General features: G+C 48.9%; 2 protein-coding genes across 13 annotated transcripts; one reads left to right on the top strand and one right to left on the bottom strand.

Annotated features, from left to right (window-relative positions):
* Positions 1-3253: 3253 nt before the first annotated feature.
* Positions 3254-32456, bottom strand: RBM10 (RNA binding motif protein 10). Of its 11 annotated transcripts, none has more exons than XM_036839597.1 (24): positions 32063-32456; positions 30081-30222; positions 18153-18378; positions 16453-16683; positions 14527-14596; positions 12656-12729; positions 11132-11218; positions 8992-9052; positions 8672-8848; positions 8129-8289; positions 7860-7957; positions 7686-7773; positions 6894-7080; positions 6648-6790; positions 6445-6562; positions 6269-6360; positions 6017-6181; positions 4876-5025; positions 4715-4780; positions 4451-4639; positions 4297-4371; positions 3901-4007; positions 3696-3825; positions 3254-3600 (listed from the first exon to the last, which is right to left on the bottom strand). In XM_036839597.1, the coding sequence occupies exons 1-24, from the start codon at positions 32130-32132 to the stop codon at positions 3475-3477; spliced, it is 3033 nt and encodes a 1010-aa protein (XP_036695492.1). In that variant the 5' UTR covers positions 32133-32456; the 3' UTR covers positions 3254-3474. The 11 variants fall into 11 exon arrangements, with proteins under 11 accessions (XP_036695492.1, XP_036695497.1, XP_036695494.1 ...); XM_036839602.1 differs by having other exon boundaries at positions 6894-7008; XM_036839599.1 differs by having other exon boundaries at positions 8132-8289.
* A 323-nt stretch (positions 32457-32779) lies between these two features.
* On the top strand, positions 32780-35141 carry NDUFB11 (NADH:ubiquinone oxidoreductase subunit B11). 2 transcript variants are annotated; one of them, XM_036839655.1, is made up of 3 exons: positions 32780-33135; positions 34630-34760; positions 34915-35141. In XM_036839655.1, the coding sequence occupies exons 1-3, from the start codon at positions 32929-32931 to the stop codon at positions 35039-35041; spliced, it is 465 nt and encodes a 154-aa protein (XP_036695550.1). In that variant the 5' UTR covers positions 32780-32928; the 3' UTR covers positions 35042-35141. The 2 variants fall into 2 exon arrangements, with proteins under 2 accessions (XP_036695550.1, XP_036695549.1); XM_036839654.1 differs by having other exon boundaries at positions 34630-35141.
* The last annotated feature ends 15405 nt before the right edge of the window (positions 35142-50546 follow it).

The raw sequence follows: 50546 nt of genomic DNA, 5'->3' as shown, positions 1-50546 counted from the left end.
TGTACCTCATGGATTTTTAGGGACTCGTTATTTTTATTTTTTTATAAATTTATTTGTTTATTTATTTATTTTTGGCTGCATTGGGTCTTCGTTGCTGCGCGCGGGCTTTCTCTAGGGGCTACTCTTCGTTGCAGTGCGCAGGCTTCTAATTGCGGTGGCTTCTCTTGTTGCAGAGCACGGGCTCTAGGCGCCACGGGCTTCAGTAGTTGTGGCGCATGGGCTTAGTTGCTCTGCCGCATGTGGGATCTTCCCGGACCAGGGCTCGAACCCATGTCCCCTGCATTGGCAGGTGGATTCTTAACCACTGTGCCACCAGGGAGGTCCCTAGGGACTCTTTATGTATTAGCCATTTTTTAAAAAATGGAGTCTTGAGGATGAGAATGATTTGAACAGTTGTGGTGTGTGTATTTATTCATGCTTCCATGGTCTGGTATGTGCCAAACCCTGTTCGAGGCATTGGGGACACAGTGGTGAGCAAGGCAGACAAAAGTCCCTTCCCTCGTGATGTTTTCATTCTAGTGAAGGAGACTATAGAAAAGTAAGAAAACTTATAGTATGTTAGAAATTGAGAAATGTCATGGAGAAAAGGAATGCAAGGAAAGGGGCATGGGGAGTATGGCAGGGCAGAGTTTGGAACTTTAAATGGGGTCGCCAGGAGGTAACATTTGAACATCCAAATGGGATGTCTCCTTCAATCTGGAACGGTTCTTCAGTGCTCCCTTGACCTTCATGACATTGACACTTTCGAAGATTATAAGCCAGGAATTTTGTAGACTGTCCCTCAGTTTGGCTTTGTCTGACGTTTCCTTGTGGTTAGATTCGTGCTCTGCATATTGCCTGGGAATATCACAACTACTGAGCCCGCGTGCCGCAATTACTGAAGCCCGCATGCCTAGAGCCCGTGCTCCGCAGCAAGAGAAGACACCGCAGTGAGAAGCCCGCGCACTGCAACAAAGAGTAGCCCCCACTCGCTGCAACAGAGAAAGCCCACGTGCAGCAACGAAGACCCAACGCAGCCAAAAATAAAAAAAATAGATAAAAAATAAATACACTAAAAAACAAAAACTGATTAAAATTTAAAAAAGATTACGCCAGCCTCATAAAATAGACATCTTTTGTTCTTTTTCTTATATCTAGAACAACTTTTTATGAGATAGCAATTGACTGTTCCTTGGGAGTTTGGTAGATTGCACCTATAAAAACCATCTGGGTTCTTTTTTTTTTGGCAGGAAGAGGGAAGATTTTGCCTACCATTTCAACTTCCTTGTTACTTTTTGCTCTATTCAAGTAACCTGTTTCTTCATGTAACAGTTTCGGCATTTTATATTCTTCAAGGAATGTATTCATTTCATCTATAGTTTCAGAGATACTTTGTTGCATCTGTAGTAAATTCCCCTTTGTAATTTTGTTTCTGGGTTGCTTGCATCTTCTTTTTTAATTGATCAGTCTTGCCAGAGAGAGGTCTGCCTTTCCTCTTTTGTTTCAAAGTTTCTGCTTTTGATTTTATTAATCTGTTGTTTTCTTTCCCTACTTCATCTATTTCTGCTCTTCTATCTATATTATTTCCTTTCCTCTTACTGAGGTTTGCTCTGGTGGTCTTCTTCCAACTTCTTGTATAATTTATATGATAAAATGCCCAGATTTTCATTATACAGCTTGTTGAATGTTTACCTGATTATACACCCATGTGACCAGCACCCCAGTCAACATACAGAACATTTCATTATTCTAGAAAGCTACTTTGTAACCCTTTCCAGTGAATGAACACCCTTCCCACCTCTATTATCACCATAAATGTGTTGTCTGAGAGCTTCCTATAAATGAAATCATATAGTATGTACTCCTTTTATGTCTTTTTTCACTCAACATGTTTGTTAGATTCATTTGTGTTGACTTTTGTATCAGTATTTTGCTCCTTTTTATTACCGAGTTGTATTCTGTTGTATGAATATACCATAATTTATCCATTTGCCTCTTGCTGGATGTTTGGGTTATTCCCAGTTTTTGGCTATTCTGAATACAGCTGCTATGAATACATATAACAAGTCCTTTTGTTGATATATGTCTGCATTTATTTGGGATAAATATCTAAGAACGGAATTGCTTGGTCATAGGGTAAGCTTATGTTTATCTTTGCATGAAACAGCCAGTTTTCCAGAGTGGCTGTACCATTGACTATTGCCAGCCAAGTATGAGGGTTCCTTGTTGTGGGATTCCTGGGAGCTACGTTCTGGGGAACGGGAAGAGGGAAGGGAACGTGGGGGTGTCTCCAGACTGAAGGCCACCCATCCTGAGACTGAGGCTCTTTCACGTGGCCTCTTTCTATTCCTATTTCCTCTCCCTCTCCCGCTCCCTGTCCCTCTCTCACTGGGCAGTACCCCTACCCCAGATCAGCACCATCCCACCTCTAGGGGGCCCCTCTTTTTCATCCCTCTCCTTACAACTTGTGTAGGGTGCTGTCATAATGCAGACTAAGTGAGGGAGGAGGGGCTTTGAACCACTTGCTCTTCCTACATTACCTCCCCTCCACCCTCTTGTCTTAAAAGCATGTATGTTTTGGGGAGGGGCAGTTCCTGGCCCCGTTTCACGGCCCAGCCCCCCAAGGCCCGGAGAGGGCGGCCCCAGCTTCGTGTTCCACTGCACTCAGACCTGTGCTGAGAGCACACGCATACTTGTGAATCACAGGGTGTAGCTTGGTTAGCGGGACTGGAGGGATAGGGTGCTGCGGTAAAAGCCGTGGAGCGGATGGGGACGAGGGTGGACCCAACTGGTGGGGCATCCCTGGGACTGGCAGGCTCATTCTCTTATCTCCACACCTCTGGGGTCATCAGCCTGTTGAGGGCACAGGGCCCACTGGCACCAGAGTGCCTATTGTTGTTCACTCAGAGATGCCCTCAGGCATTGTCCCCAGACCCAAGTACAGTTTAGCCTTGCAGCCACACAGCAAGTGCAGCTGCGGGGTGGCAAGGCAAGGGGATGGGGAATTCCTAGTCCTGGCTCTGACCCAGAGGGTCTTCAAGCCTGACCCTCTGGTGGTGCCCTGGTGGTGCTTGGTGGTGCCCTGGTGGTGCTTGGTGGTGCCCTGGTGGTGCTTGGTGGTGCCCTGGTGGTGCTTGGTTTCCTGGTACAGTATGACCTGCTGGACCCGATAATGGTGAGGGGCTGTGACCAAGATCTTGTCCATCTGTGTTTATGTCCCTGTATCTGTGTGGGCCACAAACCACTCTGGGACATGAGAAAGAGACATGCAAGCTGCGGACTTTTCAGCTTTTATTACAAAAAGAAAGACATGAACCCAGCCCAGTTTTCCAATAAAAGTCACCAACTCTTAAGTCTGACTTGGTCAGGGCCTCTCTGGCTGCGGAGCTGGGCTGGTAGACAGGTGCAGGGCCCCTGCTCTGACCACCCAACAATTCATCCTCCCCCGCTCCAGGCTGGACACCCGACATAAGTATAAGTAGGTCTTGCAGCTGCTCACTGGGCCTCGTTGAAGCGGGTCACCATTGTCTTGTGCAGCGTCTCCTTGTATGACTCGGTTGAGGTGACCCCATAGGAGCTGCCTCGGGCACCCAAGCCAGAGCCCCGCACCCGTGTCTGGGCCTGTGTGAGGGAGGCAGACTCTGTCAGGTTGGGCGGGGGCCAGGCCTACAGCAGAGAGTACTGGAGGATGGGGATGGGATTCCCCGCAGACTCACCTCAATGGGAGTCACAATGCCCTGTTTTTTGCGGCCCAGGCCACTGCCCTCTTTCCAGCCCATAGCCTGGAGCATGCGACTGCCAATGTTGTCACTGCCCAGCCCATCCCGCGTGGGCTGCTCAAAGTCCCTGCAGGAGACAGTGGCACAGTGTGAGTGACTGGCCTGCCGGCCCCAGGCCCCCGACCTGGCCCCGGGCACTCACACAGAGGCTGCAGACATGCCGCTATACTTCCTCCTCTTGGGCTCCGGCGGCTCAGGGATGCCATACTTCTCTCTGCGTTCAGCTGCGCGGTCCCGGTACTTCATTTGCTGAAAGAGTGTGTGTGAGAATGAAGGAGCTGATCGCTATTTGCAGGAAACATGGGCACAGCTGGGGGGCCCCCACAGGGAGCTAGATCTGGCGAACAGATCTGTGGTCCTGTGAATGCCAGCAGCCAGCATGGGGGAATCGGGAAGAAGCCTTGCAGGGACAGGACGTGAGGTGGCTGATGGCAGCCAGGCTGTGTCTAGCTGACGAACCTGAGCGCCAGCTGCCTGCATGGATGGAGCACTTGGTAAGGGACCGAGGGATGGAGCCCAGGAGTGGGTCACACCTCACCTCCATGTCGTTCTTCTCGAGTGCCTCCAGCTCATTTTCTGACAGGTGGGCTCGCCGGTGAATCTCAAGGTTTTGCTGCAAGGAGGACAGGAGAAGGAGTGAAGCGGCTGGGCCGGGCCGGGACAGGGTTCCCTGCCAAGCCTCCCTCAGTCACCTTGTGGAGCCCGGAGAGCTGCTGGTGCCGGATGAGCGCCTCCTTGCTGGGGAACTGGCGCCGGCAGAGCAGACAGGCCAGCTTCTGCCAGTCAGTGAGCTTCTCCTCCCGCTCCGGGCCCCCGCGCTCTTGCTCCTCTTCACTGTCACTCTCTCCGCTGTAGGCTGCCACCAGCCCCCTCGGCGGGCTCTGAAAAAGGTGGGGGTGAGAGGTCAGGCCTGGCTAGCTCAGAGCCCTGCCCTTCTTTCTGCCCTGGGCACTCACTGGGCGGTCATCACTGGCCAGTTTTGGGAGGTCCATGCTGGTGTGCTGTCTCTCGGCTAGTGCTCCCTGGGGTGGAGGGACACAGAAATTCAGAGACTCCACGGAAGGACCAAAGGGATGACAAGACGGGGGGCAGGGCGCGGATGGACAGCCACACACACCTTCTTCTCGAGGATGGCGTAGCCGGCATCTGCAGTGGCCGACTCCCGCCTTTCATCGTCTCGTAGGGAACTGATGGGCTGGAAGCTGTTTTTGAAGTTTTCTTTTTGCTTGTTGAGGCTGCGGGCCCAGCGTTCCATGTCCTTGGCGATCTAGGGGCGAGGGTGGGGGTGAGGCTCTTAGGAATCCTCCAACTGCTGGGGTCACCAACTCCAACCTCTGCCCTTGCAGCAGCCTGCCCCTTCCTGCCCTGCAGCCTCAAGCAGAAGGTGAGAGAGGCGGAGGTGAAAGTCCCCATTTCTCTGTCATCCTGTCATCAGTGCTCCTCAGCAAGCCCCTCCCCGGCTGTGCCCCCATTCTCCTCACGGGCACCCACGCTATTAGGTTTGCCATGTGTTTTCATTTTATCGTTCTAAAATGCATAGAATGGCTTGCTCTGTGTATAATTTTAATTTACACGTGTGATACTATGCCACGTTCCATGTCGTTGCCCAACCCCGACCCCCAGGCACAACACCATTTTTAGAATTTACCGGGCTGCCAAAGGAACACGTAGTTCTTGCTTCTAAGTGTTGCACCCAGACTGTCATACTCTTCCTCCACAGACAAGACACTGAGGTTCCCTCCAACTGCCCACCACCACAGAACACTGCGATGGTTGTCTTCCTGCCCACCCCCTGATGGGCCCGCGAGAAGTTCTCTGGGATATATATACACAGACAGACATGGACACACCCTCAGGTGGGGTTCTGGGCCCAAAGGAGCATGCATGCGCGTTTCTTTCCACAGGCAGGGCTAGCCTGGTTTCAGGCGTGCCCATACCAGCCCACATTGCCACCAACAGCACAAAGGTTCCCACCAGGGGATGGGAAAGCAGACAGGGCACACTTGGATGGCACTGGCCACCTCAGGGAGGTGGGCAGCCCTACCATGTACCTGGTAGGGAGACGGCCCTGGCTCAAGGTCACGCAGCAAAGAGCAGAGCTGGACCGGGAGCCTGGTCTCTCCTGAGCACAAATACTGCCCACGTGCACATCCACCGCCATCCCCTCCCTTGGCAGCGGAGGATAACAGATGACAGAATGGCATTCATCAGAAGACACCTAACGGCCAGCCAGTGACTGCTGGACTCCCAGTGTTCACCTGTTGGGCCGTCTTGGTCTTGTGCTTTTCCTTCTTCTCTTTGCCCTCCTTTGAGGGCGCCCCCGTTTCCTTATGCCCATCAGCTGACTGCTCCAGGGCAGGAACATAGGTCCGCCTTTCCCCATCCCAGTACAGGTACTGCTGGCTCTGAGCATTGTAGTAGTACTGGGGGAGGTGGGGGAGAAGGAGCGTGAGGGAAGACCTCGAGGAGGGGACGGCAGAGCCCACCCACTCCCCAGACTGCCCTATCACCTGAGAGTTGGGGTCGTAGTAGAGGCCAGTCTGGGGGTCATAGTAGTAGCCAGATGTCTCGTCGTACTGGTAGGTGGAGACGTCAGGAACAGCTGGAGAGTGAGAAGAGGGGGTCGCACTCCTCTCTGCTTTGTTAAGGAATTCCCCACCCCTCACTGTAGGCCATGGCTACTCACGGTACTGGCTGTAGGACTCCTGGGCAGAGGGACTCGTGGCTGGTGGCAGGGAAGAGCTGGGATGGGTGGGGCTCTGGAGCTCAGATTTGAGCACAGCGGGTGACATGATGGTGTATGACTAGTCACGGGGCAAGACAGGGGAACAGGGCTCAGTGTCTACCAACGCCCCCATGGCCCCCAGGACCTCCCTTGATTTTCCTCACCTGGCTGTTGGCAGCAGTGCCCTGGCTGCCGCTCGCTTCAGCTGCTGACTGCTGGTAGACGCCAGGGGTGGCACCAGGCTGGGTGCGGGAGAAAGCCTGCAGGGACACAGAGTCTGCCCCAGGCTCCAGGGAGGCCTCGGGACCTGTAAAGGGGGACAGGGAAAAAGGAGAACGTGAATGGCAGGGCCCAGGACCCTATGCTTGCCAGTCCCCACCATGGGCTCAGGGAGAGATGCTGAGGCTAACCTGCTCCGGCTGGGTCCCCTTTGGTTCCAGTGATGCCGGGGCCCTTCGTGCCCTTGAGGTAGCCATGGGCATAGAGAGAAGACTCTGTGCCCTGGCTGCCGCCATAGCCCTCATCCTGTTGGTAGTAGCTGTAGTCGACCGGTGGCTCCTCGGGGGTGGCCCAGGCACCCTCCCCACCCTGGGAGGCCTGAGGGGCAGGTGGGAGGGGTTCATTAGCAGAGGAGGGGGCACAGAGGGGAGGGGAACCGGCTAAGAGACGTCTGCCCACAGGTGAAGCAAGTGTCTGCTGACAGAAAGCATGCAGCCCTCAAACAAGGGCCAACCGGCCAGAGCAGAGCAGGGTGGTGACAAAAACAAGACTGGAACAAAGACACGTGCCAAAACGCTCCCAGGGCTGACACTGGTACGTGTGTTGCGTGATACATGTGTTGGGTGTCAGACCAAGGAAGATACCGTCCTCCCCTTCTTTATTCTCATCTGCCAATTTTCTTACAGCCACTTATAAATTCCCTTTTATCAAGAAAGGTTGTAACAATTCAGGATGATATATAACTACCAAACAGAACAGAAAAGCAGCCGCGACGGCACTGAAAAGGAAAGCCTGGGAGGAGGTGCCTGGGAAGGGAGCTGCAGTGAGGACCCCACAGCCCCCACTGGCGACCACTGTGAGAGGTTTTCGGGGCCACAGGAAGCCAAAACAGCAAGCCAGCCCTCCTGTTTGCAGAGAGGGAGCGGGAGGGTGGAGGCGGCCCAGGTACAGGGATGCTGGGGTGGAGGGGAGTCTCTGAGTACCTGCGAGATGGCCCACTGGGCCGCGGCAATGGCAGTGCTGGCCACAGAGGCAGCATTGATGCGACTGCCTTCGTTGGAGGCCATGTCCCTGGGGAGGATGTCAGAGACTGGGAGTGAGACAGGAGGCCCCAAGCTGGGGGGCAAGCTGGGAAAGGACACAGGTGGGGCCCTGACCTCTTAGAACCCTTGGCAAACTCAACGTTGATGGTCTTGCCGTCGATGGTGAGCGGCGGGTGCAGGGCCTGCAGGATCTGCAGCAGCTGGGCTGCCTCCTGGGGGAGGGGGGCGGGCAGGGGCAGAAGGGTCAGGCCCGGGGAGGTCCCCGGCTCCATTGCCCCATTTCCAGGCTTGGGGCCGCGGTGGGGGGCTAGGGTCAGGGTCCCTCCTCCCTGCCCCGGGGGCCGGGATCCTGGCTGCCCGGCCCCCCCCTGTGCCGCCCTCACCACGATGGTGGAGAGCTGGATGAAGGCAAAGCCACGGTTCAGTTGGGTCTGCTTGTCCTTGATGACGCGTACGTTGGAGGAGGACAGCACTGCGTAGGGTGCCAGGGCCCCCAGGATGGAGTCCATGGTGCTGTGTGGGTTCAGGTTGCGCAAAATGATGGCTGCAGAAAGGGGCCCAGCATTAGGGAGCACCCCTGCTAGTCCGCTCCGGCCCTACCCTCTGGTGGCTCCCCACTGCTCCCTCTCCCCTGGCCTCCGTGTCCTTGCGCCTGCTGCTTCCCCTCACCTCTTCCTCTCAGATAAACTCTGCTTGTCAGTCCAAGTCCCAGCTCAGTCGCCCACCTGCTGAGAACCTTCTCAACACACCCCCGAAGTCGAGTTTGGCAATGCTCTTCCTCTGCTCTCCCTACATTACATGTCTGTCCCCCCACCAGGCAGAGGCCCCTGGGAGGATGAAGTCCTGGTCACCACCATCTCTCTGGCCTTGGAGAGCCCAGCCTAGACACCCTAGGGCAGGGAGGAAGGAAGGAACAACTGACTCACTGTCGTTGGCGTTCTCTGAGCTCGGCTCCGAGCCCTGTGACAGGGCCTGGGAGGCCAGCACTCCCTGGGCCTGGTAGGGCTGTGGCAGGGGCAGCAGGCCCTGGCTTAGCTCCCGACCACCCAGCGGTAGCGTCTGCTGATCCAACCTTGCGCCCAGGGGCAGCTTCTGTTCTGCCTCTGTCAGGGGCGGCAGAAGACAGGACAGTGACAAAGGGGAAGGGGCTCCCAGGTTGGTCACCCTCCTCCCAGAGCACTGGCCCCTCACCCTTCTCCCCCTTCCCAGCAACGTCCCGGGGAAGAGGGAGGTAGGAGGGCCATACCTGACTTGGGCACACCACATTTGAAGCACTTCTCACGGCGTTTGAAGTTCTGGACGCCACACTGTGAGGCACAAGCCAGGCTATCAGAGGGGGTGGGGCTTTCCACTGTGCCCTCCAAACGTGGATCCAGAGATCCCCCAGGGAACCCGCCACGCCCCAGGAAGGTCCCAGGGTCAGGGGTGGCAGGGGGCTTTGGGGCTCTGGCTGTCATCCTCGGTCCCGTGAATCTTCCCTTTACATGGTCTCAAATTTGTCCTCAGTGCCAACCCCTCAACTCAGGAATCCATAACTCCCCCACCTCTGTTACCAACTGCCGCCTGCTCCGAGGTACCAACTCCCAGAAATGCCCCCGCCAAAGTCCCTTTGGTATGTTCCTCTTCCCAAAATGTACTTCCCTACTCAGAAACCTTCGTTATTTCTATCCCTCAAAGCCAGCAGCCCCTCTCTTGCCAGACTCTCACCCCTCCTTCATCTCGAGGACTGGGTTGGATCCTGCCGCTCTTGAGAAATAAATTTGCCTGGGGTATTGCAGCCTCTGGAGACCCCCAGCTTTCACCACATTTCTATCTCTGATCCATGGTCAGGTACTAAGCACTGCTCCCGTGCCAGGCTCCATGCAGGACGTGGCCTCTGCCCTCCTGGCCTAACAGTGGGGAGCAGATGTAGCACAGAGGGGCAGCAGGTGAGTCTGTGGAAATGGTCCCCCCCCAGGGGCTCTGGGAGGGGAGCGGGCCTAGAGGCCCAGCTCACTCAGCTGCGTATAGTCAGCAGGGCTGTTTGATCTGGGAGGTCCAAGAGTTTGGTTTGGTTTTGCTGGGAAGCGACTGCTGGCGGAGGCAGCAAGAGATTTTGTGTAGGAGGATGAGGAGAGAGGCAAAAGCAAAGGCTGGACAGGGAAGGTGACACTAGATCACAGAGGGTAGTCACACTCCAGCTCAGAGTTGTGGGGGTTTTCAGCAGAGGAGGAGGGGCGTGGTCAGAAGTGGTTCTGAGGAATGTCACCAGTGAGGGAGTGGGAGAAAGAGGCAAGAGGCCAGCACACCAGAGAGGGGCCTGTGGCGACTGTGTGGGGGAGGAGGTGAGGACTGGCCTGAGCAGTGGGAATGGCAAGAGGGAGCATTTCTGTGATGGAAGTGACAAGACTGGAGAGCAACAGGATGTGGTGGATAAAGGAGAGAAAAGAAGAGAATCCCCTAGTTTCAAGGAGTATCTGAAAATACAGGAGGGATGGAGTCCTCCCGTCACTCTGTCCCTACCTCTCCAGAGAGGTTGGACACCCGCCTTCTGATATTACTTTTTTGGTTTTGAAATAAGCAGGAACCACTCCCCTTACTGGGCAGAGTTCCTCTTGGGGAGAGGGCCTATGCAAGCTCTCAGGTCTCCCCTTAGGTCTCATGGCTGCCAGCCGGCGGCAGGAGGTGAGGCTGTAGAGTCCCAAGGCTGCTTGCGAGGCTGGCCCCAGGGGAGATCTGAACTCACGGTGGCATCCATGGCCCACGATCAGGAGCAAGGCACCACTCAAGGTTCCATCTCTCTGAGCCTCAGCCTCCTCTTAGGGAATATTGACTGCAAAGAGCTACAGCTTGTACCCTCAGTCTCAGGCAGACATGGCTTTGTCAGACGTCGGGTCACCTGACACAGGCTCTCAGAACACCCTACACATTCCTTCAGGACAAGAGCTGACACTGAACATCGTTAACAGCGGGCCAGGTGTCGTTCCAAGTGTTACCCTCTCATCACCACATTTCAATCCTCCCAACCACCTTTGGGGAGCGGGGTCATTGGTATTTGCATTGTAGAGATGGGGAGAGTGAGGCAAAGAGAGGTTAAATACCCTGACGAAAATCAAGGTAGATTTGGGAGAGTCTAACTTCAGCTAGTCTGGTTCTGAAGCCCACATTTTATAGATCACATTATGCCTCCACTGTCACTAGTCACTTACATAAACATCTGTTTCAAGTCTACTGGGGCTTCAGGCAAGATCGTGCCGCATGAGGGCAGAGCCTGGCGCCAAGTGAAAGCTCAGTACAAACTGGTGGGTGGGTGGCAAGGAGCAGCGCTGCTTGAGCTGAGCCAGTCCTCCACACCCATGCCACTCAGAGGCCCCGGGGAGACGGAGACGTTGCCACCGCCCCTGTACCTTATTACACAGCCAGTCCTCATTGATCTTGGGCTTGGGGTCGCTGTAGTGCATGGACACCTTCTGGCCCAGGATGTTGAGGGAGTGCTGCGGGGAAAAGCAGAGCACAGTGAGGCCTGGGCAGCAGTGCCCCACGCACCGTCTCAGCACAGGAGAAGAGAGTGAGCGAGCCCTTCAGCTGGATGGATGAGGGACAGGGAACGGAGGGAGGTCGGAGAACTGACGAGGGAAGAAGGAAGGGAAGGAGGGAGGGAAAGCGCCACAGCCCTCGGGCGCAGCTGCTTGCTGCCTTTCCGGGCACGCGCACGCACACGTGAACACACGCCACCAGGCACACAGTGCTCGGCTGCCCGAAGCTTGCCGGACAGCGGGGGAAGCCCCCACTCGGCCCTGACACTGCCAGGCCACACCCAGGGCCAGCACTACACAGGCTACACTTGGGATGAGGGGGGACGGGGAGGGGAGGGGAGGGGAGGGGAGGGAGAGGAGGGGAGAGAAAGAGAGAAAGAGAGAGCGCACGCGCACTAGTGCTGGAGAAGGGGAAAAAGAAAGAGCCATATTTAAAAGATGGACGGTCCTGCTGTGAGGCTGTCTTCCCGTGGCTGGCTGGGTCCTGGGCCCATGGCACTAGCCTGTGGACCGGCAGAGATGGCCCCAGGGCCGCCCCTGCTGAGCCTCCCTTCCACCACATCGCCCCTTCCTCCCCTGAGGCTTTCCTTTAGTGCCCCACACCAGTGAGCTGGGCTCTGGGTGGGCGAGCAGAAGCCTTGGGTCTCTGAAGGTCCCAAAGCTGCTGGGTTGGGAGCCCGTGCCAGGCTGGGGGAGCAGGCTCCCCCCATTCCAGACAGCACGGCTCCTCGCTGAGAGGGCAGGCCTGTCCCTAGCGGAGTGGGGCAAGTGGTGACTCCTGTGGGAGCTAGGTGCAGTGGGAGGGGTGGGGTGACCGAAGTGAGTCCTGGTGAATGAAACCATCACTCTTGACTGGTACTTTCGATCAACAGAGCGGTACTGGCCTGTCCCATGGAAATCAAAGGACCGAACTCACGTGCAGGGACAGAGCTGGCAAAACAGGACTTGCTAGTTAGTGTGCCAACAGCTAAGTTCCCCAATGGCTGGACTTCCAGCGGTGCCCAAGAGTGGAACAGAGTCCTGGCTCTGCCCGACCCCAGAGCAGGGCGGTCCCCCGGGGAGTGGGAACTTAGGTGGAAGGACCCCACCCCCACCCCACCCCCAAGGCAGCCCTTTCTCTGAAAGCTCAGCCAGGAGAGGAAGAGAGGCAGAGCTAGTGCCTGGCCAGTGGGAAGGGCCAGTGGTGAGTGTGGGTTCTTGATGGGAAGCCCAGTGGGTAGCGAGAGATGGGAAGAGGAGATAGTGAGGGTCAGGAAGGGGGAGAGAGAGGGGGTGGGGGGATGGGACACAGGGCCACAGGGCAGGGAACTGTGTCCGTAAGAATCAGGCGATGGGGAGCGCTCGATTACAAAGTAGTATTTGTTTGGGGGGGGGGTTCAAGTGCGGCAAAGCAACCTGATTGGCTTCCATCCATCGTGTAGCGTCCTGCAAGTGACTAAACTCGACGAAGGCGAAGCCCCGGCTCTGACCTGGAGACAGCATTCAGATACAGACGCAGTGGGTTAGTCAACAGCTTTGGACACACGGCGTTCCCGGGGGCGGGACCCGAGGGGAGAGGACTGGGGGGCAGAGAGGGAAGTGGGGAGAGGAAAAAGGAAGAAAGGGAGAGAGAGAAGCAAAGAAAGACCAGGGTGTGGGAGGCAAGGTAGATGGTCGGGAGGGGCAGGAAAGAGGGAAGCAGGAGGGAAGAAAACAGAGCTGGAGAGGGGTTGGGGGCAGGGGATACACACACGCCAGCTGGGAAGAAAGACAGAGAGATGGGGCTCAGGCACACCTGCCCGGACAGCCTGGGGTGACAGAGACGGAGAGAAGGAGCTGGGAGGGAAAGGGTACAAGGAGAGGTCTCCAGAGAAGGAAGGAGGACAGATGGGCAGGCTGCTGGCTTCACATGGGCCAGAATAAATAACCAAATGGTGGGGCCCAGCACAAGGCCAGGGCAGCCCAGGAGGGGTCCTGTAACAGGTGTTTAATCAAAGGAGCAAAAGAGAAGCTGGGCCAGGCTGCTCGGTGAGGCTGGGAAGGCTCTAGGCCCAACAGGAACCAGAGGGAGTTAGGGACACAATGTCACCTCAGCCTCACCACAGTCCAGGGAAGGTTGGCCTCACCAGGGAGCCACCTCAGGGCCAAGCTGGGAAGATTACAGCCACCTACAGTCCAGGTCCTCTAAGACAGCAGGAGAATGGGGGCCAGGATTGCCCAGGTAGATCTTAAAGATCTTAAAGATCAGCAGGTGCCTGGGAGAAGCGTCCAGGGCCACAGAGAGGGCTGCACCTGGGACACCGCCTCAGGGAGACCAGAATCCTGTCAGCTTGGCTGGGGTACAGCAGAGCAAGACCTACATGCTATCAAGAGAGACTCCAGGCCTGGCCAGGGCTGGGAAAAGGATCCAGGGCTTGAGACCACAGGAAAGTAGCTCCTTCTTTGGAGGTACACACACAGGGAGGGCTTAGACACAGCGGGACTTGAGGGGCATGCTTGATCTCCAAAAGAATAACCATTAGGATGCACAGGAGGATGGAATGGTATAATTAAAGAGAGAGAGAGAGAGATGGAGAGATGGAGAGATGGAGAGATGGAGGCGTGGGGAGGAGAGAGACTGAGAGATGCAGAGAGAAGCCCAGGCAGAACGAGGCCCCACTGTGCCTGCCTTGGGGAGCCTGGGCCAGAGGTCCTGCAGAGACAACCCCCCACCACCCTACTAACCTCAGGCCAGCTCCAAGCAGCCTGCAAGAGGGAGGGAGGGAACAAGCGAGGCCAGCGATCCTGGCTGCTCCTTGGGATGCACCCTTGGACAAGAGCCATCCCCTGCCTCCCCTCTTGGGACACATGGGTGGGGCCGTGTCAGACCTACTTTCTGGTCAGAGGCTGTTACCAGAAAAATGTGGGGGGGAGCAAGGGGCAGGGGAAGGAGAAGAAAGGAGAGGGAAGGGAGGCTACTGGGGGGGACGGGGTTACCATCTCAGATACTCAGAGTCCCAAAGAGGAGGTTCCCCGGAGCCTGGCCCTGGCCCTGCCCCCGGGGAGCACTCAGCTCATCTCAGAGCTGCACCCCCTCCCTGACAGCCTCGCACAGGAGGCTACTGGCCGGAGCTGTGAGGAGAGTGGGATGAGGGGGAGAGAAGAAGAGAGGGTACCCCCAAGCTGCCCATTCCCAGCTGTGGCAGGAAGGCAGGGTAGGGAGGGTGAGGGAAAAGGCAGAGGCAGGAGGGAGACTCGGAGGCTGAGGCTGGCCAGCGGAAGAGGAGGGTACTAGAACAAAAGCTCACCTGAGGATTTGTTCCGCATCAGCCGGACCTCCCGTGCTTGGACGCCGTGGGACTGCAGCTGGCCACGGATCTGTACAGGGAGATACGGTTTGGAGCAAGCTCAGTACAAGGGGGCTACTGGGTACCTGAGGCTGGCTGGAGGCCTCCAGGACCCCAGAGGGTCATAGGGGATGTGCACACACTGTCTCCTCTCCCTCTCTCAGGGCTTTCCCCCAAGTGACCACAGCCCCAGCCCCACACCAGTACCCAGTCTCAGCTTTCAGCCCCAGACTTGCAGAGTGAGTCAAATGAAAAAAGGGGCGTGGTGCAAGGTGAAGCATGGCAGCATTAACGACCCTCAGGGGTGGAGAACAGCAAGAGAGCAAGCGAGCCAGCAGCTCAAGAATGGTGGGCAGGGGTGGTCTGACAACAGGCTTGGTGCAGCCACAGAGCAAGGAAAGCTGGCAAGCAATTCTGGCCCTTTGCAAAGGGACTGCCCTCCGGCTTGCATCCAGAGAGACCCATGACACAAGTACGAAACTGGGAAGGACTGGGATCTGAGCAAACCCCAGCCATGTGTGCTAGACCATAAATGGAGCAGTAACTTGGGGTGGAAACCAAAAGGCATGGCCGTGGGATTTGGAAAGCTTCCTGGATGACCTAAGCCAGAGGGAAGCTGCAGATGAAATTTGGGATTTGGACCAGGCGAGGCAGAGTCTCTAGGCCAGTGGTGCCTCTCGCAAGCGACTGGGAGCCTGTGCTGGGCATTCTTGGGCAGCAGCCTTAATGCCCCTGGGCCTCAGTTTCCTCATCAGGTTCAACAACAGAAGGGAAATTAAACATACACATACAAGGATGAAAAAGAAAGACACAGAGGAGCAGATCAGGACTGCTAACACTCAGGGAGAGCTCAGGAAACAGCTAGAACGTGGGCTCTGGGGTTCAGCTGCCCAGGTTCAGACCCCAACTCTGCTGTGCCACTCACTGACTGTGGGACCTGAGGCAAACTGCTTCACTGCTGGGGGCCTGGCTTCCTCATCCGCAGAATGAAAATACAAAGAGTACCTTCCCTACAGGGTGGCTGTGCAGATTAAATCAGACCTGACATGTGGCCCACCCTGTGATAAATCCTCCGCAGATGTCAGCACTCAGTTACCGTCTGAGCCTGAACAGTGCAGGTGGGCCAGACCTGAAAGCTCTCAAACACACAGGTGGGATTTTCTCTGCGACAACACAGGCAGCCAGCAGGTTTCAGAGGAGAGATGAGCAGAGAATTCACGGGCAGTGGGGAGGAGGGGGAGCACTGGGGAGGCTAGTGAGGAGGCTATTCTAGTGGCCCACTTGGGGTTTTCCTGCTCTCTAGGGGAAGTCTGTATGAGAAGGGAGGAGGATGGGAGGGAATGTCACACAGGAAAACAGGGTGGGAAGGCTGCAGCAGCAATGAAGTCAAAGGAGAACCCAAGGCTCTGTGGTCGTGCCAGTGAGGAGATCTGATGCTGCTGGCAAAAGAGGGAGGAGGGCGGGGAATGAGAATAAAACCTCAGAAAATCCCACGGGGAACCTCCCCACCTCCCAGGCCGCAGGGTCTCCGCATCATCTCTGCCACCAGAAATATCTGGCACTGGGACTGGTGAGCATCTGGCCTTTGATGGACATTTGCAGAATGGATGGATGGCCAGTGGAATGTGCAGAAGGAATGCTCTGTTCCCTCCCCCACCCACCACCACAGCCCCTGGGCCAAGTCAGCCTATCCAACACTCCTCCCTTCCAGACTAGGAGACAACAGGGCCTACCCAGGGGACGGATCAGTGCTGGCGGACAGAAGCTAGTGGGGAGAAGGGATGAAAGGTGCTGAGGTTGGGGGTAAGGGAGAAGCTGAGGGCCCTGGAGGAGACCCAGCCTGGCCTCCTGCTCTGCCACCTGCCCAGGGACACGGGGGGCACGTACGTCATCCTCAGTGGCTGCCTGTGGCAGCATCCTCAGCATGACGATGTTACTGGCCTTCTCCTCCTCCTCCTCCTCCTCATCCTCCTCCTCCTCCTCCCCTTGCTCGGTCCGATAGTCCTGGTCCCGATAGTCGCCGTCTCGGGGGAAGCCTGGTGGGCCGGTGGGGCTGTGCCTGTGCCGCCGCCGCCGCCTACGCTGAGTCTCGGAGCCCGGGGAGGCCTCGTAGGAATCCTGGCCAACAGAATGAGACGAGAGACACCAGACGGGCAGTCAGTCTGGGGTGGGCCTAGGAGCTGGCCGCTGGCTCTCCGAGGCAGGCAGGCTCTGAAAGCCAGGGGTGGGCGGGCTCCGGCTAAAGGCTTGGGGCAGGCAAGGTGGGCAGGCCCTGGACTGCAACCCTTCTGGGGTTGGAGATTCTCCCCAGGATGCTTTTGGGGGCTGCTTTGGTGGGGAGTGGGGAGAGGCCGGTGGCAGTATCGGTGTGGGAGAGGAACTCCCACAGACAGGTGACCAGACTCCACTTAAAACCTCCTTGGGAAGAGACCATTTGGGGTTGGCACACTAAACCCTGCTCTGTTTCTCCCCCCTCCTCCCTCGCCAGCTCAGCTAGCATGTGCACAATTGTTCCTTGTGCCATGGAACGCCACACCTTGCTTAAGATTCCCAGCCTGGGCCCTGCCACCAAGTCGTGGGTTTAGGAATAGCTTAAGACCTCAGCCAGAGCCAGCCAGCAGGGGCTGGCAAAGGTGCGAGGGCTATGGCGCTGCCCCACCCCGGTCCCTGATCCTCTGCCTGGCCAGTCCTCCATCACCACCAGGCTCTCTCCTAACAGGGTGTGGTCACTGGATTCCTGGGCGTTGCTCAAACCATCCTTTCAGGACTAAGCAAGCCAGGCCTGGGTCCACACCCCTCCTGCCCTCACGGAGGCCAGATAACTCAGCGCTCCACTCTTCCTGGTCCACCCAGGGCCCAGCCAGTGCCCTGGAGACATCCAGGCACAGCTCACAGCTGCCACTTGAGGAAGCTTGGTTGCCCACCACAGGGGTCTTTCCACTGGACCCCCCAGAGGGTGGCCAGCAGCCCACACTCTGCTTCCCACTGGAAAGGAGAGCTGTCTGCTTGTGTGGACCAGGGCCCTGATGCCCCCTCAACTTGGAGTTCCCATAAGGCAAGGCTGATTCTTCCCGCCAGATGGGGGCTCCCTGATGGTGAGCATCATGCCTCCCCACTCAGGCCAGGGCTAACTATCCAACATGGAAATGGCTAGATTCTGAGCTCAAAGGAGAGGCCTGAGGGGACTTCCCCTTCTGTCTAGAGGCTCTGCCACCACTGGGAATGCCCACGGTCAGCCCCCCAGAGCTGCTCTGCTTGGTGACATCCAAGTGCCCTCCCAACCCTAGATGCCGGGTCCCCAAATTGGCTGGGAGCAGGCAGTATAGGGCTTGCAGTGAACCCTGAACAACAGGGAAGAAGGGAGACAGGTGGTGGCCAGGGGCCCTCAGAAGTATAGAGCCAAGCACGTGGAAGTTAGGGAGACCCAACTTGGGAGAGGAGCCCTCAGAGAGGGGAGTGGGGACAGACCCTCCAGGTGAGGCAAAGCCACCGAGCACAGTCTGAAGGCATGGGAGCTGAGAGCTACCTGCACACGGTGCTGCAGCCAGACAGAGGCCCTGCAGGAGCTGGCCCTCCCCTGCCCTCACCTCTGCACTCTGCTCCTCGGACGAGTCATCATAGTCGTGCTTGCCCTCCTGGCTGCCGTACTCGCGGGGATACGAGCGGTAGTCCATGTCCCGGTAGTCGTGATCCCGGCTGCGGTTCTCCCCACCATCATCCTGTGAACGATCGCTGGCTCCGTAACGGCCAGTCCTGTCTCCACGACCCCCTCTGGGGAAAGAAGGATGGGGAGGGAAGAGAGGGCAGTCCTTTCTGAAAGGCGCAAGAGGTGAGGGTGACCCCACCCACCCCCTCCCTCTAGACCCTCAGCCCCACCCCCTGACAGGGATCCCTACACGCTGACCCCGTGGGGCAAGCTGGCTCCCACCTCTCCCTCAAAGCCAACCCACTTCTCTCCTTCCCTTCCCCACCTCTCCATTCCCTCACTGGGCCCTCAGATGTCGCACCCCGACTGGTCTCCTCACCTCCACCCAGGCCTCCCCTAGTTCACTCTCTATACCCCAGATGTGAGGGAGGGTTTCACAAGGCAAAGTCAATCAAGCCCAACCATATTGCTCCTTACAAAACACCAAAATGCTCACCAAGGTCCTACAAGGTCTGCAGGGTCCTGCGGGATGAGGTCCCTGCCGACCTCTTTCCTTCCACCTCATCGTGCACTGCGCTACCCTGCCCCTCTGTTCCACGGTCACCTTGCTAGCACTGGCAGCTGTTTGTTTGTATGTATGTATGTATGTATGTATTTATTTCACGCGGGCTTTTCTCTGGTTGCGGGGAGCGGAGACTACTCTTCGTTGTGGTACGCGGGCTTCTCATTGTATGTATGTATGTATTTATTTATTTCGCGCGGGCTTTTCTCTGGTTGCGGCGAGTGGAGGCTACTCTTCGTCGCGGTACGCGGGCTTCTCATTGTATGTATGTATGTATTTATTTCACGCGGGCTTTTCTCTGGTTGCGGCGAGTGGAGGCTACTCTTCGGTGCGGTACGCGGGCTTCTCATTGTATGTATGTATGTATGTATTTATTTCACGCGGGCTTTTCTCTGGTTGCGGGGAGCAGAGGCTACTCTTTGTTGTGGTACGCGGGCTTCTCATTGTATGTATGTATGTATGTACTTATTTCGCGCGGGCTTTTCTCCGGTTGCGGTGAGTGGAGGCTACTCTTCATTGCGGTACGCGGGCTTCTCATTGTATGTATCCATGTATGTATTTATTTCGCACGGGCTTTTCTCTGGTTGTGGTGAGCGGAGGCTACCCTTTGTTCCGGCACACGGGCTTCTCATTGTATGTATGTATGTACGTATGTATTTATTTATTTCGTGCGGGCTCTTCTCTGGTTGCGGCGAGCTGGGGCTACTCTTCGTTGCGGTGCGCAGGCTTCTCATTGTGGTGGCTTCTCTTGTTGCGGAGCACAGGCTCTAGGCATGCGGGCTTCAGTAGTTGTGGCACGTGGCCTCAGTAGTCGTGGCTCGTGGGCTCTAGAGGGCAGGCTCAGTATTTGTGGCACATGGGCTTAGTTGCTCCGCGGCATGTGGGATCTTCCGGGACCAGGGCTCGAACCCGTGTCCCCTGCATTGGCAGGCGGATTCTTAACCACTGCGCCACCAGGGAAGCCTCTGGCAGCTGTTTTGTTAAAATTTCTCCTACTGCAATAACTGTAAAATAATTATCTCAACATTGATTTAATGTGCATTTCTTTGATGATTTAAAAAATTACTAGACTGAGTTTTGGGAGATGAGGGAACCACCTGTTCAGTTCACTGCCCTATTCCCCAAAGCTTAGCTTAGTGCCTAATACTCAGCAGGTGCCCAATAATTATTCTTTGATAAAATAATGACTCTAAAGAGCACTGAGGAACCACTGGACCACCAGGAAACCCCTCTAAAAGTATTCTAAAAGCAACCAATACATATCTACTTAAAACAAGACAAAAATGGACACCACCATAGACTACTACTAGCAGGATCCCAATCCTGGTCAGAAATGATACTAGAATATCCATTTTCAACACCATTATTAACATTATTCTAAGATACTCGCTATTAAACAATTAAACAAAGGAAAAAAAAGATTAAAAGCTGGAAAGAAGGTAAAATTACCATTACTTGTAGATGATATGAGGATGTATCTGCCTAAGCCTAAGAGAATCAACTGAGAAATGATTATAAATAATAAGATAAATCAGTAAAGATGCTGGGTTCAAAATTAATATGCAGAAATAAATACTGTGCTTGTATTCAGAGAGCCACTGTTTAGAAATAGGAAGATCCCAAGTATAACTGCATCAAAAAGGTTAAATACCTAGACATGTGCACGATCTTATGACTATACTTCACACATATAAGCCAGGATACATTTGAAATGGGTCAAAGATTTAAATGGAAGAAATGAAACCATAGAGGAAAAGAAGAATAAAACACGAGATAGTTTTTTGATAATCTTGAAATGGGGAAAACTATGACCCAAATCCAGAAGCCATAGAAGAAAAGACTATTAAATCTGACTACATAAAAATAAAACATTTCTGCTTGGAAAAAACAAAAACCATCACAAGCCAAGTCAAGACAAACAATAAACAGGGAAAAGATAAGGGAAAAAGAAAAAGGGAACTGAATTCACAGAAAATAATACAGTTGACCCTTGAACAATGCGGGGGTTAGGGGCACCGACCCTCTGCTCAGTTGAAAATCCGAGTATAACTTATAGTCAGGCCTCTGTATCTGTGGTTCCCCCACATGCTCAGATTCAACCAACCATGGATCCTGTAGCATTGTAGTATTTACTATTGAAAAGAATCTGTGTATCAGTGGACCTATGCAGTTCAAACCTGTGTTGTTCAAGGGTCAACTGTACAGATGGTTTATATTTGAAAAGATGCTCTATCTCACTCATAATGAAAGATGAAAATTAAAACTACACCAGATAGGTCATTTTTATAACACTTAAAATTTATTTTTGTATATTTTTCCTAAATCATTTTTATTGTGATAAAATATATATAACAAGAACTTTACCATTTTTTTAAAATAAATTTTTTAATTTTTATTTATTTACTATTTTGGCTGTGTTGGGTCTTTGTTGCTGCACCCAGGCTTTCTCTAGTTGTGGTGAGTGGGGGCTACTCTTCGTTGCGGTGCACGGGCTTCTCTTGTAGCGGACTGCAGGCTCTAGAGCACGTGGGCTTCAGTAGTTGTGGCTTGTGGGCTCTAGAGCGCAGGCTCAGTAGTTGTGGTGCACGGGCTTAGTTGCTCCGCGGCATGTGGGATCTTCCTGGACCAGGGCTCGAACCCGTGTCCCCTGCATTGGCAGGCGGATTCTTCACCACTGCGCCACCAGGGAAGCCCAAGGACTTTACCATTTTAAAGTGTACAACTCAGTTGCACAAAGTACACTCAAAAATGTTGTACAGTCATCACCATTATCTATTTCTAGAACCTTTTCATCACCCCAAACAGAAACTCTGTACTCTAATTAAACAATAATTCCCCACACCACCTGGCAACCTCTACTCTACTTTTTGTCTCTATGAGTTTGCCTATTCTAGGTACCTCATATAAGTGGACTCATATAACATTTGTCCCTTTGTGTCTGGCTTATCTCACTTAGCAGAATGTTTTCAACCATACATACATATATGGCCATAAAAAAATGCATCAGAATTTCATTTTTTTATGGCCATATATGTATGTATGGTATATACCACATCTGTTGATGGACACCTGGGTTGTTTCCACCTACTGGTTGTTTTGGATATTGTGAATAATGCTGCTATGAACACTGGTGTACAAGTATCTGTTTGAGTCCCTGCTTTCATTTCTTTTGGGTACACACCCAGGAGTGGAATTGCTGAATCCTATGGTAACAGATTTTTTGAGGAACTGCCAAACAATGTTCCATAGCAGCCGTACCATTATACATTCCTACCAGCAATGCACAAAGCTTCCAATTTCTCCACATCCTCATTAACACTTGTTATTTTGTATTTTTCATGTGCTTATTGGCCAATTATACATCTGCTTTGGAGAAATGTCTATTCAAGTCTTTTGCCCACTTTTGAATTAGGTTTTTCTGTTGCTCTTGTAGGAGTTCTTTATACATCCTGGGTGTTAATCCCTTATCAGATATATGATTTGCAAACACATTCTCCCATTCTGTGGGATGTCTTTTCATTCTTTTGAATAGCATTCTTTGATGTATAAAAGTTTCTAATTTGATAAAGTCAAACTTATTTTCAAGAAATGATAATTTTAGATTTACAGAAAAGTTCAAAGATAATAGAATTCTCATATACCTTTTACCCAGTTTCTCCTAATGTGAAGAGAACCATGGTACATTTGCCAGAACTAAAAAGTTAACTAAACTGTAGACTTCATTAGCATTTCACCAGTTTTTCCACTACTATCCCCTTTCTGTTCCAGGATCTAATCCAAGATACCACATTGCATTTAGTCATCATGCCCCCTTAGTCTCCTCTGGCCTGTGAAAGTTTCTCAGTCTTGCCTTGTTTTTTTATGACCTTGACACAATTTTGAAGCATACTGGTCAGGTATTTTGTAGAATGTACCTCAACTTGGGTTTATCTGATGTGTTCTTGTGATTAGACTTGAGGTTATGGTTTTTTGAAGAATACAATAGAGGTGCCCTTCTGATCACATCAGATCTCAGGGGCATGCTATCAACGTGACTTACCACTGGTGACACTGAACTTGATCATCTGGTTATGGTGGGGTCTGCCAGGTTTCTCCGCTGTAAAGTTTCTTTTTCCCTTACACTCTATTCTTTAGAAGCGAGTCACTAAGATCAGCCCACACTCAAGAGGAGGAAAATTAAGCTCTACTTCCTAGAGTGGGGAGTATCTACATATATTATTTGGAATTCTTCTGTAAGGAAGATCTGTGATCGAATGTTTTTAACTCAACAAATCTGCAAAAGTCCAAATGTTTGACAACAAACTGTTGGCAAGGCTGTATGGGAAATAGGCACTCTCATATTGGTAGTAGGAGTGAAAATGGAACGATCCTCATGGAGGGGAATTTGGCAATAGCTGGCAAAACTAAAAATCTATATACTCTCTGACCCCCAATTCTCCTTCTGGGAATTTAATGTACTAATACACTTGCACATATACAGAAACAGTATTCTCAATGCAACATTGTTTATAACAGCGAAGGACAAGAAACAACTTAGAGAAGAGTCAGGAAAATTCTGTTTAAAAAAAAAGACTAATGATGGAGAGAGGAACCCCACCAAATATTAAAACATATTATAAAGGTGGAGCAATTGAAACACAAATGGACAGATCGGTAAAATCAAATAGAGTTCATAGTATACAAACACACATATGGAAATTTAGAATCAGCCAAAGGTTGCATTTCAAATGAACAAGGAGAAAATGGATTAGTCAATAAATACTAGTTGTGATAACTGTCTAGCTCAGGAATTGGTAAACCACAGCCAGGGGGCCAAATTCAGTCACCTAAATAAAGTTTTCTTGAACACAGCTATACCCGTTCATTTACATATTGTCTGTGGTTGCCTTCCGCAGACTGGTTGTGACAGACTGTATGGTCTTCGATGCCAAAAAATATTTACTATCAGGTCCTTTACAGAAAAAGTTTGTTGACCTTTAAGAAAATAAAGTTGTTTACCTACCTCATTTCTTACACCAAGTAAATTCTAGATGGATCAAAAATACAAGTCCCTGAATAGACACCTTCAAAATACTAGAAAGAAAACGTAAGAAAAAACTGATTACCTCAAGAATGGGGAAGATCTTTATAAGTAAGGCAAAACTCAGAAGTCATAAAATTAAAAAAAAACCTGATAAATCTGGCTTCATAAAAAATTTTAAATATCTAGAGTATAAAAATACCATAAACAAATAAACATGTGATAAAACAAATATGGTAAAATGTTAATGGTAGAATCCAGTGGATGGATATAGAGGTGTTCACTGTAAAATTCTTTCAACTTTGCTGTATGCTTGAAATTTCATAATAAAATATTGGAAAAACCCCCAAAAGCTAAAAGGTAATTAACAAATGGGAAAAATAAAATGTTTCCAGACATTTCAGTTGGTTTGCAATTTTTCATAATTGTTCATTTATTCATTCAACAAATAGTAATGTAACATTTGCTATGTGTCAGGTACTATTCTAGGTGCTGAGGATGCTGCTGTGAACAAAATGAAGTCCCTGTCCTTGTGAGCTTGGCTTAGAACCCAAATTGTTTCCTTAATGATAAATGCCTAGACAAGAAGTGGCTGGTATGAGAGATATGAGTATTTTTAAGGTTTCTGATATGAACAATGTTTTTCATTGTTGCTTAATGTAGGTATCCCTCGATATTTGTACTTTAGTTATCAGAATCTAAGAACTGAACAGATTTGGGGACTTCCCTGGTGGTGCAGTGGTTAAGAATCTGCCTGCCAATGCAGGGGACATGGGTTCGAGCCCTGGTCCAGGAAGATCCCACATGCCGCAGAGCAACTAAGCCTATGCGCCACAACTACTAAGCCCACGTGCCACAACTACTGAAGCCCGCGCACCTAGAGCTGGTGCTCCTCAACAAGAGAAGCCACGGCAATGAGAATCCCGCGCACCGCAACGAAGAGTAGCCCCTGCTCGCCACAACTAGAGGAAGCCCCCGCATAGCAACAAAGACCCAACACAGCCAAAAAAAAAAACAAACAAAAAAAACAAAACAAAAAAAAACTGAATAGAGTTGAATAAATGTTCAGATGAAATCCTGAACTGACACTCAGCATCTAAACCAAATAAATTTGGATACTGAACTCTTGCTATCTAAACTCAGGAAGGGAAAAGATTTGGATAGTAAGGGATACTTTTTATTGGCCACAGAGCACTTTGACTAAATACCTTCCAAAGGTAGTCCCCATTCATAATACATTTCTAGGAAGCTGGACTGAATCATAATATAAGAGGATCTCCACAAAATGAGTATATTTCTGGAAAACATAAAATGCCACAATTGGCAGAAGTAGACAAAATGATAATCAAAAACCCAGGCCCCTTTAAAGGTGAGTTTTACCAAACTTTCAAGGGACAGATAAGTCTTATATGAGTTCCTCCAATAAAGAGAGAAATAGCAAAAGATGCCCAATTCATGTCATGAGGCCACCTTGATTCAATGCCAGATAAATACCGGAAAAGGAAATTATAGGACCCCATCACTGATGGACACAGATGCAAATATCCTAAATAAAACAATTATCTAATCAAATGTAACACTGGTTTAAAAGTATACGCATTATTTAAATAATTTTTCTTCTAAAAATCATGAGTAAACATTAGAAAAACACAAATTGAGAAACATCTACAAAACAACTGACATGTACTCTTAAAACATCAAGTGCATAAAAGACAAAGACTGAATAACTATTCCAGATTAAAGGAGACTAAAAAACAAAAGTAGCTCAATGTGGTGTGTGATCTTGGATTGGATACTGGATTAGGGAAAAACAGCTATAAAAGACATTTTTGGAAGAACTGATGACATCTGAATATAGACTTTAAGACAAAAGTTATTGTATCAATGTTAAATTTCTTCATATTGATAAGCATCCTGTGACTATGAAAGAGAAAGTGGGACGAACATGCTGTAGTACTTACCGGTCATGTCTGCCACTAACTCAAATGAGTCAGAAAAAAAATGTTATGTATAGAAAGTGGAGGAGGGGTAGAGGGAAGGGAGAAGGAAGAGGGGAAGGGAGAGGGGAGGAGAAAAGGGAGAGGGGAGAAAAAAAGAGAAGGGGGAAGAAGGAAGGAGTAGGCTTGTAGGTAGGTAAAGTGAATGTGGCAAAATGTTTACAATTAGTGGTTCTGGGTAGAGGATTAAGGGAGTTTGTTGTACTTGCAATTTCTTTTTTTGTAAATCTGAAGTTTTTTCAAAATGAGAAGTTATAAACATACATATACATACCATGATCAAGGAGGGTATATCTCAATAATATCAAGGATGCAATTGAATGCAATTTATGAAGTTGATGGACAAAAGGAGGAAAAAAAGCATGTAATTATGAAGTTCAATACTCATTTCTGATCAGTCTTAGCAAACTAAAATTAGAGAATTTTCTTGATTTATTAAAGACTATATTCTAAAAGCCTACAGTACACATCACACTTGATGGCTAAGCAAAAGGGGCTGCCTATCAGGCCTGGATTGACTGTCTGTCTGCAGATGTCCTTTATGGGAAAGAAAATAAACTATATTGTTTAAGCCATTATTCTTTGGATTTTCAGTTACAACCTGCCAAAATGAATCTATACTTGTGATTCTTAACTAAAATGAATCTTAATCAGCATCACGGATACTATTTAACATGGTATCAAAAGTCCTGGTCAGTGCTATAAGTGAGGAAAAAGAAATAAGAAAAGCCAGGATTGGTTTGTATACAACATGGCTAACTACTTAGAAGGACCATCAAAGTCAACAATGAATGAGTAGAAATAACAATGGAACACAGCAGAGATAAGATAATTTACAAAAACCAACAGCTTTCCTCTACCCCAGTAAATACCAGCTTGGAAAATAAAAAAACAAGATGCGAATAAAAACTACTGAAGCACCTAGGAATTACTTTAACAAACAATACACGACCAGATTAAACTTAAAAGCTTTTGCACAGCAAAGAAAACCATCAACAAAACAAAAGACAACCGATTGAATGGGAGAAAATATTTGCAAATGATATGACCAATAAGGGGTTAATATCCAAAATATATAAACAGCTCATACAACTCAATACCAAACAAACAAACAGAAACAAACAAACCCAACTTAAAAATGGACAGAAGACCTGAATAGACATTTTTCCAAAGAAGACATACAGATGGCCAAGAGGCACATGAAAAGATGTTCAACATCGTTAATCATCAGAGAAATGCAAATTAAAACCACAATGAGATATCACCTCACACCTGTCAGAATGGCTATCATCAAAAAGAACACAGACAACAAATGTTGGTGAGGATGTGGAGAAAAGGGGACCCTCGTACACTGCTGGTGGGAATGTAAACTGGTGCAGCGACTGTGGAAAACAGTATGGAGGTATCTCAAAAAACTAAAAACAGTCCACTCCTGGGTATATATCTGAAAAAAATGTAAACACTAATTCAAAAAGATACATGTACCCCAATGTTCACAGCAGCATTATTTACAACTGCCAATATATGGAAGCAACTTAAGTGTCCATCAACAGATAAATGGCTAAAGAAGATGTGGTGTACACACACACCCCCCCACCCCCCCACAATGGAATATTACTCAGCCATAAAAAAGAATGAAATTTTGCCATTTGCAACAACATGGATGGACTTGGAGAGTATTAATGCTAAATGAAGTAAGTCAGAGAAAGATAAATTCTGTATATCACTTACATGTGGAATCTAAAACTTAAAACAAACTAATGAATATAACAAAACAGAAACAAATTCACAGATATAGAGAACTAGTGGTTACCAGTGGGGAAAAGGAAGGGGGGAGGGACAAGATAGGGGTAGGGCATTAAGAGGTACAAACTACTATGTATAAAATAAATAAGCTATAAGGATACATTGTACAACACAGGAAATATAGTCAGTCTTTTATAATAACTATGAATGGACTATATAATCTTTAAAAACTGTATCACTATGCTGCACACCTGAAACTTATATAATATTGTACATCAACTATACGTCAATTTTAAAAAAAGGAATACCAAAGACCTGTATTTTGGTTTATTCAGATTTTTATGTCCTTTAAACGAGTTTTATAGATCTTTGTGGCCTGTTTCAGAGGATGAGATGACTACTTACAAAGCTGACAATTCTCCCCAAATTAATATATAAATTCAATGCAATCTCAATCAAAATTCTTGAACTTTTTGAAGGACTTGATAAGTTTTTTATATAAAGCTGCAAAATGACTAAATCAACTTTGAAAAATAAGAGCAAAGTAGGAGCTATTAAGACATTCTATAAGGCCACAGTAAGAAAAACAGTAAGGTTCTGCACCAGAATAACAAATAGACCAATGAAACAAATCGGATCACTCAAGACAGATCCAAGTACATGAGGAAACTTAAAATGAGATGAGGTACTGCAAATCAATAAAGAAAGAATGGACTATCTGGGGGGCTGTACTGGGGAAACTGCCCACTATATGGAGGAAAATAAAACCAGAACCTACATTATAACATATTCAAAAGTGGACTCTAGATGGATTTAAAGATGTGAATGCAAAAGGTAAAACTATAGAGTGAGAACAATCTTTGTGATCCAGAGATAGGAATAGAGAAGATTCTGAAAGGACAGGTTATAGGACAAAAAAGTGATGAATTTCAGCACACCAAAATTAAAAACAGGTATCCATCCTTGAGGGAATCATTAAGTAAAAGGCAGTAGGCACACCCCACGGTGTCTTTGGGACCAACTAGAAGCAAAGCACTAACACACATGGCAATACAGACAGACCTTAAAAATGCAGGGCTGATTAATACAAAGTCCAGGAAACAGAATGAAGACTGTAATACTCTGCCATCTGTGTAAATTGAAAACACACACACTCGAAACAACACTACATATTTTAGAAGGATACGTTTCAAACACAACAGAGCAGCTGCCTACAGCTATGGGGATCGGAAATAAAAAAGGAAAAAATAAATATGGCAAGAGAAGGTCTTGTACCAACCTATGATAGAAATGTACCTTGAACTGGAAAAGTATGATTAACTCAAACCTCTGCACTTGAGGTCCTTTAAAAGCCAAAAGAAAGCCAGTGGCTTTATTTGGTAATAAAGTCTGAGGCAAGTATCTTACCTACTCAAACTCAGGAACTGCCACCAGAGCTCTTCCAGTGAATACCATCCAAAATCGAATGCCTTTCAAAAGACATTCTGAAAGAAAGTCAAGGCTGAATAACACTAGAGGATGACATCTCAAATTTGGGCTCATCACTTTTCAGAAAACAAAATATTATAATTCTATATTTTTGAAAAGGTGGTGGTAGCAGAAACCCTTTGTAAGACATTAAAAAAATTATTTCCTCCCTGACTTTTCATAAATCTACTGACTCTTAATAGAGGCTCTCTGGGAGAATTAGGTCTACTTTCCTATACAATCTTTAAATGTCAGGAATAAATCATCTTCATTAGAATCAAGTGAGGTGATCCACCAGTATGGTAAGGGTATGGCCCAGGATCTCTGTATTTCACCAAGTGTTCCAACTGTTTCTGGTTCGTACCAGAATTTAAAAATAACTGTGTAAGGGTGTCCCATTCCAAGACAAGTATCACACCAACTTCAGCCCACCCTGTCCCTGAATCCTAAATCTTAAAAATGCAGTGCTGAGTAATACTATCTGACCTGGCTTGCCCCGTACATTTTCTGGGCAAATTCCTGACTCTGAAGGCACCACTCCTCTCCATCCCTCAAACCCAAAGCTACAGCCCACACCTCTCTCCTGAGAATCCACAGCACTTACAACCCACCCACTGCCCATCTGTCATGCACCTCTGCCTCTCCTCCTGCAGTGGCTGTCACACCTTGGTGAATGGCACCATATACCTATCTGGGTCATCCAAACTGGAAATGTAGGCATCAGTCTCCATTCCTCCCTTTCTCTTGATCCCTTCCCACCCTGCAACCAAACATGGCACCTATCAAGCTGTTTTGTAATGACCTGTAAACTGTGTGGTTTCCCTTGTGAGACCCTAAGTAAGGAGAAGGCTACAATCTTATTTGTCTCAATTCACCAATGCACTCCCAGAGCCTAGCACAGGTCCTGGCTCACAAGTGCCAAGAAAATGTCTGCTGAAAAGAAACCAATCATCTGCCGTGCTGTTTTCTGTTGTTGTTTTCTTCTGCACAGAAGCCCCCTCCTAGCACTTTTCTGGATCAACTCTCACACAGGGACAAGCCTAGGTTGCCTGGCAGAGGTGGGAGCGGGTAACTCACCGTCTTTCATACTCCATGTCCTGATAGGGCCTGCGGGGGCTGCTGGGGCCCCTCCTCAGCCGCTGGCTCCGTTTCACTTCCCAGCCACCCCCGCTGCTGCCACCATGATCTGCCAGCCTGGGTGATGCCTCCTGCAGGGACTCTGGAGAGAGCAGAAGGAAGAAAGGGGTCAAGGCAGTTGGGGCAGAGAGGGCCTCCTTGAGAAACGCTTATTGTGAAGGCTTTCTGCTGTCCCTGAGCCCAGCGACGCTGTTTCCCAACTCCTAGTGCTCCTGTGGACCAGAGCAGGAAGGCAGTCCCTATTTGGCCTGCTGCTTCGTTTCCCTACAAACGTGAGGCTAGAGCCGGCCGCCATAGAAACAGCATGGCCTTCAGCAGACAGCATCTTGCAGAGAGACCCGGTGGTGCCACCAATTCTGTGATCAGGGCTTTGCCATCTGAGACTGGTAGACAAGTCAAGCCCGGAGTTACCTGCCCAGGGGGGCTCTAAGTGCTGGATGACTTGTCTGAGATCAGGCACATTAGGCACGGAGGCGAGACTTCACAACGGGAGTCCCAGGCACCCACCAGGCTTCTTCCATGAGCCCTCAGGTGCCATTTCATCCTCCCAAGAAGATGCTGGCTGCCCACTATGAGACAGCAGGAGACCACGAAAGGCTCAGGGGGTGAAGGGGTAACTTGGCAATGAGACAGCTGCCGCCTCCCTAGGCTCCAGGCCAACACAGTTTTGGCCCTCACAGGGCAACTGGCTCAGCCCTGAGCCCTGTCTCTTATGCACAGCCAGGTCCCCCAAGGCGGCTCCCTCCCCAGGGCTCTGGGCCCAAGTTATTCAGAGGTAATAAGGAGCCCTTTCGGAGCCTGTTTTGAACCACTGTTACTCTGCTGGGATGGAAGGGCAGTCCCTTCCCGCAACCCTCAGGGCTGCGGTGAGAACGAAGGAAGGCCTGAGAGCCATGTGATCGGGCCAGGGGTCACCACGAAGTATCCCAGAATCTTCAGGCCCCACCCTCTAAACAAGAATCAGGCAAAGTCAGGCGTTAACAGCACCTGCCCAACACTAGGTTGCCACCACACCTTTCCTCCTTGTATACACTCACACCAATTTTCTCTTCCTCTTCAAGCCACAGGGAACCAGAGTTACCTGCTCCCAGATGGGTAAGAGTTAGAATCACAGCCAGGGGCCCCAGTGGATGAGAGCCAGAGACAAAACCCTCAGTAGATCTGGCAAAGGGGCCAGAGTCATACACTGGTTATCCACAACAGATAGGGACCAAAGTCACAGACTGGAGCCCCGAATAACTACGGGCCAAAATCACAGACAGGAACCCACAATCAACACGGGCCATAATCACACACTGAGGCCCCCTTTCACAGGATGAGCGTCAGAGTAACAGATACGAAACCCCTCCCAAAAAAAGAAGGGGAAATAAGTCTTACACACGTTCCTTGCACTCCCCGCCCCCACCCAGTAAGTGGATTAGGGCCAATCGTAAGAAGACTTTCTATGGATAAGGACCCCTCCCCATGGATAAGGACCAAGGTTACAGACACACTCCGAGGATAGAGACCCGAGTCATACCGACGTTCTCCCTCCTCCCCCACCCAAGAATAAGGACCAAAGCCACAAAACACTTCCCCATGGGTAGGTAAGTACCAAAGTCACACACGAGAGCAGAGCGCACACTTCTATGAATAAAAAGCAAAGTCGCAGACACCCGCCTCCCACGGATAAAGTTCGGCGTCGCAGACACAGTGAGCCACAGTAGCCCACTCCCATTCGTCCCTCCCTTCCCCCAACCCGCGTGCACCCATCCAGTGTCCCAATCGCGCACGCGCCTCTGCTCTCTAAAGGAGAAAAACAAAAAACAAAAAGACACCCCCTCCCCGGCTCAGATCGTGCAAGCATCGATCGGTTCTTCGCGAAGCCCAGACCCGCCGCCCGCAGTCCTCTACGCACCCCCTCCCCCACCCCGGCCCCTTACCTCCGCCCCCACGACCAGCGTCGACGCTCACCTTCTCGGCCCGGGCTGTCAAGGGAGGGCTCTCGGACATCACCTCGGCCCGCCGCCACCTCCTCCAACTCTCCCAGCTCAGCCGGAGCCGGTCCGCACAGCTACCAAGTCCAAGGCTAGGGGCGGAAGGGCGGAGGAGGGGGGGGGAAGGGCGGAGGAGGGAGGGAGGGGAGAAGCGCGAGGCGCGCTACCCTCCCCTGGAAACCCACTGCCGCCTACTCCCCGCCGGCCGCGATCACCAGCACAAAATGGCGACGACAAGAAGGGAGCCGGCGCTTCGACCACCATCCACCTACTAAGGGAGCGCGCTCTGGCCTGCCCAGTCTATTGGTCGCCGTCCGCAGTCGGCCAGCCCCGGCTTGCTCTGATTGGCAAGTATACGCCACCTCCTCGCTCCCCGTGCATACTCCCACAAGTCGAGAAAAGGAGCAGCAATTGGCCAATCCAGCGAGGCGCTTTTAAGAAAGCTTGGCTTCCTTCTAAGATGAAAGATCAATGGAAGCTCCGCCCTTTTCGCCAGAGGGTGAGGGAGCTCTCTGTGCGATTGGTTGGGAACGGAATCCAAGCAAGTGCTACGGCTTTATTTTCAAGGAAATTCCACAGCCTTTCGGTCAGAAATGCCATAGCCTGATCGAGAGGATAAGAAGATGGTTGCTTCCGTGAGGCCATGACAGGAGGGAGGGAAAGAGGACGCCTCGCCCTTTTGAAAACAAAATCTCGACTCGGGACCTATTTAGTGCGGCGGGGGCGGAGCGACAATTCTCGCGCTCGGACCAGCTGCAGCTGCGCAGTCACATTTCCGTCCCCGCCCCCGAGAAACTGCAGAACGATCTGTCATGGCGGCCGGGATGTTAGGTTTGTGCGGCCGCCGCCTTTTGGCGTTGGCGGCGAGGCGAGGGCTCCCGGCTGCCCGTGTTCGCTGGGAATCCAGCTCCTCCAGGGCTGTGATCGCCCCGTCTGCTGTGGCGGGAAAGCGGCCGCCGGAACCGACTTTACGCTGGCAGGAGGACCCAGATCCCGAGGACGAAAACCTCTATGAGAAGGTGAGAGGGAGGGGAAACGGACGCCGGAAGGGTCAATCGGGGACCGGCGGATGGGGCGCCGTAGAGGACGTTCTTAGTCGGCTGAAGATTGCGCAGCTGGCGAAATCCTCGAAGATTTGGGAATTTTGCCTAGCTTGTTTTCCTCCTTTGTCCCCTGATCCCCTTCGGGTTCAGGGCCAGAGGCGAGATTGGCCTTATTTTGCAGACAGATATCAACCCGGAAGTGGGCAGTGCTCAAAACACATTTGAAGCAATATAACAACAGTAATTCTAAACACTGATATAGTGCTTGCTCAGGTGTTTGAAACACTTTACATACATTAACTCATTTAATCCTCATAACAACCTTATTTCGAGGTAGGTAGTATTAGTGTACCCATTCTACAGATGAGGAAACTGAAGCATAAAGATGTTAAGTGACTTGTCCAAGCTCACATAACTGAATGTGTGGTGGAGCCAGGTCTGCTGCGCTATACCGATATCAGAGACTGAAATCAGAATGCCTGAGTTGGAATACAGGCAGTGACCTTGGGCAAGTAGCTAAACCCCTTGGTGCCTCAGTTTCTATGTAAGATGGGGAAAGTATTAGGACACCTTCTAAAAAAATAAAATACTACAGTACACCTGCCTCGTGTAATTAAATGAGTCAAAATGCTCAAAACAGCAGGTGGCACTTAGTACCCACCATTAGAAGGTGTTAATTATTCTTGCCACTTTCCACTTCACTGGGATATTGTGCAGTTTGTGCTTGTGAAAAGGCCTGGCATACAATAGGTACTTCATTAATACTAATCTCTGGTTGAGGGGCTGGGATATATAGGATGCTTATTCATTTATTCATTCATTCTGTAACTATGTATTGAGGGCCTGCTGTAATGCCAGGTTAAGTTCAGGGTGCTAGGGATTCAGCAGTATGGAAATCAGATAAAGCCCTTGCTTTCACAGAGCTTACGTGGTAGTGGAGAATACTGAAAATAAACATGTAAAATGTTAGGAAACAGTAATATAGAGTATGTAATCAATAATATAAGATGATGTGATCAGAGGATTTGGAGGATATGCTACTTTGGTAAACTAGTAAATGCTAGAAAGTCAAGCAAGGTAAGAGGATGGAGAGTGACTTGGGGGTAGGGAGTTAATAGGTTGAGACATTTTTGACCTGTAAAAATGGCAATTTTCTGTAGTTCAACTTAATAGATAAGGTGACTAGGGAGTGCCTCCTAAGGGGAGTGATGATGAAGCCAAAACCTTGAATGAGGAGACAGATCCAGCCACGACTAGATCTGGGGGAAAGGCTTTCCAGGCGGCGGGAACAGCAGGTGCAAAGGCCCTGTGGTGGGAAGGAGCTTGACAAGTCCTAAGAATAGAGAGGAATTTAGGGAGGGAGGGGAGATTGGTCCAAGGTGAAATTGGAGACCAGGTTATGCAGCGCCAGCATAAGGCTTTGTGGAGCAGCAGGAAGCCCTCATTGACCTCTTCTTCTCTTTGCCATAGAACCCAGACTCCCACGGTTATGACAGGGACCCTGCTGTGGACCTCTGGAACATGCGGGTCGTCTTCTTCTTTGGCTTCTCCATCGTCTTGGTCCTTGGCAGCACCTTTGTGGCTTATCTGCCTGACTACAGGTGCATGGGGTGTCAAAGAGAGTGGGACGGGTCGGGGCAGAAGCAGGGGTGGAGATTGAAGGAGACTGCCAGAAATCCTGTCCCTGGGGAGCTAAGATGGGGATTGGTGTCCATTGAGGCTCCCTCACGTCTACCCCCACGCTGCTGCCTCCAGGATGCAGGAGTGGGCCCGCCGGGAAGCTGAGAGGCTTGTAAAATACCGAGAGGCCAATGGCCTCCCCATCATGGACTCCAACTGCTTCGACCCCAGCAAGATCCAGCTGCCAGAGGATGAGGACTGACCGGTTACTGAAAGGGGCTTAAGAGCACCACCTTCTCCACCCCTTGTCTGCCATTCTGCCCTCTCTTCAGAGCACCTAATTAAAGGGACTGAAACTGTGACTGGCTGGTGTTGCTTTTGTTGTGAGGGGGATGTGGGAGTGGGATGTCAGGCTTGAAAAGCCTTTTCTGGGTGTTCTGGTTATCTGTTGACATGTGACAAACACCCTAAAACTCAGTGGCTTAAAACGACAATTTACTATTACCTTTCATGGTCCTGTGGTTGACCAGGCTCAACTAGGTGGTCCTTGGGGTCTTGGGTGGCTTGGGCTGGACGTCCAAGATGGCTTCTGTATTCCCATGTTTGGTACTTGAGTCTTCTATGTGGCCTCTCTCTCCAGCAGAATAGCCTGGGCTTTTTCTGTGGTGGCTCAGGCCTTCTCTGGATCAAGGTGTAGCATATGAGAAGAAATTGACGGGAGCCGTATTTAGAAAAAAGCTACCACGCTGGGACCGCCTATGTTGGAAGAAGGGCCAGGGTGACCAGGGGTTGAGGGTGGTGGGTCAGAGCAGGGCTTTTCTATTGCTGAGGATGAGTGTTTGTCTCCCTCCCTGCCTTCTCTGTTTCTCTCAGCTCTGGGGTTTCTGCCTCTGTCTTGTGTCTTGGTGAGTCTGGATGCCTCTCTCTTCCCCTCTACCCCAATCTGGGTGGTCTCTAACTCAAGATGCACATCTCTGTGTGTGTGCATGTGTGTCTGTTTCTCTCCCTGCCCCCTTATCTCTCTCTCTCTTTCTGTGTCTCTCTTTCGAGCAGGAAGTCTCTCTCCACTGCCCACCCCATCCCTCGTTCTTTTTCTCTGGGAAGAGGCCATCTCCTTGCGTCAGGGGCTCATTCTCAGGCTCTCTCTGGATCTGGCAGATGGAGTTGGACACTTGCTCTGGCTCTGTCTTTGTTTCTTTCCAGGGAGTCTCTCCTAGATCCCCGTTAACTATGGGCATCTGGGCTCCCCTTCGTGCCCCTGGCATCTCTGCCCTCTCCCCTGTGGCCCCCTTCCACAGCTCACACTTTCAGATTCCCACATCACATGCTCATTGCTACCATCTCTGTGCATGTCCCTACCTGGGACGTCGGAGAGTGCAGGCGCCCCCAGTCACTGGCTACCGGAAGAACATCTGGCCTGATGGACCCACCACTACAGGTGATGCCCCTAACCCTAGCTTCTGAGTCAGGAGGAGCCCTAGTTCACTTGTATGAGGCTAAGGTGGGAGCGATGTCCGGGTGAACCTTGCTGGAAGTGAGCAGTGTCACTCCCTGAATGCTTCCTTGTGGAGCCAGTCTCCCAGCTCGAGGGCAGCTCCAAAGCAGAGAGTACTAATGTGTAAAGGGAGCACTCTCCACTCTCCAGCCGGCAGTTACAGGGACTGTGGAAGTGAAAGGGGCATGTTATCCCAGCCACCAAGTACCTGAGTATATGGGGGGAATAACCCCATAATAAACCTCAGCCTGTTGCAGCCGTAGCTACCCTTGGCTCAGAGAACATGTCCCCCCACTAACCCTCACCAGGATGTAAGCTCCACGAGGGCAGGTATTTGGGTATATCTGTTCACTTAGAGCAGGGATTGGCACAGTATGTGCTGCAACACATTGGTATCGTTACCTCTGGTATAGGTGCCATTCCCTACCATCAATGCCCTTCAGGCTTACAGCCCCTGAGGAAGAGCATTTCTGATCGCCCCCTCCGCCCCCCTCGGCCCCCCCACCCCGCCTCCTCATCAAGCTCTCAGGCTCTCAAGAAACCTCCATTCTGGTCAAACAAGAAGCTACACTTAGACCAAATCCTAAAATTCATGTCCTTGCCCCCTTTCTGACAGCAACCTTTCCTCTCTTTCATGGGCCCCAGCCACACTGGCCACCTCTTCTTAAACCATTAAATTAAAATGTACATACAGAAAAGTGTACATACCGTAAGTTTACAAAGCTCATTAAATTTTTACAAACTAAACACACCCATATGACCAGCACCCAGGTCAAGAAAGAGAATGTGAAACAAACGCCAGAAGCTCCCTTCAAATCCACCCCCCTCCCCCAACGGTAACCACTCTCTGGACTTTTAACAACGTTCAATCTCATGATGTTTGTGAGATGGATCCACGTTGTTATGTAACTAGTAGTTTGCCCATCCTCACTGCTGTATTCTTTTCCATTGCCATGAATAGACCACACTTCATCTATTCCACTGTTGATGGGCATTTGGGTAGTTTTCTATTTGGGGCTATTAAGAATAATTCTTCTGTGAACATTCTTGTATATATCTTTTGATGGATATATGCACTCATTTCTCTTGGGCATATACCTAAGAATGGAATTGCTAAATCATGGGAGTAGACATATGATCAGCTTTGTAAATCATGCCAATTCTCCAATCTACACTTCCCCAGTGGTGAATCCTCAGCATCACTCAGCACTCCCCATCTTTTTCACTGTAGCCATTCTGGTGACTGACTGACATTTTAAGGACCACATTGGGATGAAGGGGTGGGAGTTGAGTGCCTACTATGTGTCAAGCCCTGACAGAGTGCCAGGCATGACAGATACCAGGATCCCTGTCCTCAGGAATTTCCCAGGGTGGGAGTGGAGGCCAGTGTGAGTGGTCAGAGACCTCACACTCAATGTTTTCACCGTGCTGTTTGGCCCCAAGGGTATTTGAACCTTGATGTATGGGGCCCAGCTTTGCTCTGGCAAAATAACAGGTACGAACCAGCTTCATCTTTCAGTCTAATAGAGCACGTACTATGTGCAAGGCCCAGTGAACAAGACAGTCACAGTCTCTGTGGCAGACACTGTCAGTTCCCTCACTGCTCCGGTGTGCGCTGGCCAACTGCCACCTGCCAGGGTCTGCATCTCTTGGCTGGAGGGCTTCCTCTCAAGCTGCATAAGGCCATTCTGCCTCCGGGCCTGGCAGGCTGGAGAGGCCAGGGAATGAACACTTCCTGGCAGCAGCCCTCAGCCAATGACTGACGAGAGCTGGTAGATAAGTACCCCTGCCCCCTTGCCCCTCAGATGGGACATCCCCGAGGTGTGTGTTCTCCACTGGCCTCCAGAACTCCGCAGTGGGAACAAGTCCCAGTTGCCCACAGCACTAAGTCGTTTAATAACACTCTTCATCGGCTGCCCTCCCTTCTTTGTCTCACTTCCTCACTTCCCCACTGCCTGACAGGTGCTTCCTGGAATCACATCCTAGATAAACTACTTGACTTCAATCTTTGTCTCAGGGTCAGCTTCTGGAAGGACCCAAACTAAGACAGTCTCTGTCCTCATGGACTTTACCTCAAGGCCATGGGTGAGACAGAGGATAAACAAGCATGGAAACCAACAGATGAGATAAATTCTGCCAGAAAGCGAGTGTGGCTGGAATATTGTGCTTACTAGAATCACTGGAATCATCCAGCAAAAGAGTGGTTAGAGATGAGGTTATAGAGGTGGTCATGGGCCAGATCTGTAGGGCCCCATGGGCCATGGTTAGAAGGAGTTTAGATTTTTTTTAAAAATTGAAGTATAGTTGATTTACAATGTTGTGTTAGTTTCAGGTGTACAGCAAAGTGATTCAGTTTTATATATTTCAGTTATATATATTTTCAGATTCTTTTCCATTATACGTTACGACAAGATATTGAATACAGTTTCCTGTGCTAGACAGCAGGTCCTTGTTGGAAGGAGTTTAGATTTTACACACTACACAAAGTTGACCAGAAGCTGACTGAAAACTCAGCTTAGCAAAGCCCATCCCAGACAATTCTGGACTGTCTAAGGGGATTGCGTACAGTTTTTCTCCTGGATTACCTAGGAAATAAAAACAAAATATCTTACTGGATCCACAATGACTATCACTGATAGACATAATCACTGCAGAACAAACTGACAACAGCTAAAACCGTGAACTTTAAAATGTGTTAAGGGAAAACAGAACCAATGCTCTCAACCAAACATGAATCTGCAAACTGCAATCCTGAAATATTAGACTTGGTGAAAACTTGCCACAAATAAAGCTCAGAAGAACAGGAGCTATTCATTCAACAAATATTTATTGAGTGCCTACTGGGTGCCAGGCACTATTATAGGCAGTGGGGATACAGCCGGGAACAAGAGATTCAAAACTTCCTGCCCTTGTGGAGTTTTATTCTAGCAGAGGGAGACAGACAATAAACAAGACAATAAATTACATTATATTTGTGTATTGGGAGGTGATAAGTATGCATTAAATTAAAAATAAAGGCGGGGGAGGGATAAATTAGGAGTTTGGGATTAGCAGATATGCACTACAATATATAAAATAGATAAACAACAAGGAGCTACTGTATAGCACAGGGAACTATATTCAATATCTTGTAATAACCTATAATGGAAAAGAATCTGAAATATATACATACATATATATGTATACATACGTATATATATATAACTGAATCACTTTGCTGTATACCTGAAACATTGTAAATCAATTATATCTCAATAAAAAAATAACTAAAAAAATAAATAACAGCAGTAAGGGGGATCAGGAGTGCAGGATGGGAGAACATTGTATTTGAATAGGGTAGTCTGCTTAGGCCTTGTTGAAAGGCGATTGTTTTTTTTTTTGAGGAAAAACATGTGAAGAAAGAGAGAGATGAACTACAGATGCAAGAGCATTTCTGGCAGAGGGAACAACCAGTACAGTCCCCGAAGCAAGAATGTGCCTGAGCTGTTCAAGGAGCAGCCTGAGGGCAAGGAGATATCAGGGACAAAGCTATTATTGCTGAAATATGACACAGATAAGAATATTGATGTGTGGATCTAATTATCACTGTAAAGACTAACCCGAAAATGATTCATCCCACTGAAAACAATTTCAGAAAAGTGAAAATGGACAAAATTGGCTTTGGGTTAACTTCGCCACTGTACGGCATTGAACAAGAATTTACATTGGCTCAGAATTAACTCCAGGGCAAACTTCCTCAATAGAAATTAATCTGAATTGGTATAATGCTGATTTTAAATGTTAACATTTGTAAACAGAGCCAATACACTTGCGGTCAAAAGCATGGGAGTCAGAGGGGTGAATCCAGGGCCAACCAGGATCCAAGCAAGGCAGCCTGGAATCAGCCATCATTGGAAGGGTTCATTCACTCACTTATTCGTTCTTTCATTCCCCAAGGGAAGGGTTCATTCATTCATTCCACAAATATTTATCAAGTGCCTACTGTGTGACAAGGGATACAGCAGCAAAGAAAACAGGTGAAAATCCTTGCCCTCTTGCAGCTGACTTCTAGTGCAGGACACAGATATTAAATGTAAAGAACAAATAACAATTTGGGGTAATGATTGCTAGATAAATAAGTAAAATGTATAATATAGTGATAAATGTTAAGGAGAAAAATGGCGCAGGAAAGGGTATAGTGAGTGTTTGTGTATGTGTGTGTGTGTGTGTGTGTGTGTGTGTGTGTGTGTAAATTTTAGCTAGAACGGCCATGGAAAAGGCCTCACTGAGATGACATTTAAGAAAGACCTAAGGGAAGTGTCTAACTGAAGAGAGAACTTTGAAACAAGACCCATGATTGCAAGACAGTCACAGGGGTTAAGGGCATGGATTCTAGAGCCAGACTGGGTTCAAATCACAGCCCTCTCCATATCCAATGTGTGACCTTATATTCCCATTTTCCTCCTCTATCAACTCGGGCTAATGACATTAACTACCTCCTAAGTATCTTGAGAGGATTAATCTGAGAGTACTTATAACACTGCCTGCCACAGATTAGGTGTTTGTAAATATTGGTTGAATGAATGAATCCTCATTAACATTAATGTAGCGGCCATGGAAGTGCCCTATAAAATGAACTTGTGGTAACTATGGTTTTGGGGATGTTCAGATTGTGGACTCGGTATGGAAGGTGGTTCTGGAAACCTGGCAGTCACTACTGAGAGGTTTAGGGTGTGGTATTGAAAGTTGTGGTTCCAGTAGGCAAGGTTTGAAAAATTACTTAGGCCAGTCAGGTACTTTAGGTAGCAGTTGTCAGAAAAGCTGCAGGATTCTTGGAGTCAATTGCCTCAAAGGTAGAGAGAGTTTGGGGAACTCTGACAGGGTCAGAATGAGGATCCAGGGTCTCAGCTGAACTTTAGGAAAAGAGCAGAGCAGCCATCAGCAAATGCCACGAGGTGTCAATTAGAGGCCCTGAACTGGGGCCCTGAAATGCTGTAGCCTTGTCTTTTTATTCCCTTTCCAACTCCCTCACTTCCTTCAAGTGTTTGCTAAACATCAGCTTCTCAAAGAGGACTCCCCTCGTTTAAAAGTACAATCCCCGATCAGCTCGGTGCTTTGTGACCACCTAGAGGGGTGGGATAGGGAGGGTAGGAGGGAGGGAGATGCAAGAGGGAAGAGATATGGGGACATATGTATATGTATAACTGATTCACTTTGTTATAAAGCAGAAACTAACACACCATTGTAAAGCAATTATAGTCCAATAAAGATGTCAAAAAAAAAGAGTACAATCCCCCTTACTCTTCATTCTCTAGGTTTTTTTTTTCTTTTTGAGTTTTTTTTCCCTCCACAGCACACACAAACTGCATTAGTTGTGTTGTCCTTGTAGTTGAGGTCATGCTGCCAGCAATTAAACAAAAATAAACTAGGTTGTTATTTTAATGAGGGGGAGAGAGAGAGAAGGAGAGAGAAAGGAAGAGGAGAAAGAGGAGAGAGGAAGGGGAAATGGAGGAAATCTTCAAAAACCCTAAACCCATCAAGACGAGGCAGGAATGGTGGTTTGGGGCCAGGTGTCACACCGAGGTTTGGCGTGTGTGTGTGTGTGTATTTGAACAAATTCCATCTAAATGAAAAACATTCTTTGCACAGTTTCCAGCCTCTGCTTCTGCCAAGATTCTAAGTCATAACAACCTCTGTGCCACTATTTTTCTCACCTAGAATCCACTTTCTCCCTTTTCCAGAAAATTCCACTTGCCCTACAAATGTGGCCTCTTTGGGGGGAGGGAGATTCATTTTGAAAAAACAAGCTCAGAGGGGTCATTTGGGATCTGACCCTGAAAAAGGCTTTCGATTAATAAAATTTACCATTTTTAATTTAAAGTCTATTTTGTCTGATATATAGCTACACTTGCCTTTTTGTGTGTGTGTGTGACCATTTGCTTGAATTACCTTTTTCCATCCCTTCACTCTCAGTCTATATGTGTCTTTAAGACCAAAGTGAGTCTCTTGCAGGCAGCATATGGTTGGGTCTTGTATTTTTAATCTATTTTATCTATGTCTTTTGATTAGAGTATTTAATCTATTTACATTTAAGGTAATTATTGATAGGTAAGGATTTACTATTGCCATTTTCATTATTCTCTGGCTGTTTTGTAGATTCATTGTTCCTTATTTCTTATCCTGCTGTCTTTTTTGTGTGTTTTGATTTCTTTCGGTATCGGTATGTTTTGACTTCTTTATCATGTTCTTTTGTGTAATTACTGCAGGTTTTTCCCTTATGGTTACCATGAGGCTCATGTAAATTATCTTGAAATTATAACACTCTATTTTTAGCTGATAACTTCAATAGCACTCCGAAACTTTACACTTTGCCTCACAATTTAGGTTTTTGATGTTACAGTTTATGTATTTTTTACATTGTGTAACCAATAAGAGTATTGTAGTTATGGTTATTTTTGCTACTTTTGTTTTTCAACTCAAACTAGAGTTGTAAGTGAATTACGCACCACCATTACCATATTACAGAATCTTACAGAAAACACAGTTACAGAAAGTTTAAATATATTTTGAAAAAATCAGACATGCACACATGCAGGTAAAATTTCCCATGCAGTCTGAAGGAAAGCCAATACCTAAGCGCTACGTGAGAACTCCAAAGAAGCAGCTCGTTGAGTTAATCTTTAAAAGTGTTTTGGACCCACCCCCAGGTTTTTGTTTTTCCAGAATGCGGCTGCATAGGGACTCTTTCCCTCTGCGCTCTTACAGTCTGGGAAACCTACACTGCGCCACGGTCTCTCTTCCCTGGTGGAGACTGGGCTCCAAACCGGACACCTTAAAAGGACCAGCAGAGGGAAGCTGGGATGCGCGCAGAGCCTGTTTGCAGGCCCGCCCGTCTTCGTGTCAATAGATGTCTGGGAAGAGGTGGAGCCAGTCGTGACAGATCTGTGGGCCAGTGACAGCCCTTGGGTTAATCAGCTGTTCATCACAGCAGCTTTGCCACCTTTAGAGGGTGGGTTCTCCATCTGAAAAGGCAGCAGATGGCCAATCAAGAGCTCTTGCTCCTGGGGCGCTGGGTGTGCTGAGCGAGAGGGTGGAGGACTGATTGACCAGCCAGCCTGTTTGTGAGTGCAGGATCTGGACCCGCCGCTCATCTGCGAGCAGGGGGCGGGAGCGGGGACTTGATTGATAGCCTTTCCAACGAGTCAGAATGTCTGAGCCACGGGCCCTGCATAGCACGGGTCTATTGGCAGTCGAGGGGAGGGTCTTGCTTTGACTGACACAGTTATCATCCAGTAAGCAGGTCTACTTGAGCTGGGGGCGGGGCGGCTAGTGGCAGAAAAGGCAGGGTCTTGTCCTTTACTGACCCTTGTTTTGCTTAACGAGGAAAACCAAATTCCACAAGTAGTACCCCCCTTTTCTGTTTTTATTTTTTTTATTTTTATTTTTTCCCCTTTTCTGTTTTTGAAAAGGCTATGATACTTTAAAAAGTTGGAAAATCACAGCTTTAGAGCAATTTAGCTTTCTCATGCTGGACAGAAATGGTGGCCTCACTGCACCTGTGAAAAAAAGAGCAGCCCTTAGAAAAGGTGATCTTAGTGGTGGGGACTGGAAATGGAAGTGGTTCTCAGAAGCAGCTGAACAGCAGTTGGCATAGAGTTGGAACGTGATTTGAATTTTAGGGCTTGAGAGACGGTGATGGAGGAGGTTGTCTGATAGAGGGTCTCTGGTGAGAGTGAATGGGGATTTCTGAGGACAATGATGGTGGCCTGTGGGAATCTGTAATGGATGGTGAGTGGTTGAGGTCAGTCTGGGTGACTGATGTAGACGCCCATAGTATGGGCCTGTTCTCTGATGAGACCAACTAGAATCAAGCAGTGGATGGAGTCTGTGCTGCTCAGATCACTGCCGTTGTCCCTTGGACATGGTAACACATCCACCATCAGAGACTGGGTACAAAGTAAAAATCTCTATGTTTCTGATGCAGAGTGTTTGCAGTCTGAAAGTGGTGCACCCAACATTGCTGCCTGCCATCAGCAGATATCTTATATTGTTGAACATTGAAAGCCTCCTCAAAAATGGACTCAAAAGGATTTCAGACTCTACCTCTCTCTACCTCTTCCTGGTCCACACACTTAAGTAAGTCAGTTTGGTCACTGGATGTGGCTGTCACCAGAAAGGGATCATCGTCTATTGGATACCTTCTGGGTAATGGTCAGGACAAAAGAGGTGGCAGCTCAGCCCAAAAGGGGCCTAGGGGATTTGAACTTCATTCTGGTTCAGTCACCTGGATTCTTTTGCTGGATGGACGTGGTCGTAGATCATAACAACACTGACCACTTGACTGAAGACACTGCTTACTGAATTCCCCTCCAGTGGCCCACAGGGGCCAAGATAGAAGACATTAAAAAAAAAATCTCTGTAAATTTTATAAAAATGCCTATTGTCCTCTTGCACCTGACCCTGCATCTGGATGAACGGTCTGTGTGCAAACAGGAGATGATTGAATAAAAGTGAAGTTATAGGCACTGGGATGGGACACCCTGATCTCATGGCTATGGAAGGAGTGTACTTGGGGAACGAGCATCTTAGACCCTGAGAGGTGTGAGATGGGGAGCCAATTAATGTTCTTTGTCCCCTAGATTGAGCACTACAGCCTGGCAAAACAATCGTGTGGTTTCCCAGAGTCAAGCAGACAGCTGGCAATCTGACCTGCTACCAGGTGTGTCATCACTTCCTTGGGATGACAAAAACAGAAAAACTCAAGAGAATATGGCTGGTCCTAAACTAGTCTGCTGTGCCCGAGGCCATCAATGTCACCTCCTGAAGACAGATCTCCCTCATAACTGTACAAACACATGGGCCAGCATGACCTTGTTTAGATCTGACTGATACAAATTCATCTGCTTCCCCCAACACCTGAATGGTCTCAGATTATGCTGTGTTTAGCGATTGATGTTACCACCTATTGGACGTCACCAAACCAATGTCATGGTGTTCCCAATCAAGTCTAACAACAAATTCTGAACTGAAATGAACCGTGTTCCTTTGGGTTATGTGTTTGTATATGGAGGAAAGACTGGGGCATAGAACGTCTCTCCACTGGGGATGGGGTTTGCTTTTGGATGCTGTCATTATTGATGCTGACACCAGACATCCGAAAGTCAGTCTAAACTCCTTTGTGTGGGGTGAAGTATAATAGCCTGACCTTAGACTACTTCCTGGTTGTCTCAGATGGGCTCTGACCGCTTATTACCTTGGCCGTTTCTCAGGGATGTGTTGACAGTGAGGAACCTTGAGGGATGAGGTAATGTCTCCCTCTGGGACAAAGAGCAGGCTGGATTCCCCAAATTCAGCTTTTCACGGCTGTGATGTAAACCCACTGTGTGTGCAGCATCCACCAGGGTCCCTCTATGTCACCCCTGTGGGACTTCGAGGACATGGGGTGCTGATATGATGTACATGCTGCTTGCTGCACCGTGAATAGTAAACTCCTTTGTCTCTGCCGCAGGAATCTCGTGTCTTCTGTCAGCATCTCTAAAACTTGCTGTCTTCTAAGAGGGTAAAATCTCAGACCCTTTACAGAAAAATCTTGACCCTGACAGTCAAGGACTGAGGGATGGTTCTGTATACTCTGATAGTCCCTATGATTTGGCCATTGGCAGTTTTGGAAGGTCAGTGATCAGCTGCCAGTGATGTTGGGAATGTGGCTCCATTAGTGATTCCTGAGGTAATTAGTGATTGAGGCCTGCGAGGCTGCTGATTGAGGATACGTGACTGTTGATCACTGGGAGAGGGGCTGTGCTGCGTGTGTTTATGTGGGCCAGTGACGAGCGACACTCTGATGGGGGTTTCTTTGGCTCCTTAATTGGATTCTTTTTTTTTTTTTAATTTAATTAATTAATTTATTTATTTATGGCTGTGTTGGATCTTCGTTTCTGTGCGAGGGCTTTCTCTAGTTGCGGCAAGTGGGGGCCACTCTTCATCGCGGTGCGCGGGCCTCTTATTATCGCGGCCTCTCTTGTTGCGGAGCACAGACTCCAGATGCGCAGGCTCAGTAATTGTGGCTCACGGACCTAGTCGCTCCGTGGCATGTGGGATCTTCCCAGACCAGGGCTCGAACCCGTGTCCCCTGCATTGGCAGGCAGATTCTCAACCACTGCGCCACCAGGGAAGCCCTTAATTGGATTCTTTAAGGGTCAGTGTTTGGGGCTGTGTGTCATTGGTGTTTGGAGATTTTGGAGGACCCTGTGAGAAATAGAGCTGCCCTTCAGGAAGATATGGAATCTTCAGGAAGATATGGGATAGGATTTTTCTTAGGTAATAGTCACCCTTAAGATTCAGACCTACCTGCATTTGGTACTTAGCTCTACCACTTACCAACCGTGTTAGAAAAAATCACCGAGTTCTCCCTCTTGTGTATAGGAAAAAAAAATCCCACCCGCTCCCTTCCCTGTGTCTCCCTTACTTCAGGGAGACACAGGGAAGGGAGAGGTTGGGATTTCTGACACTCTGGTCACCAAACATGTGGAGGTTTTTCCCACAGCAAGCAATTCTCTATGACATCAGCTGGGTGTCCTACAACTGACCTCAATTCTAACGCTGTCTACCTGGAGAGCACATCAGATCCCACAGGTTAAGGGCTCAGCCCCACAAGACTGCCCCCCACCCCACTTCAGATACCATTTGCAAGTAGTAGGTCCCCAGGTTACCCACAAATTCTGTCTGATTTGGTTGCAACTTGGAGGTTCCCACGACCTCCTCTTCAGACTAGATTAATTTGGTAGAGCAACTCACAGAACTCAAGGAAATACTTACTTACATTTACCAGTTTATTAAAGGACATGATAAAGGATGCAGATGAACAGCCAGATGAAGAGATACCTAGGGTGAGGTCTGGGAGGGTCCCTAGTGCAGGAGCTTCTGTCCCTGTGGAGCTGGGGTGCATCACCCTCCTGGTGTGTGGATGTGTTCACCCACCTGGAAGCTTCCGGAAGTCCATGCTATTGGGATTTCATGGAGGCTTCCTCACGTAGGCATGATTGATCGTTAACTCCATTTCCAGCCCTCTCCCCTCTCTGGAGGATGGGGGCCTGGGGCTGAAAACTCCAAGTTTCTAATCATGGCTCGGTCTTTCTGGTGACCATCCAGGAGCCCACCCAGAGCCACCTCAGTAAAATAAAGGATGCTGCTAGTGCTCTTATCACATAGGAATTTACAAGGGTTTCAGGAGCTCTGTGTCAGGAATCGGGGGCAGAGACCAATATATTTATTTTCCTTTATTTCACACCAACATAGTTTGACTTTTGCTAAATTCCTTATTCCTTCTGAGCCTCAGTTTCCTGATCTGTAAGATGGAGATAATATATAATACATATAGTGTATAAAATGTATAATATCTTAGTATTATTGCGGAAAATGCTCAGCATGTCTGTAGTGTAAGACCATACACAATTTGGGGGAATAGGGACAGTAATACACTGGGGTAACCCCTATGGATTCAGGACTTGGAGGATGGGGGAGCAGTGTGGATAGGGAGTGGCTTTTTTATATTGCAAAATGCATTTATTAGGATTTGGCTTTAAATTTTAGCAATTACTTTTTAGACATCTATTATATTATTACATGCTATTTTCTTATTTAACTTGAAATGATATTATGTTAAAATTTGTCTGATATTGATCCTTGGACTTCTTTTTCTTTTTAAATTTATTTTATTGAAGTATAGTTGATTTACAATGTTGTGGGGGTTTTTTTGTTTGTTTTGTTTTCTTTCTTTTTTTTTGGCTGCGTTGGGTCTTCGTTGCTGTGCGCGGGCTTTCTCTAGTTGTGGCGAGCGGGGGCTACTCTTCGTTGCATTGTGTGGGCTTCTCATTGCGGTGGCTTCTCTTGTTGCGGAGCACAAGCTCTAGGCATGCGGGCTTCAGTAGTTGCAGCACGTGAGCTCAGTAGTTGTGGCTCACGGGCTCTAGAGCGCAGGCTCAGTAGTTGTGGCGCACGGGCTTAGTTGCTCTGCAGCATGTGGGATCTTCCCAGACCAGGGCTCGAACCCATGTCCCCTGCATTGGCAGGCGGATTCTTAACCACTGTGCCACCAGGGAAGTCCCTGCAAATAATTCAGAATCACATATTTCCTGTAAATAAACTCTTTACAGTAAGTTAAAGCAAATCTAGGTGAAACTAAGAGCTTTATTTAATTAATTAATTAATTTATGGCCGCGCCACCTGGCTTGTGGGATCTAGTTCCCCGACCAGGGATTGAACCCAGGCCCTTGGCAGTGAAAGTGCAGAGTCCTAACCACTGGACCACCAGGGAATTCCCAAGAGCTTTATTTTAAAACATATTCAGAATCACAAATTTTTCGCAAAAGTAATATGGATAGAGTAAATGAAGATGAAACTAAGCTGTATATGTATAAATAAGCATAGAATCACACATAATTCTAAAAAATAACTCGTGGTGATTTAGTGCAACTTAAATGGATTTAAACAATATAAGTGAAAACAAGCTTAGAATCACACATTCTTCTTAGAAGTAATTCCCCAATGCAGGTTAGGGCAAACCTAGATGAAAAGAAGCAGTATGTTTTAAAACAAGCTCAGAACCTCACACTCTTTGCCAAGGAAACCAATTCTTGAAAGAACAATTTTAGATTAATCTAAGCAGTATAAGTAAAAATGTGCCCAGAATCACACATTCTCCTCCAAAGTAGCTTCTTACTGTAAGTTAGGGTAAATTTAGAGGAAACTCAGCAGTATTTGTGGGGACAAGCTCAGTGAAAACAACATCAAAATAACCCATTTTTATTAAAAGTAACTTCTTATGGCTAGAGAAAATCTTATTATTATAAACAGTATATGTAAAAACAAGATCAGAATAACACATTTTCCTACAAAGTCAGCATAAGGTTAGGTTTAGGGTTAATGTTAGTGTCAGGGATATGGCTAGGTTTAGTGTTAGGGTAAGGTGCAGGATCAGGGAAACAATTTCATGATTAGGGTCAGGGTTAGTTTCAGAATCACTATCAGGATGAGTCAAGTTCATTGTCAGGGTCAGAATTAGGGTTATGTTTAGTATTAACATCAGGGTCAGGGTTAGAGTTAGATGTCAAGTTAGGTTAGGTTCTGGGTGAGGGTCAGTGTTCTGGTTAGGTTTAAGTCACGGTCAGGTTCATGGTTAGGGATAGGTTTAGGGTAAAGATCAAATTTAGGATTAGGTTAGGGGTTAGGCTTAGGGTCAGGGTCATGATCAGGTAATGTTTAGGATCTAGTTTATGGTTAGCTTTAGGGTTAGGGTTTATAATCAGGTTTAGAACCAGGTTTAGGGTTATGATTAATGTGAGGGTCGAGTTCATGGTCAGAATCAGTGTTAGGGCTAAGTTTAGGGTGAGGTCAATGTTCAGTTGTTTGATTTCAGGGTCAGGGTTAGATATGGGTGAGAAAGAGGGCCAAGAAGTTCTTTACTTGAGATTGGTTAGATAGCTGGCTACAATTGGGATTGGGGGGGGCACATCCTGGGGATCGGGATCACCCCAGTTCCACAGTAAGCCTCTTCTAAAAAGTCTCTGAGTCCTTTGTGTTGGCCTCCATGGACTCCCCAGAGACATCCCCCACAGTCTCTGCACCCCCTGACAGGTCCTAGAGGTCTCCTGGTGCTAGTCCTTCTCCTCCTTGACCTCCTCAGGTTAAGAAGGGGGGTCAGAGGGCAACCAGGACTATGTTAGACAGCTAGCTGTTTACAGGTGAGGGAGCATAGTGTTGGGCTTCAGATGGCTCCTGGTCTGCTGAAATTCCACCTGAAAGTCTTCTTCCTTCACTGCAGGGACCCTCAGGGACTCAAGTCACTTCACATGCTATCTGATTTCTCCTAGCTCATAACCAAGGCCAGGATGTCACTGGGTTGCAGTAGCCTGGTTAACTTGCTGCAGTTGGAGGAGGAGTTTGGTCTGGAGGTAGGAACCAGCCCTGAATGTCAGGACATTCTTCAAAAAGGCCTCTTGTCCCCCTGAAGAGGCCACAGGGGCTCCTGGCACTGGTCCCACTGATTGCAGAGGTCGGAACCCAGGGCCCAGCAAGCCTATCCTCTGTTGAAGCCTTCAAAGGACCAGGGAGCCTGTCCTACTTCTTTCTGACCTCACCTGCTGAGAACCGGGGCTGGGAAGCAACAGGGTCGAGGTGGAAGAGTTAGCCTCCTGAGGTGTGAGGAGCTTGATCTTGGGCTTTTCCTAGAGCTAAGTGTCTGGAGGAGACCTCCTAAAAGGTCTCTGTACCCTGTGTGGAGGTCCATGGGGGCTGA

This window comes from Balaenoptera musculus, chromosome X (assembly GCF_009873245.2).
Source record: "Balaenoptera musculus isolate JJ_BM4_2016_0621 chromosome X, mBalMus1.pri.v3, whole genome shotgun sequence".
Taxonomy (NCBI): Eukaryota; Metazoa; Chordata; class Mammalia; order Artiodactyla; family Balaenopteridae; genus Balaenoptera; species Balaenoptera musculus.
This window is presented reverse-complemented; position numbering and strand designations above follow the sequence as displayed.

What these genes read in the sequence shown, in the direction of transcription:
- RBM10 (XM_036839597.1), bottom strand. Translation starts at nt 32,132, where the DNA reads ATGTCCGAGAGCCCTCCCTTGACAGCCCGGGCCGAGAAGGTGAGCGTC. An exon ending in ATGTGGTGTGCCCAAGTCAG is followed by an intron (nt 8,849 to 8,991) that starts GTATGGCCCTCC and finishes CGCCCCTGACAG; the next exon opens with AGGCAGAACAGAAGCTGCCC. An exon ending in TGGCCAGTGATGACCGCCCA is followed by an intron (nt 4,640 to 4,714) that starts GTGAGTGCCCAG and finishes CACCTTTTTCAG; the next exon opens with AGCCCGCCGAGGGGGCTGGT.
- NDUFB11 (XM_036839654.1), top strand. Translation starts at nt 32,929, where the DNA reads ATGGCGGCCGGGATGTTAGGTTTGTGCGGCCGCCGCCTTTTGGCGTTG. An exon ending in ACGAAAACCTCTATGAGAAG is followed by an intron (nt 33,136 to 34,629) that starts GTGAGAGGGAGG and finishes TCTTTGCCATAG; the next exon opens with AACCCAGACTCCCACGGTTA.